Source organism: Trichoplax adhaerens, genomic scaffold (genome assembly GCF_000150275.1).
Source record: "Trichoplax adhaerens TRIADscaffold_24 genomic scaffold, whole genome shotgun sequence".
NCBI lineage: Eukaryota > Metazoa > Placozoa > Uniplacotomia > Trichoplacea > Trichoplacidae > Trichoplax > Trichoplax adhaerens.
In genome coordinates, this window is record NW_002060965.1 from 279,030 (window position 1) to 351,118 (window position 72,089).

The following is a 72,089-nucleotide window of genomic DNA, read 5'->3' on the forward strand; positions in this document are numbered from 1 at the left end:
CAATCTTACATTAGAGTTTTCCTAATGACTATAAATAGTTACAAACTGAAATTATACATTAGCGACTTGTAAACAATTTTCGTCCTGTTTTGCTAATCAAATCTTAAGAATCTATTCTAGAAGTGATTTGGCTGCATGTAGTCGCCTTCATTCATTCAAATGCTTGCTAGATTCATATAAGAATGAGCAATAGGTATATTATTTTCTGCAACGACACTTATTTTTACGTTCAGACTTTTCTCATATTTTTCCTAGGCGTCGCTATCTTTTCCTTGTAGCATCTAATATCTCCGATTGAATCATATAGCGACGCAATAGATTAATTTTGATCTCCTAATACTTTTAATCGCATATTTAGAGCAGTACGTAATTGTCACAAATTTGTCTTTGTGATCGACTGAACTAATTTACTAGCTACTTAACGAGTTCCTACTAACTGAGGAGGTAAAGCAATACTGCAAATTAGACTGACTACAGCCTCACAAGTACTATAAACAGCTAGAAGTTTGTGTAGCTTTTTAATAGTCATTATTCTAAGTGTATGCAAAAAGTATGAAACTTCGTGTACAACTAGGAGATAGTAACTGAGCAATTAAAACGTTACATTATCAGTAGTTTAATATGATAAGACTGACTATTAATAAGCTATTTTTTTTAATTAGTATTTTAATTAATAGTATAAGTGTTCGTTAGTAGCACGTAATATGTAGTGACTATTAGTAATTTAGTATGGTGCAATATTAACAAACATTTTTATATTTAACCAATAGTCTAAGTGTTCGTTACGAGCTTAAAATATTTAGTGTTATCAGTAATTTAATATGATGGAATCTTCATAAGGCATTCTATAGCTGTAGATTTACTTTATTCATTGCGACTGTAATCAAAGATGCATCTTTGCAAACTTCAAATTCAATATTTTTAATAAACAAGAATTTTCTAAGAACTTTTAAATACATCCGCAGTAACTTACTATTTAACTTGTTTTAATTATACCAAAAATCTGTGATTATTGAAGAAGCGATTCAAGATTAGCTGGTCTCGAAAGTGTTCTCACTGCACGTCTATGGTTTTCTTATAAGCCTTCATTATTGAAAAGAAAGCCCTTATGGATGTACTGTACTACTCTATTCCATATGCATAGACACAACAAAGTCACTAGATCATTAACAAAATCTCAACACCCTAAATTATCGATTGGTAACTTCAGTAAGGTGCAATGATAAACTAAAATTTGAAGATAAAATTTACCCTATAGTTAACTCTGTAATGATATCTTCTTTAAGTAGCGTAAAGTATTTTAAGGTAGACGATGATAGAAGGTATAAAGGATTTTATTGAGATACAAGTTACAGGCTAACAATGATATGGTTGTTATAGATAAGGTATTTGAGATAGCAGGAATGTAGGAACTGACTAACGAGTTAGCGTACAGGGGTATTTATAGGTTTTAGATGGGATTGAGATAAAGTCTTTATATGTATAGCATGTCGTCTATATGTAGTCATGATGTCGTACATTATGAATGTAATACAATACAGTACTTAAACGGTATATGATAAGTATTCGTATATTAGGATATTACTATACTAGGCATCTTCTATATAAGATCATAATGTTACAAACTCTATTGCACTTACTGTATTATGTGAAATACAATGATAGCATAAGAATCATAACAAACTCTCCTTTAAGGATTAGAATAAAATTTTGTAATGGTAATTATGATCTTTCTGTTATTCTTCAAAAGATATTCCACTTTTAGCTTCCAACAGTTTTAAAAAGCTCCGCACTTTATTAGCTTCTTCAACATTGTTCAATTCTAAGTGGCATTTTGCCATGGTCCTGTAGGTATTAATTACCTTCAGTGGATCATCATTTATATAACGCCAGTTTATTTTGAAGGCTAATTGCAGCTCGGATAGAGCATCGCTGTACCTATGCTGTTGATAGTATGCAGTTGCAAGATGATTGTAAATATCAGCAGCTTTTAGTGTATCAACGTTTTCATTAGAAATAAGAACATCTTTTGCTTTATTAAACGCTGTAATTGCAGCATCCCATTTCTCTAACGCGGCATAATTGCAGCCGATAGTATCGTAAAAAAGAAATAATTCTTCTCCACAGGGATCGCTTTCCAAAACATTCAACATAATGTCTAATCCTTTCACTAGCAGCTCTGTAGCCCTATCGTTATGATTTTTAGCTACAGCAACAAAGCCCATCCACAGATAGAGTTGAGCATAATCTACGTTTTCTTCTTCTGAATTTGCTTGACGAATATCTAACTCTTTTTGAAAGAATTTATCAGCCCTTTTTGTATCCTTTAATGCCAAATGAGCCATTCCGATTCCATGATAAACTTCTGCTAGTTGTAAATTATCGTCTCCCAATAACATGAGTCGAGTAGTTAGAGCACTTTCAAACGAAATCAAGGCTTCATTTTGCTTTTTTATTTCTAAATAAACCTTCCCCAATCGGTAATAGGTCTCTGCAACCTTTTCATGATCTTTTCCGAAATGCATTATTAAGATTTTAAGACACTTCTCATAATTAGAAATAGCTAATCCATTTTTATCCAAGCTTTCATAGCTAGCACCTATTTCAAAGTAAGTCTCACCCACACTCGGGCTATTTTCGCCATATAATTCAGCCCGAATTTCTAGAGCATTTCTATACATCTTTATAGCTTCTTCATAATCATCTAGTGAAAAATAATAATCGCCAATAGTATGATAGCAAACAGCTACATATGTATGTTTATCTCCTAAAACTTCTTTTCTGAGATTTATGGCTTTATATAATAGCTCTTTTGCAGTATCGACTCTATCCTGATCGATCAAATTCGTTCCCATATCTAGATATATATCAGCTAGATTCACACTCTTTTCTCCGGCAATATTTTTTCTAATTTCTAAGGCTTTCTTGTACAAAGTTTCTGCTTCATCAAAATCATCCTCATGACGACAAATTATTGCAAATTGAAAATATATATCCCCGACTTGTAAACTATTTTCGCCCCATTTAGCTAATCGAATCTTAAGAGCCTTTTCTAGAAGTGATTTTGCTTCATCATAGTTGCCTTCATTCACTCGAACGCAAGATAGACGCATATAAGAATCGGTAATATGTATATCATTATCTCCAACGATACTTATTCTCATGCTCAGACTTTTCTCATATATTTCCAAGGCCTCGCTGAATTTTCCTTGCTTACACTTAATGTCTCCAATTGAATCATATAGTGATGCAATAGATAAATCTTGATCTCCTAATATTTTTAACCGTATATTTAGAGCAGTATCTAGGTTTGATAAGGCTTCATCGATTCGTTGATATTCAGCATATAGTAAACCAATACGCGAATAAGAATCAGCAACTTGTATATGGTTCTCCCCTAATTCTGTTAACCTAATTTTTAGCGCTTTCTCGTTGTACTCTATAGACTCTTTAACGAAACTGTAGCAACTATACACATCACCAATGCCTTCATAAGTATCTGCAATTTCAGTTGTATTATCTCCAGTCGCTTGTAGTTTTAAATTAATTGCGGTTTTATAACTGTCTATAGCTTCTTGAAATTGATACTTCATGTTTTCCGTAAATCCTCGATTATCGAAACATTTAGCTATCCTTATGTCATCTTTTAAAGTCTTTGCAATTTCTTCTGCTCGATTACATAAATCAAAAGCTTGTTCGTAACGATATTGCCATGTATAGCAAACAGCAGAATCAAGAAGTAAATCGCAAAGGAGCTTATTTCGATCGTCTAACTGGTCAGTGATTGTTTGAAGTTTAGTTAATGCATCATGAAAACAAGCTAAAGCCTGATCATCCAGCTCTTTATATACTAGTAATAGTCCTTTTTGTCGTTGTCCTTGAATATCTTGAATTTTAGAGCTATCCATTGTTATTAATTCGACGAATGCTTTAATTAACAACTTTAGTCGCGTATAAACTTAGGAATAATAAATTATTAGTTCCTGTTTCCAAAATTGATGAGTAAAATATTATAATCCAGCAGGCTGTGACCTTAATCTGATAATTGTAGTCTATATCTAATTAAGGAATATCATTTTAACTTATGATATGTTTTGATAATTATGCACCAGTTACTCCTTGAATTTAATACTTATAATCATACAACTTGAGCTTGATTGATGTAACATCGTCATGAGCTATTAAATTCTAATCACAATACATAATTGGACCATGTGGTTGTTAAGATCGTATGATGTACCTTACCAACGAAGCCTTATTGCTTTATCATATGCCGCCATTTTTACAATTAACTCTCACCAGATATGACCTTGAGCATCAAACAGAAAAATATGTTACCGATCCCTATAAGTAAATTCATATTGCAGCACTCGGTCGTTAAATTTGATTACTGGTTCACGTGACACGGAAGATATACATGGTAACAATTCTTTGCATTCGAATTAACTAATTTGCTATACAGGCTATGATAATAAATCCATAAGTTAACTACGAGGCTTTCTTTATTAATGTATTCCGAAAAGTCAGCCTGAGTTTGACTATATATTTCCTGCGGCTATTGTAATTTTTTACGCCGCTATAGTGCTTGAATGCTTTGTGATATAAAATAATCTACCTAACCTTTGAACAACCCAATTTAATTAATTTATCTGAACAGAAAGCTGAAGTAAAATTTCTAGTTAAACTGCCGATCATAATGCTATCATAGTTACTTTCTATAACTAGCTGCTTTACAAGAACTGCTGTATAAATATTTGCGAACTTGGCATATCCTTCGGAACCCAGAAGCTTTTTGTTCTTTCATGGGACAGTGATCATGAGTTGACATATTAGTATACTTCTTCAATAGTAGTGAATGGTAGCGTTACTAGTCTATACGGATAGCCAACAATTTTATTACTAGCCTATAAACCGTTATTAGGCTATTTAAAAATATACATGCATATGTACTTATCACTAATAGCAGACTATTACCACGTTGTAAGCTGTCTAGTGTCACTATAGTACAAATTCATATTCTCAGAGCTCTCAAGCTAATTCTAAGAAACACCAGCTACTGCGTAGACTAGCTGGAAGAACTAATTAAGAATTATTATAGTGCAAAAAGTTTCTTAATATTCATTACGTATTTTAAGGCCTGGCATCAGCTTATCTTTATGTATAGGTTGCAACTTCAGTAACTAATATTGCACCTTCTAGCCATATATCGGTAACAAACATAAACCAAGGTAATAAACCGTAATTTGATTGTTTGAAAACATACATGCATATGTATATTACCATTAATGGCGCCATTGATATATTAGTGAGCAATCATCTAATATTAGCTTCACGATAATATCTATTCAAAGTAACCTAAGTAAATCAAATATAGCTATCCATATTATCAATAGATGCATCCCTACAATGATTCAACACGAAATTTGTAACGTTAAGAAGTAATCCATGATATTTACTAGTTCTGAAATCCGACCTAAAGTATAAACTTTTAAATAAATGCACGATACCATATAGAGTGAGCATTTGGCTACAATGAAATAAAATTTAGGCGCTTTTTTAATGCTCTAATGCTGTAAATTACGTTTTAGTTATGAATATAAGAGAAAATTACTGATTTGCCACTGTATTATTCCATATTTAAATATAGATACACGCAAATATATCTGACTGATAACTTCCAAAAACATTAGTATTTATTTTTGCTTCCTCATTCTATTGTACTTCTTCTTGGTCTTTCTCTTCCTCTTCTTCTTCCTCATCTTCTTCTTTTGCTTCTTCTTTTGCCAAAACTTCTAGATCAGATTCATTTATTTTCAACAGACTTATCATTTCAAGTGCTTCCTGATCTCTATCAAGTTTAGAATAGCATTCTCTCATACAATCGCAAACATATAAAATTTCTGGATGTCGTTTTCCATATTTCTCGAAGTAAATCTCTAAGCAGGGCTCATACATCAATAAAGCTTCTTCATACTGTTCCTGCTTGAAATAAACGTTGCCCAATCCTTCGTAAATGGGGCAAATCTCTAATGATTCTTCACCAAATTTGTTTACAATAAGATTCTTGGCTTCGTAATACATCGACATAGCATCATCATGTTTGTCTTGATTATAATAAACATAGGCGATAGTATTATATAATCTTATGAGATCATCGATCGCATCGTCTTCTCCTAAATACTGAAGCTTAATATTAAGATATTTTGAAAGCATATTAATGGCTTGATCATAATTACCGAGTTCATTATGAATTAAACCTAAAATATGATAATTATTACCAATGTCTAAATTTTGATCATTAGTTTCTTTTAAACGAAAGCTTAGGGCTTCTTGACACATAGATAATGCATCATTATAGCCCTCTTTCCTGTAATAAGCCATTCCAAGATTGAGATATAAATCGATTAAACTAAATGCATGTTTAGTATCAACTTCTTGCTGTATAACCAATGATTTTTTCAACATCGATATGGAATCATCTAGCTGATCCAGGTCAAGATAAATTTTTCCCAGAATGTGATATACCTTTGCTACTTGCAGATCTTCCCCTTTTAATTCAAGTTGTATACATAGATACCTCTCATACATTAATATTGCATCGATGAATCGGCTTTGCTTGCTATGAATATCTCCAATATCGCAATATATTTGAGCCGTAAGTAAATTGGTTGCTCCCAAAAATTTTAATCGTAAAGTCAGAACCATATTATACATTTCTAAAGCCTTATCAAACTTGCTGAGGCTAGTATATAACCTACCTAGAGCTTGATAAGATTCGGCCACATTTAAGCTTTCATGACCAAGCAATTCCAACTTTATTTCTATTGCTTTCGTAAGCATTGAATTAGCCTTCTCATATTCTTCTTCTGTGTAATAAATCGTGCCTAAGTTATGATAAACTTTAGCAATTTCTATACTATTACGCTCAAGCAAGTCTAGCCAAATATTTAAAGATTTCTCGTGCAAGAACTTGGCTTCCTCGAAATTATTTTGATATGTATAGACTTTGGCCAATTCATGAAATGCATCAGCTACGTATAAGTTATGGTTACCAAATAATTCTAGCCGTATATCGCGAGCTTTCTCAATAATATTCTGAGATTCACGATCTTTCCCTTGAGATAGGTAGATTCCTCCAATTCTTACGTAGGATTCCGTAACTTCAAACTGATGTTGACCGACAATTTCTAATTTTATATTTAAGGATTTTTCGAACAGCGACATAGCATCTTCAAGTTTATTTTGTTGCTGTTTTATATCTCCAATGGAATCGTAAACATTAGCTACTGCTAAACTCTTGCTGCCTTGCTGGCTCAATCTAATTTTTAGAGCTTTTTCGTACATTAATAAGGCATTATCGATTTTATCTTTAGTGATATACATATCGCCGATGCTGCAGTAGGAATCAGCGGTTTTTAAGTGACCATCTCCAAATTTATCTAATCGAATTTTAAGTGACTTTTCGTAATTTTCTTGAGCTTCATTATACTTATCTTGCCAATAATAAATATCCGCAAGGCCATGATAGGTATCAGCGATATAGATATTATTATCCCCTATAGCCAAAAGTTTCAACTTTATGGATTTCAAATAATCATCAGCAGCATCTTTAAACAATCCCTTCATACCTTTGACTTTTCCGCGACTATCAAGACAATTAGCTAGTCTTAAGTCATCTTTCAGCATTCTTGCTAACTCCTCTGATTGACTACAGTAATCTAAAGCTTCGCTATAGCAATGTTGTTGTCGATAAGTAGCAGAAATATCCAAACTCACGTCACATTGAAGTTCATCAAGAATTCTTGTATTCTTAATAGTACTATGAATTCGATCTAGTACTTGCTGATATTTCGATCGGGCTGTTTTAAAATAACCTTTTTTAAAGTCATCATGGCCCTTTTGGTACAGCTTTCGCAGTTCTTTAGGGATGACATCCATTATATCGACAATCTCAATAGTTTAACCATTCTATGATTTTACTGCTTTTTTAATCAATACAAACCTTTTCAAGGGTTATTTAAACCAGTGGCAAAGTTTCACTGAATATCTCACAAAATACATCAAGATGATCCTTGTTATTTGATGTAATTTAAAGTAATTAACGAATAGCCTTCTAGTAGTAAAGTTGAAATTATCCAGCAAAATATTGATTGAACGACCAGACGAAAAGAAATAATAGGAAATATCAAGTTTCCGGAGTAAGTTTTGATTAGTGGCGCCGTTTCTGGATAACGAACAATCGAACATTAGCCAATTGCTAATTTATGTCCAAATGTCACGTGCTAATCCACCAATATATAATTTTTAGCTAAGGGATGTATTTGTACTTTTTACACTACTATTATATTTCCATAACAAGCGCAAGTAAACGTTAATATGCTAAATATTAATTTATTATGCATACTTGATTCGATGTTACATGGTAGACTCGTGACGACATAAATGAAACTGGATTGACTTATAGTAGCTCATAGATATTTGTATATTCTAAATATTACTTAATAATGCGCACTTGATTTGATGCTACAATATGAACTAATGATGGTGCAGTGTTTACTTCTAAATGAAAATGGATTGACCTATACTAGTTTGTAAATACCTACTAAGTGACAAGTGATTGCATTTCATAGGATCTAAATTTTTGGTTCTATTAATAAGGGTTTTTCGTTGATCTAGACTACATTTGACACTAATCAGTTCCTGCAAATGCAATCTAATGACAGAATTAGCAATATTATTACATTGTTTTAGTGTATACCTTGAAAGTATTCTTAGTACTAAGTAAAGCAGTAGTGAGAAGCAATGCCGTAATAGGTGTGGTTAGCATTAGGCATTAATATAAATCTTAATAGTACTACATCATATTATAGTATATAATCTCAATTATGAGAGCAGAAAATGCTAATCTGCAGCGTTGGAATTGAACTTAGTGTTATTAAGCAGCGCCCTAAATCTTTTCAATGTAACCATGCAATCTATTCTGGAGCTCTTCTCACTATATCCAATATCCAAATAATCATTACCAGGTCAGAGATTCCAGAGATTCTTCATTGCCACTCGAAAGTAAATGAATAGGCATCGATCCATACTAAACGATAATATATTTTCTTAAAACTACTTTTACTCTATAACGAATATTTCTGTAGTGATTTCAGCCAATTGAAGTAGTGTCATATTGAACGGTAGCACTAAGGCGTTATACAACCTGTTGGCTACAGATCGATTTTCATTTATTGCTAAGATTTTCTAGTTAGTACAACTCTATGCAGCATGGCTTTATTACAGTATCATCTTATTAATTAGATACTACTTATATATATATATTATAGTAAATACTTAATTAGATATATTGTGACACAAAATCACATTGCTGCACGTAAAAGCCTTTAGGCTTAACGTCTCTAATCTAGATTCATTATGTGAATACATTTAAATTTCATCGAAGGTAAGATATTTACTATACTATAAGTAGTTAACCATTGATGAAATGATTTTAGTTACTATCTAAAACGTAATACCGTTATAAGGCTCATATTTCTTCGTGAAACTGCTATTCTTGACATATTATTATCATTCTACAATTCAATTTCAAAGTATCAGCATATAAATAGGTCAAGTAAAGCTGATTTCTGTTGAATTTCAATCTCTCTTTACGTATAACTGAATTTCGACTATACTATTGTAATACATTAAATTCAGATACCGGTTAGCCAACATTTAAGTACAAAAATAAAGTTGACAATACATCTGGCTTTACCGCTTAGATTACTTAGCAATTAAAAATCATATACAGTAAAAGAAACTATGATGTTATCCCACTTGATGTCAAGAATACGCCAAAATAATTAAAAAATACACTATTTCAAGTAGAGCTGAATAAGAGTGATATCTTAATTAAGATAATTAACCACACTGAAACTCAACTGAAGACCGAACTGGATGGTGTACAATTTATTCGCAGGGTGGCTACAGAGGAACCAACCTGTAATATTATTTTCTAGATTTGCCACCCTTTACCTATTTAACTACCTGTCATACTGGATCTATCTGACCTATCTTTAATATCTTTCAATATTTCTTTCATTTCTGCTACTTCTCTAAATGTACGTAATTTATGGCAGCAATCCTTCATACAAGAACAGATGTATTCCAACTCCGGATGTTTTTCACCATATTTGGTCGATAAATATTAGAGCAGAATATATATCCATATGCAAGACATTCTCATATTCTTTCAGATGGAAATAGTTATTGCCTAGACCTTCGTAGATAGGACACATTTGCAATGCATCATGCCTTAAATGCTTGCAACATAATCTTTAGTAAGATTATACATGGATATGGAATCATCATATTTAGCTTGATTAAAATAAATATCAGCTAAAGCTTTATAAGAATCTGCTATATCATCGCCTATAATGTCTCCACCTAAAGTTTTTAATTTAATATCAACATGTTTTAAGTGCATATTTAGCGATTCATCATATCCCCTTTGCACATCGGCATATATTGACCCTTAAGCAATATAACTTTCTGCAATCTCTAAATTTTCCAAGCCAGATTATCCGAATCGAATACTAAGGGCTGTCTGACACATGGGCAGAGCATGTTCGTGATTAGCTTGTTTATAATAGGCTATGACAAGCATATATTAGAACAGCACTAACAGGCTCATTTAGCGATAGATAAATATTCCCAATTTAGTAATTGGTTATATGGCTTTGCTACCTCTATACTATATCCTAAAAACTCTAAGCGAATATGAAGACTTTCTTACATACATCAACAGTACGTCTGCTTATTGATCTTACTTATTTTAAGCATCATTAATATCATGATAAGATTGAGAAATATGCAAATCGGAATCCTCTAGTAACTCTAATCAAATATCAAGTGCCTTCTTAAACACTGGAAAGGCATGATTGCAATGATCTCGACAATAAGATAAATCTCTAATGGCCTGATATAAATCTACAATTGCCAAGTCCTGAGCACCAAGTATTTTCAATTACATATTTAAAGCATGAAGAAACATCTATTCAGCATCATCTTAATCCTCTTTAAAGCAGTATATGTTTGATAGTAGCAATTAGCCACTGTTAAATTCCTTAAAGTCAAGATACCAAACCAAATGGATAAGGCTTTCTCGTATATTAGCAGAGCAAGATCCACATTTATTCTATAGCGTTAAATTTGGACTAACTGATAATTGAACTCAAATTTTCAATAAACAAAACGTATGGCCAATCTTTCATGAGACTGCTGAGAAAGAATGAAGAGAAGATAATATGTCTCTAGTAATATATTGTAAATTATACTTTAAGGCTTTGTAGTTAATCGTCCTAGCTAATATCCTAACATGCATCATTAGAATGATATTTCGCGACCATAAATCGAGAAGATCCTGTATGCCAAATACTATAATTTAATCTATACTGTAACAGCTGTAGTTGATTATTTCACTTATGACCTACCTTGTGTAAAAGTATGATTTGTTGCCAGTAGCGCAATGGAAAGGATGTTATATGCTCAGCACTCTGTTTTAATCCATACTTTAATAGCATGCAGCTGATGATTTAACTTGTGGTATTACATACGAATGCAACAGCATGATTTATAGCCAGCAATAAGGAACAAAAAAGTAGCTACAAGCTCAGTACTCTAGGCTAATCTATTCTTTAATTGTGCATAGTTGATCGTTTAACTCATGACTTTTCGTATACAGTAGTATGACTCAATAATAAGAAGTTGAAAGATGCTATATGCCCAGTACTATATTTTAATTTATACTATAATAGGAAGTATTTGATTATTTAACTTTTGACCTTCGTATGAAACAGTTTGATTTATTGGCAATAAGAAAAAGGAAAAGATGCATGCTATATTAAAACCGTATATTTGAAATAAATCTTAAAGGGCATATAATTCTTCCATTAAAATTAGATCACAACTGGTATTATAGTTCCATTTCCTATTACAGTAAATTTTAAAGGTTGGCACTGATCACTATTGTCAAGTACAGCAGCTACTTGTTACTAGAGTCTTGTAAGTTTACCAATCAATATGACAATCATTCTAATTTCTTTTCCTTTTTGATTACACGTTTTTACGAACACATCTACAGAGCTTTTTATTTGATGTGAAATTTTAAGCCAACAGAAACAAATTAACTTACGTTAAAGATTTTAGATATCGTAAAAAATATTTAATTAATTGCATATAAATACAGACATAGAACTTTTAAATTTTTAATAACATAAACGGCAAATGTTTAATTATATTAAATAGCTAGGCCATAAATTGCTATATACTGCATGACAAATCAGTAAAGGGGTTGCAACATGTTAAATTCGAATATTTTGCATCATTATAAAGATTCCACCTGGTAATGCAATTGTAGCATCATCTTGCTCTTTGCAGAGTCTAGTTTACTGTTAATATGCGGCATTTTGTATCTGAACTAGACCTTAAAAGTAGTTTCAATTTGAGCACATATCTATTACTCATATCAAGTTGCTATTGATCACAAACTTTATAACCTGATATCAAAGCAATTATTTCTTATCATTTATTTATTCAAGAATTCTTTAGCTTTCTAGCCGAGTCGAGTTGACGTACCAATTATATAATTTACTCCTTTATCAACTTCAACTTAAAAATAGTATAAAAGTGAATTTTTTTATTTATTCTTTTAAATTCCTCGAAATTTGCATTGAAATAATCAAAGGAAATATCCCAATGGTCGTGTGAACCGAATAAGCTATAAATAATTGATTAATTTTGCAGTTAATCATGAAATCAATATTAGATGTCGCAATGATTTTAAATCATATGAAAGTGCACAGATGATGCATGAAATGCATTGAAGGGATTTTCCAATTTATCAGCTAAATAAAAAGATTTTGCATTATATTAGCTAATACAAGAATTGAATTATCGGATAGAAATGATACTTATTTCGTTTAAAAAACTATTGTAAAGAGAGTATGATCGTAAACTTATTTAAAATGGCTTATAATTGCATTTGTTTGTTACACCGAAATATACGAGAGCTACTTGAGGCCCTAAAACAATAATCTACGACTACCGATTGTTCAAATATCTAATTTTAAGCTCAGCACAAAGATTTATGTTACCAAAATAACAATCGTTTGCGATATTTGTAGTTGTAATATGGTGATAATAGATTTAAGCCTTCCATTTTCTATAAAGACTTTTGAGAAAATGAGAGCATTATTCAATGTAGCAAGATCTATAATCCAAAACTTTCTTTACTATAAATTAATTAAGAAATAATGAATTACATGTTACTCAATGTATCTCGAATCTAATTAGGAAACGATAGCATATGAGATAATCATGATTGTATTATGATTTACTAAATAGCCTTGATAATTTAATCAAACGCAACATCGCGTAACAGTATCTACATTCATCTATCCAGCATACAAATGGGAATCGATAATGGCTCTTTAAAGCTAGAGCAAAGAAAGTATTGAACAATGATCACCGTTTCAAAATAAAGTAAATTAAAAAATTATACAGCCACTGATACAAGACGCAATGAAAAGTTAAAGGTGGGGTGCTTTACTTGGCTATTGTTATAGTCTAACCAATCGTCGGCATCATGGATATACACATTTTAGCACGCCACCTTCCAACTCTGTAGTAGCCTAAAGCTTTGAATGGTTATTTAATTGTATGCTAGTCTATTGCCACCGCCTTAACAGCAATCTATTTAAATTTAACATAAAAAATTAAATAGTCACAGTCGATATCGTCTGGTTTGTTTAATTAGTCCTTTGTTCGCATTAACTGAATTATTCTATGGACTATTCATCAATTTTGTCACTATATTGCTAGGCATATTGAGCTATTGAGGTCAGTTGGATCATTAATTTATTTTTAAACAATAATATAACTTGAATTTCAATATTATTTAGCTCTGTAATTATTCAACTTTGTTTTGAATCCCCCCCGTAGTTTGACATTAAGACAAGTCGCATATACTGTGACAGTTTTTTGTATTCATTACTTCTTTTTAGTAATCAATCGACTAAAACCACATTGACTACTCTTCTATCGCTATCTAGTCTATCATCATCGTCATTATTATCGTCATCATCCGTTCAACATCAAAACAACGACAAGCATAACATTTATAATTTATTGCTGTTAAGACATTGCTACAATTAGAAATAAAAATTGATGCTATACGCCAATTAATTGAAAGGAAACTGAAGGTTTTCATGTTGGCCAACAATTTGATTTTAACGTCAAGGTAAAACACATTTTTCTTACACAAATTCCAATTTGTGATCATATAGAATCATTGCAGTAGAATTTAAAATGGTAGAAAAAAACAATACTATATTGCTCATGATAGGATAAAAATATTTAATTAACAAACTATTTTAACCTTGTTCGTGTAAATTTCTAATTATAGTTCAATTCCAATTGAAAAGCTGCAGCGAAAAATATGATTGAATAAGCTTAAAAAGTTAAACTCGCCTACGTACTAAACTATTCGAAGCAATTACTTCATTTACAAACCGTCATTTAATAAGTCTCTAATTAATCATCGTGATATTCTTACGTAATCATTCTTTAACTTAGATTGATAGCATTCCACATAAAGCCGTTGTATACCAACCTTCAGTAGTATCTATTTAATTGAGATATATTGCTAATGAATCATTGTTCTTCAACTAAATTTTACCATTAAAGCTGATTTAGACAGAATTGAACAAAAAAATTGGACTAGTTCTTTTTCTCTCCTTATCACAGCAATTGGATAATTTTAAGACTATTTCTTCTCAATTTTTAATCGAGAAAAGAAACAGCATTGGAAATATTTCCCACGATGAATAATTCCGGTGATTCAAATGTAACCGCTCAATTAAATGGTAAGACTTTTTAAATTTTTACCCAAGAATAGAACAGCACTGTTCTACAGTAAATCAGTTTCCTTTATTTGAACTTAGTCTCGCTTTTTTTTTTATGATAGTCAAGAAGTAAGATTACTAAGTATCAAAATCAATCAATATTCTATGAAACCACTCTTTTTCTACAAATATAAAACATAAAATGAAATCTATCAGCAAAATTAAATTATAAATTTGTACTGAAATCGATAAAAAACAGGACCATTAATGCCATTTTTCTTAATTTGTAATCCTCACTATAGAAGACATAATCTTCCGTTAATTTTATTTTCATGCAGTATAAACTAAAAAGGCTTAAATTGATATCCTGCTTCGCTAATGTAATTTTTTATACCAATGTCACTGTGAGATTGGTAGATCAAGAATCTTCAAGACTTAAGAAAATTAAGATTTATAGAACAAAACCTCGTTTACAAAGATGCAACTTAATCGATCAGTTGATTATTTCTAACGAGAAAGAACTATTTTACTGTACTAAACTACTCGCTTATATACTTTTTCGCGTTAATAATCTTAGCACCTTACTTACTACAAACTTCAGTATCTCAAATGCAGGATAATTTACACCTATCACGTGAAGCTATAGTGTGAGCCGTGTAACGTTCCTCTTCAAAAGGGTACATTTGCTAAGCTAGCTATAATTAATACTTAAGCCTGTAATGGAATATCTATCACACGTTGAACACGATAACTACGTTAGACATTACTAAATATATCATCAATTTAGAATACAATATTACACTGTCTTACAGTCACATATAGGCAGAAATATTTTACTTGTATTTATTGTCAAACTTTAATCACATGATAGCAGTTCTAGTCATTGCAACAAATATTGACTAAACTGTCTTCTGTTAAATCAATCGGGCAACTGAATCATTAAGTGCTTTACTTTGCTGTTTTATTCAACAAATCTATCTCCCTGCAATATACTCTCCTGGAAAATTTTCACTATTTCCTATGACGATTGAATTATATTACATGCTTTAGTAATTAAATCGAAATATTAATTACAATTTTATTTTATAAATTCTTTTACTAGCTAATGTTAGTGCTACAATGTTAATGCAACCATTCTTATACCAGTGTTACACATGGACCGAAATGTGTTGGTTGTATTTAAATTCGAAATTTTAATTGGAAGATAGGAGTTCTGGTCATTGCAATTAATATTGATTAAACCGTTTCCTACTAAATCGATTGGACATCTACATTATCAAATACTTTACTTTGCTGCTGTGTTGAACAAATTTATTTTCTATGAACATTCTGCACTCCGCCGGAAAATTTTCGGTATTTCCCACGCCGAACAAATTCTACTGCGATACTTTAGTAATTAAATCGAAACATAAATTGTATTTTTTCATTACAAACATTTCACTTACGAACTGAATTAGTTGAAATAGCTGCAGTCTTATCCATAGCTTAAAGCTAGCAATATTGCTGCTTTGGAAACAAATAGAATGCTAATTATAATAATAACTAAATAAAAACGACATTGATGGCCGAAATAATCATTCAAAAGGATTCCAATGGAAATAGATATTAGAATTGATTGACAGGATCACCGAAATATACGGGCAACATTTAATCTTTAGTGCGGTCAGAACAAATAGTATAGTTTATCTTATAGATAACTAATTTTAAAATAGACCCGATAGCTGAAATAATTATTTTAGCAATGTTGCAAGGTAACCTATATTCAAACATTCAATAGTAAAAACAAGCCGAGTGGACTCGTAGATGAATCTGTTACGGTAAATTTTGTCATAGAGGAAAAAATCTTTGTAAGGTTGATGTTATCTTAATCTTTATTTTAAAGAGAAATTATAGTCCTGTAATATAACAATTATCCTTAAAATAGTCCATTTTTAAAACAGTACTAAACTTACTAACGAGTTTGATATTGTTTTTTGAACTATCCCACTTCTATCGTTAAGGAAGTAATAATCAAATAATTACGAACAATCAAGGCATACGATACCGTGGTACTTTTAGCAGATGCAGACAGAATCAGTCTGACTCCAGTATTAATTAAATCAATAATTAATGTCAATCTCTCTGAGGCTGCCCTAGATTTGGCCAAGATTCCAAGGGCTTCAATAATAACCCTCAATACTAACATAACTAATTAAACTTTTTTGTGGCCTGTTGTGATATACACCGATCACGAGATTCCAAATTTTAGAAAAATAAGGGCTTTATTGAATCTTATACAAAGATTAACTACACACAGCTCTACTTTAGCCGAATACTACTCTAAAGACTTCTAGAACGAACTAACAGAATAATCTAAAGTTGCATGCTTTTATGCTTTTCGTAGCATTCGCAGCTACAATCCGCATGGCAACCTTTTACCTTATTTTATGCCTAGTTAAATTATTCTTAGAGACACTATTCTACTGCGGACCATCATTAATCCGATATGGATACGACTACAGTATTTACGTAGACATTATTCATACCAGCCAAAGTACAGTACAATGAGTTAACCATATCCTAATATATGATTTACATTTGTATTTTTACCTATAACCTTATTAGTAACTCAACACCTTAATGTATATAGTTATCTGTACTCTAGCATAGAGTCTATACCACTACAGTCTAAAGTTACGGCTACCAAATATCTCTTAGGATAAATATAGAAGTTACGCTACCGTACATCATACTAAACATGGCTAACAGTCTACAATCACAATACAAAGTTACATTACACATGTCTACTACATTTATAAACGCTACGTATAACAAAAGTCATTTTGATGGCATGGATACAACGATTTCCGCTAAATCTATGTCTCACTGCTGATATATATTATGTTAGTGCTACAGCATTAAATCAATTAATCGAATGATGCTTCTTTTAGCTTTAAAATAGAGGATAGCCTTTATAACCTCATAAATTTTTATGAGGCCGGTGATATAAGGCTGATTATAATATAGAGAAGCTGTCTTACGACTTTTTATCGTTACGCTAATTATTTCTCTTATATGAATATAAAAATATCAAATATACTCTATTGGATTTCTATAATATTACACCTTTTAAACATTATTCTGCCTTTCTTTCCGTTATTTACATAAGATCTGGCATAAATATAAAAATAACAAAACTACTGTTATACTAGTTGAAAGAGCAATAGCAGATAGAAATAAACTGTTACCAATGACCATTGACGATAATTATATACTATTTAATTTGGTAATCATCACTAATTTGATTCCAACTTTATTCTCAATCCTCTACTATCAAACAAATTTCTAATTAGTTTTACTGCAGTCATAATTAAAATAATACAGCATACTAGAACAATTATATCTCAGGTAGACAAATAATCAATATTTAAGACTTCCATTAGTCCGATATTAGTCGTCTTGCAAAGACATAGAAGTTTGTACTTTTCGATATAACCATTTTAAATCTCAAAACACAGAATAGGAAAGAATATTAGCACGCATAGCGGTACGGACATACTGTCTTGAAAGACTTTAAATTTCCCAAAAATAGTTAGTTCTTCCATTTTAGATAATCATAAAGTAAAAAATGAACGCATATTTCTAATCTGCTATGCTATAGGAAAGAAATCATTAGCACTTGATTGAATGCCTTAATACTTAAATTCATTTTTAATCCATATTGTCACGTTCTGAACTTTAATTAATCCAATTATTCCATGGAATATTTTACAATTTTCATCGGATATATTCAATTTACCAAAACACTTCTTCATGAAATGCTAAAAAATTATTTAAGCTTATCTATGGTTTGAATTAAGAATACTTCACGATGGTAGCAATACCGTACTAATTATCATTATTGGTCGCAATAATACCACGTCGATGAAGAATCTATTCATTTCCAATGCAATATTTTACTTCTTGTACTTTACTTAATCTAATTATTTCATGAAGTGTTTAGAACAATCATCGGATATATTCAATTTACCAAAGCGCTATTATTTTGGAATATTGAAAAATTATTTAAGTTAACCCATAGCTTAGATTAAAAGCAATTTAAAATGCTAGAAAGAAATAGCCATAAAAATCTCATCCTTGATCGCGAAAATACTACAATGAAGAAGAAACTATTTATTTCTAATCTATATTTTTAAGTCCTGAACTTCAGTAAATCCAATTATTTCAAAAACCATTTTTACAATTTTCTTTGGATATATTCAATTTACTAAAGCGATATGGTTTTATGATACTAAAATTATTGAAGGTAACCCCTAAGCATAGATTAAGGATAATTTAAAATGACAGTAAGAAATTGCTGTATAAATCTCATTCTTGATTGCAGTAATACTACCTTGATCAAGAATCAGTTCATTTCTAATCTATATTTTGGCGCCCTAAATTTAGTATATCCAATTATTTCATGAATAATTTTACAGTTTCCATCAGATATATTCAATTTACCAAAGCACTACTCTTTCATGATGTAAAAAAATTATTAAAAGTAAACCCATAGCTCACATTAAGGATAACTTAAGATGATAGCGAGAAATTTTTTTACTCAATCTCATTATTTATCGCAATAATGCCACCTTGATAAAGAAATGACCTTGCATAATTTTAAAGCAAAAAAGACAATTAAATCAATCGTATATCATCGGTAAATAAACATAAACTGAAAATTATAATAACATTTTCCTATTATGATTATTCTGAATTACGCTACTATGAATATCAATATAAGCGTAGCGCTATCGTTAGGTTCTGATTAATAGGAACAAAAGAATGCTAACTTCAATTATCCCTCTTTTACTCTCACAAGACATTATTCATAATGAAAATCATTAGAGTAAACCTCAACTCTAGATGTTGCACTACTTACTCTTTGTTACAATTTTACTAAGCACCTTTCAATTAGTACAAGACACAAATAGATATTATAATAGTATAAACGTTATTAAAATTTTCATGAAATCGCAGCTATTTAAATCGAGCCTCTCGTTTTTTAATTCATCCTGACTAGTTATTCTTATAATAATTCTCGCCTATTCAGTTGGTATTATAATAAATCTTGTTTAAGCTGGAATTAGAAAACTATATCAAAAATATCGTAATAATTCTATCGAGATATAGTTGTACCTGTATCCTCTTATTACTTGCAGCATGCAATATGATTTGTAAAACCTTCAATCAAAGCACCATCTTGACTTTTAAATCTGCTACGATACCGAAGCTAGCCTATAGAATCATCGATTGCCACAAAAAGGAAATTTTTTGTCCGTAAAAGTTATTTTGCACAATTAGCATCTTAACGTTTCCAAATATCATTACTGAGCAAGATAAACTAGAGCATTTTTATGATCCTTAAAATGTAAGTATTTCTTACAATAGGCCTAAATTTTATCATTATATTAAGCACTTTATCCATTAAATTATTGTAAATACAAAATATCAAAAATTGCTGATCCTCCAAAGTAAAAATTTATGTCTTAAGCTCGATTACGTAATAATCACAAAACTGACTTCATAGATAAAATTTCTATTTACAATTTCTCAGCAACATTGAAAATTCTACTTGGCATCAATCTTTACTAAAAAAAATTCATTTCTACTATAATTTAGCAATATTTAAGTTGTAGTCAGTAAAACTCATTCAAGTACAACCCTAACAGTTGCTAGCCGCTATTGCTGGCCATTGCAGAAGAATTCAATTATCATTACATTATAATGAAAAGTTAAATTTGTATAGACTGTCATTTCTGAAGTTTTAATTGACGTAGCAGTATCCTCCAATGCATCATTCAAAACGAATTGGGTACGACATTTTACCATATTGACATCAAAAGCGCACGACTTATGATGCGTAAATGGCATAGGAAACATGATAATTATCGCATGTCTATAATAACGAACGAGACCATCAGCTAACCATTTGATAAATCCAATCAAGAAATATGTTTACAAGCATTCTTACTGAAAACAAATAAGCCTATCAAATAAATACATACAAATGACAAATTAACCATCAGTTATACAATATAGCATGTATACTATAGACGAAAAAAGGCATACAGTAAAGCCTCATTAAATCAAATATGGGATGATAATGTTTCTTAATGAAGAGGTTATGAATAACTTTCTCTTGCCTTTTAAAATGTATAGCTAGATCAGAGCAGTAAAACTAGAAATTGATCCTAGGGAATCTTTCACTTTTACATTCTTTCGGGTATAATATCTTTTTCATTCACTCTTGATGAATGTTGGATTTGTGTATTGCCTTAAAATGTAACGATCATTAAAATAGATTTAGATGTAATAGCTACACTTCATTTTATGAAATAAAATTAATCTAGCTGAAAATGACTAAAGTAAACTCAAGAAATACCTAACTGTTTTCGTATTTCCTAAAACCTTTGAAACCTTTCTAAAATATACTCTTATCATATCTTCAAATCTCTAACAGATCAATACAAATTTCAAAATAGATTTTCATAATTATGCTTCTATACTATCACCAAATCGTTGATCTAGAGAAACGAATGCAATTCTAAAAATAAATCATTCTTGCGGGCTAGTTATAAGATTATGTGAAAGTCTATTCACGAAAATCATGCTGCAGCATCAAAATATGCATGGTTACTAATAATACTCGATAATGAAATCGTTAACTTTCTAACGTAATTTTCATTTTAAGTAATATAAAAATTATATTTTGCCAGGATATGATAAGATATCGAAGTATTCACATAATGTCTTGCCGACTCAAAAATCAACTTTGAAAACATTTCTTTTATTGAACTTCTACTAACACGTGAATTGCTTCTCTTTCTTCCTTATAAAATAATAGTATCTATCGCTCCAGAATACATGGTTAGTGGCATTTTTACAATTTTATCCAATGCAACATTATTAGCACTTATTCTATCAAGCAGAAGATTGAGGACTATACGCCATGTAATTATTATGAGCACATTAGTTGCTGGAATTTTATTTGCTGCATCATACATAATCCCGCGATTTGCAATCCTGCTAACCAATGGAACCCTAAGCTTTCCTCGCGATTTTCGTTGCGGTATCCTGTCACGTATTGGACAATCATTATTTTTATGCTTAAATCTCCACCTATTAATCCACGTATTAGAAGTTTATATTCTAGTCGTTTATCCATTTCGCACTCAACAATGGTTGAGAAAGAAAATGATCACGATCATTTTAGTCGTTATTTGGTCTATTACTATTTTAATTCCGACGGTATTTCAGCTGTATTTCGAGCTGAAAGCAATTGCGGATACGCGTTTTAATGAATTAGCATGTGCACAAGTTTCTACAACCTTATTAACTGTTATTAGCTTATGTTTAGCTTTACTTTCATTTTCAATCTTAGTTGTATCATCAGTAGCTTATGCTCATGTCTTACATATCACTAATCGCGCTATTACAGAAACATATAAAGTATTAAATCGTCTTTCCATCAATTTTGATGAAGGTAATACTAAAGTTTCACGTCAGAAGAAAAAAATTTCTAACTTAAAATTAAGAATTAAAAGTGTATTTCAAGCCCTAGTATTTTATCTATTTTATCTATTATCCTTAACGCCATTTTTAATTCTGATTATTTATACTCAGTTTGCATATACCATCTATCTACTCCCATGGCCGTCGCAGCTTCGTGTAGTATTTCGTTATATACAATATATTGCTTTTTTCTTTCCAGCAATACAGCCAATTTTATTCCTTCTGTTTACTGCTGAATTTCGCAAAGAAATGAAATTATACGGAAAAAGAGTACCAGTAAGCACCTCTTTATCTAAAAGAGGGCTTTCAACGATGGGTGCATTTTCTACTTAATAATTAAATTATATAATTATTTCAAAGGATTCGTTAGTAGTAGCATTTAATGTTGATACGTTTACAATTTCCATAAATTAATCTAGAAGAATTGCTAATTTAGTTATTATGAAATGTTTCAAATGTTACATAGCTGATCATATTACAAGTGCTATAATTAATCATTAAAGGGATTGTTAATGTATTGAAATAAACGGAAATTTTATGATTATTATTGAATTGTTATCTAATTTATTCAAATGGACTGCTAGATATTTATAAAATACTTAAAAATATATTAATTATCTCGCATATTATAGTTCATTTTTTTCTGACCATTCAGCTATTTCTCTTGTAATTTCTTCCATTTTATTTTTAATGGATCAATTTACTAATACAGACTTGACTTAATATAAATTTATCAGCATTAAATTATGAAACTTTCATAAAAACTCTTCTCCAACAATTTCATTTGTGAAGTTCTTATTGAAAATCTTTTAAAAGTAAGTTTAGAAAAATATTTGAATATTATTTAAGTTTAGCAATTCTAGCTATGAAATCAGCGTCGAAATCATTACTGCACTGTAGCTGATTCGATATAATGAGAGTATTAGCATAATATAATAAAGAATTATAACATCTATTTTTATCATAAAATCTAGCTGTTAGAGTATTTCCATTGTTTATAATAGATTTATTTTTAAATGAAGCCCTTCTTCTGTTACGAGCTAGGAATAGCCCTAACTTGCTGCAAGGACTGAGAGAGTGACTTCTACCCTTTATTACTGTTATTCAGAATACCAAACAATTGATATTCCAAAACAGACATGGTTTAACATAAGGAAACCTTCAAGACTTACTAAAAAATAATAATCTAATTTATTGTCAGCGAACTCGCCGTTTATATAGGTTTCGGACCTAAAACCGGTTTAGCTCCGTAAGCTACTTAACTCATCTATAATAAATTAACCAAATTACTACCCTAAAGAGATTCTATCTGTACAGATTAAATACAGCCTAATCCTATTAAGTTTACTGTAACAGTATTAAAATAATCAATGCTTATTAATTGTCTGACCGATACATATAAAGCTTTCCTTTTAAGACATTTCCTCTAAACTTAGGAATTGTACTTTGAACCTTAACAACTTCGGAGGTGATAGATATAATCCACTTTAGCTGATTGGTAATTACTTTTTTAGTCTATGTAATCTTACATTGTGACATCTTCATTCCTAAGTTATAATTGAAATAGATATGTTTTGTACTAGCTTATCGGTAAAGTCATGCCATTTGAATACCCTTAAATAATCATTGTTTCAATATTCAAAATAAAAATCGTTCATAGCTTACGATAGATGATCGCAATCATATCTTGCTAACTTATTGTCGCGGTGTGAACTATCATGAAGAGTTGAATAACTGAATTCAGTTAATTAACATTTATATATGGATATAACTATTGATGGCTTACAGTAAGCATCACGGTAGTTATTTTATTATAGTACATTATGCTGTACTGTAGTAAGAGTTATTATATAGTTACTGATATTAAATTGATTATAGTACGTACTACGTCTTATTACGCTTGTGATTAATATCCTGCAGATCTTCACTTACAGATGATACCATAAATAACGCTAAAAATGGACATACAGTAGTCTAATTATCTAAAATCATTCGGTACATATCCACGATTATGAATGTCCCTCTGTAATGTAACTTAGTATCATGATTGTAGACTGTTAGCCATGTTTAGTATAATGTACGGTAGATATTTGGTAGCCATAAATATAGACTGTAGTGGTATAGACTCTATGCTAGAGTAAAGATGACCATATACAGTAAGATAATGAGCTACTAATAAGGTTAGAGGTAGAAATTGAATTGTAAATAATATATCAGAATATGCTTAGTTCATTATACTTTTGAGTGGTAGGAATAATGTCTATGAAAATACTGTAATCATTTCCAAATTGGATTAATAATAGTTCGCTGTTGAATATTGTAACTAATAGTAAGCTGAATAAGTGTAGAATACGGTAGAATGCTGCTGATTGTAACTGCGAAGGCTACCGAGAGTGTAAAAGCAGGTGACATTAGATTATCTGCTTTTGCTTTCTAGAAGTCTTTGAGTAGTTGTATTTGGCTAGAGTAGAGCTGTTAGTAGCTAGTCTTCGTATAATATTAATATCTGTAACTTTGAAATTTTCGTGATCGGACTTTATCACAAGAATCCACTTTTCTTCCCTCATAGCAACAGTCGAAAATGACTAAGATAAACCGGATAATCGACTTCGCCTCCATGTTAACAATTCCTTATTATCTAACAGTTATATTATGGTATATTACACAAAAACACCGCCTTATATGCCGACTACTGCGGCTTTATACATACATAGTACGAATAGTATAAGCATAACGTTTCATCATCAGCAATCTTGAAACTATTTTGTACTATAGTACTGTTCTTCTTAATGCTACGGTACATCAGTTACTACAGTAATTAGCTGAAACTGCTACACTCCTATAAATACTTTTTTGCATCATTTCTATAAATCCATTAATTTACGCTTATCTTTCATGTTCTTACTTGAAAAATTATTCTACTGTACATACTGACTGACATTATTTATGAATGCAAATTATGGAAATCCTTATAAACCGGGGTATTTGGTAAATCTAGAAGTTACAACAATCTCTTCAGATATTTATTTGCATAAGTAATATTTTACCTATATCATGAGTTCTGGCTAGCAAAAAAATATGCTAGGATATTGTAATGAGCTGAATACCATGAACATTTTCAAATATAGCGTACATTGAAGATATTAGGTTAATCTTTTTTTATTTGTAAATGATTTTCAATCCGCAGTTTTCGAAATTTCTTAGCACCCTATATTACACATCTACTCGTAGCCGATAATTTAGACATTGTTAGCATTAGTAACTACGAATCACGATATTCCAAATCCTCTGTAACTGCATATAATTCTACATCCGCAATCTGTAATTTCTCGATTAATATTGAAAATTTTAAATAATAATTAAAATAGAAGTAAAGCACAGAGAATTTGAAAAGAATTCTCTTTCAGCAACATCTTATGTCATACGCAACAGGTAAATTCTAATACTTTACAGCAAATTTCTGGTGTCTAAAGTATTTTATGAAGCTCAAATGACTTGATCATTATAAAATTTTTTCTCGAAATTTACAATTCCTAAGCTTCTGATCCATTAGTACTACGCCTAAACTCTTAACATTAGTCCATCATGTCGATACTTTGCCAGCACGTTTAATGATTCGTTCGCTATAATCCACATAAAATAGATAACTTATGGATTAGTATACAACATTAAATCACTTCAATGAAGCATGCAGTTAGTATGCGTAAAATAGATCGAAAACTATAGAATTATTTCCAAATCTGATTAATGATGGGCTTAATAATCGGTAATTTAAAGTAATAATTTATTGCTTTTCATATCAATATAGATTAAGGAAGATCATATGTCCTACGACATTTATCCTAACTCACTTCTTTTCGGCAATAATTTGATTTAGCGCAAAACGCTTTGAGTTTGCATCACCTTTGCGCTTGGATGTTTGACCTCGTGTCTTATCAAGAATACTCAAGTCTCTCAATTTCTCCAAGTGTTCCAAACGTCTTGCATCGAGTATTCTCTAAATGTAACAAGGATATGCTTAGAACGTAGTCACAGTAGGTGCAGACATTTAAATTGAGCTTACCTTCTCTTCAAACAGCTCCTGTCCTCGGCGAGTTTTGGCATTAACTAATGTTATATCAGGATCGGCTACTCTTTGGGTAGCACGTAATCGTTCTAAACATCGATTAAAGTAGCCAGTGAATCAATAAGTTAATGAATAAATCAGTAGATTTTTGAAAACGAAACATCATTATGGAACAAAGATTGACTATCTTGGATATTTACCGGATTTCTTATCCATCAATTTCTGTTTTAATTCATTAACTTGCTTATCATTAATTTCTTGACGTATGGTCAAGTTCTTTGTTCGTTCTAATCTGTTTTATGATTGGAGGTTATATTTTGGATTACTCAAATATCCAAGGTAAAATCAGTACTTAATCTTTAATTAATCAGATAAAATCATGTCCTTTATATGTTCATTATCTATACATATGAGTATATCATTTATTAGTAGAGAATGGACGTCCGTAAATTTTGATGTAATATTCAATAGTACATAGCTAATCATTGTCTTAATAAGCAATAAATCGAATGCTTACTTCAATGCTGCTTGGCGCGTTTGCTCCATACGATGTTTTGAAATAGTTTCTAATTTTTCAATCAACATCTGATCTTTTTGCTAATGATTACAAAATAATTCATCAGTTGGTGAAGTAAACAAGTCTTTGCAATTAAATATACAAAAAGTAAATAGAATATTATTTTGTCTAATTCAGTAATCATAAATATTATTGAAATTACCCTTTTCGACTCTAAGATCTCGTCTCTCTTCTTTTCTTCATCTTCTTGTTTTGCGATTTTCATTAATGTTAACCGTTCGCGTAACTGCAATTCAAAAGCCATTAGTTAATGCGCATTTTTCTCATTCATACGGTAATATTTCAATAGATTTACACTGTAGCTCTTACCTCAGCAATGGACATATCGTTCAAGAAACCAGGACTATTTGTTTCAGTAATATCGAAAAACTAAAATTGAAGGAAAGAAAACTTTTGCATTAGATCATGAGCAGGGCAAAGAGAGACGAGTTTAAATTAATCTTAAGTAATTACAGCAAAATAAAAATTTTTGAGATCTACAATCAGGCCATTGATGGTTATAGCTAATGATTTAAGTCTGTATGAAAAATAAATGTTAAAATGATTCCCCATAAAAGGTAAAGTAGCTTGAACTATCATGCAGTTTATACAGCTTGCTGTAACCTTTATTTACAGCTATTAAATAGAAAATAAGAAACAAACAGATTCTTTCCGTAGGTAATACTCTAGAAATCTGCCTAGGATAGATTATTAAGTCCATATTATTATTTGCAAGAAATTTTTTAGAAACTCTGACCAACTAAAGTAGTACTATTTCAATTTGATATTGCGGTTGAGAATTAATATAAACACCTAACGAAATAATGCATTATAGTGTTACCTTAGTCCTAATAATCGGAACGCTTTCCATGGCCTTAATCTGTTGTATTAATTCTATTTTTCTCTTCATTTCTTGTTCAGCCTGCAGCATGAATAAGATATTTAAAGTCAACATTGAATTTATCAACATTTAAAGCTAAACATTAGCAGAAGCGATCAATAACGACCATTAATTAATTCTTTATAAAGATTTTAGCTTACCTCTTCTAAAGCTTTTCTCATCAGCTCCTGGCTCTCTTTATTAACTTCTCGTACTAAAGGCGAAAGATAAGTAAATTCAATATCTTAGACATGCTATGCAAAGATACTCATCTGAATAACCGGATAGACCTGTTAGAATAAACTGCAGTAAAACGCAAGGTCGATTACCTAGACTTTGTTTATATTCCTGTAGCTTGATTTTGGCCTCTTTGACGTTCTTTTTATCCATAATTGTATTTTCAACTAAAGTTCTAATTGTGCATAAAAGAAATAAAACCATCTTAACGCCAAATAAAGTAAACCATTATTAGAAATCTTTTTAATGCTATTATATTTTCCGCTTTCTTATCAGCTTATATTAATCGCAAACTAGAAAGCTAGTCTGAATATCAAACCTCATTTCCGCCTCCTCTTTCAGTCTCTGCTGTAAGTATTGCTGCATCATTTCTTCAGTCTATTATAATTGTCAATAAATCCAGAAGAGAAGCACTAAACTTCGTGCTTTCCGATATAAATTTTGAAATTGATTTTGCTAATACCTCCACTTTTAATGCTTGAACAGTCTCTCGGTTTTCTTTAATTTTATTTTGCCTAGCTAAAATGGCCTCTTCATGGCTTATCCTTCCTTCCTGCGTTAAAGATAATAGATATTTCGAATATTAAAAAGTTTCAAGCGTTATAGAAACTTTACATATACTTACCAAACGCTTTCTCTCGATTTCAGCAAGCTTTTCCTGAAAATCTCGCTAATTATAATAAAAATGACTAAAATCAAATTCCATGATGTAAGAATACTATACGGGTTCTGTTATCATGTACATGCATTATATACAAACTAGCTCTTAGCAGAGCTTATGAGTTCATAAATAAAGACTAACTACCTCAACAAAATAAATTAGGACCTAATTTCATTTCATTCTAGGTCGAAAATGTTCAAATGTACAGGACTGAATTTTTAAATTTCATTCTATTACCTCTCTCATGGAAGCCTGCCACTCTAAAAATTCTGATTCATCCTTTTGACCAGCTTCTAATTCCGCAAGCCTATGGGATAAGTACCAATATTCTAAGCTCAGTTTGTAGACTAAACACCCGTCTTATATTTGAAAAATTGTTCTAAAAAATTTGAATTGATTGTCTTTGCTTATATACGTGCATACTTCTTAATTTCTTCTTCTTCTTTTTTGCCTATCAGCGCTCCTTCTCGTAAGATAGTAGCGGCGTTTAGTTTTACAGGAATCGCATTCTCCTAATTTTAACGTAATATAAACCCGCGTATAAACGATTCCTTACGGATTAACAATATTATTTGTCTGAAATTAACTTAGAACGAATAAGAGCCCGTACTCCACTCAGATATACTAACCGTAATTTCGGCAGTTCGCCTATTATATTTCCTGTTGAAATTCAACCTACAAGAATTTGAATTTTTATCAAAAATTAAGAGCTATGGATCCTTTATGTTATAGCAACGGCGAAAAGTTATTTAATAGATGGTATCACATGGAAAATATGTTATTTCTAGACATACACTCGTACATCCTAGCTATAAAGCTATATAAAAAACTAGTACTAACATCAAAAATAGCTTACTGTGATTCTTCCTGCAGTTGCAATTCTTGCATTTTTTTCTGTAAATATAAGAAACAATAGTAAGAGTTAAGTTACAATTATTGTATATCATAACCAAGTAGTAAAGAAGCAAAATTAGAAATTTATACACAGTATTACCTTGAATTTAGTTGATTTAGTTGTATCACTACACTTTGGCTTTGTCTTATTAATTTTCTTAAGACTTTCCTAATTCAGAAGATATTTGTGAATTAAAATTTATCGAACTGTAAATTAGATCGATAAGAAAAGCGTTAAATTGCTAACTTTAAATCGATCATTACCTCTGATTTCTTCTTATTTTCAGTTTTAATCTGACTCAGTTGGTTCTGGACCGAAGGCGGTTTATATGTACTGGCAGGCACTGATTTATGCTTCGGCATAACTGGAATCTGAAAGTAAGAATTCAACTATAATGAGCGCATATTTTATCAAACGTAAATAAGAAAAAGTAGTCCCATATTTTTCTTTGTTATCATAGCATTAATATAGGGTGTAAATGTAAATAAGGCAGATAAATTACCTTCTCAGGAGACATTATCACTTTTGGCCTTGGTTTGGTAATCTGAAATGGCTTTGATTCTGTAATTTAAAGTTTTATCAGATAACGCTATCTACCACATTTTAGTAGTATAAAAGCGTTCATAACCAAACCTGTAGGAGGCTTCTTAGCTTGCTTAGGGATTTCCACCTTTTCAATTCTACTTTTCAACTTCTTTATAATTTCTCGAACTTTTGGAAGGCGCCTAATGAAATAACAGTTGAGATCAATTTAGTTTTTATCCATTGTAGATGAATTTAAATTTCATGCATTAGAAATCGTAAGCAAATTCATACAATTAATTTATATCCCAAGTCTTACTTTAGCATTGGAGCAACCAGTTCTTCCTGAACATAGTCTGGATCGTAAGTTTTACTCCACTATAGGAAAAATACATTCATTCAATTTTAGCTAGCTGATATAGCACTACAGGTTATCAGCGGCATTAGAGGAAGAATACAAGTAATCGTCCGACTACTATTTAGGCTAGATTACTATTTAAAATTTTGGCTAGCATAATATTTGCTTATAGTGGTAGTTATTTAGAAATTGAACTCATACGGAATAAATACCTCATCACATAGCCAAGTATTGATATAAGTTTCGTTGAATAAATAAGTTAGAAACTGAAGCAAATAAAAAGAAATCAAGATTAGCCTGTTTAACGAAGAGTGTTGAAAGGAAAATCATTAAATGGAATTACTTTCATCATCTTGTATGGATCTTGTGACATGACCAACTTTGAATAAGTGCTTATACCGATTTCATTCATTCTGAAGCACGCAATATAACATAACGCTAGATAGCAATTATTAGAAAATGATACGAAAAGTTTAGTAGAGTCTAATCTCATAAAGAATAGTATAAAATGAAACACATGATTGCACGTTCTGCTACTACCTTTGAACAAGTTTTGATAAGCTCTTAGACATGTTTTGCCCTCTTTTAAGTAAAAGCGATCAATCGTTACCTATACAAAACATAAATGATATTTAATCGGCATTACTTGGTCCTATGATAAGCTTTAAACTTATTCATAGCAGAATGATCAAGTGAAATTGGAGTTTTCGATACTTAAATCTCTCAATTTTAATGATTAAACCTACATCTAATATTCTTCTATGCCTGACACAACCAGAAAATACTTCTATAACGAAAATCTTGTCCACTTCGGCTAGTTCCTGTAGCAAATTGATAGAGTCAGAGCAGAAATAACACTTTATAGATGTATTGTATCATATTCTTGATGAAAGTCCGACATCAAACTATTTAACACCAAGGAGACAGATCGCCATTATCCCCATTTAACGAATTTTTACTATCATCAGCAACTTACCGTATGTTCATCAAAATAATTAGTAGCATGCTCATCAACTCCTTCCAATCCAGGATTAAATGTGTCCAAAATATCGACTGTGTATTCCAAAAGAATCTTATGATTCATAATTACTTGAAATCAAAGTATACCGGTTGGTTTTCAATGTCGTTGGTAAATTCTTTTAGAGGAATGAACGCTTATTTTATGAATGCTTTAAATCATAAGAATAAATAAAATCAGCAATAAATTCTACTATGATTTTCAAAGCCGATTTTATTCAAAAAGGTAGAAAATATGTTGATGCGTAAATCAAGTTATGGATGGCAGACTTTCAAACAAGCTAACAGCTACTATATTTGTTTGAGGCAGTTATATAATTTGTTTAGGCGCTTTAACACCAGCCAATCGGTTGTAGCATCAATTAAATGTATAGTAAACTCTTATAATATACGAAAGTATGTTTTGAAGGCAGGCTATTCACTTTTATATTCATTGGTCTACATATCACGTCACAATCATTCGGCTAAGACTTGAGTAATGGTCTAATGACGAAACGTTATTACCATAGCAACCATAATAACAAAATTGGCTATCAATTCTTCATCTATATTTTGTATGGCTTCTACTAAAAATAATAACCTAATTTACATAGCAGGCTGTAGCCTTCATAGCCAACTAGACTTGCACTCAATTTACTAAAACATCATACGAAATAGTCTATGAATCAAATTTATAGCTGGCTGATTATGGAAGCCCCACGAGCAAAGCGAGGCAGCAAACGTGAAACTAATATGCTATTAATTCCTCGCTTTATTTATTATGAACTGTCACAACCCTCACTTGTGGCAAAGGAAAGTAAAGAACTCTAGTGTAGTTACTTAAAACTTGGGCTATTTCTCCCAGTACTTTCAGTTTCAATGAGAGAAGTATTTGAGAACTCGATTTCTCGGCTGATCTCCACAGACAACTGACTAATTATTACACTATTCTTCACGATATGAGTCTTGCCGTTTCTTGAGCAATTACTTTCTTTATTCTACAAACACACGCGCTTAAATAGGTTTCTACAGTGAATTCCAATATTAACGAGTGAGAATTCATGCTTTACAAGTTACATTAATTAGTATAATACCATTACTAAATATACATGTCGATATTCTCAGACTTAGATAGCTACAAGCTATCAGGTGTTAAGACGCTTAACCTTCGTCCATATACAGCTCAATTTTTAGAGATTAACACACCTTATAAACCTACAGTAAATTAACTGCTAACAACTTCTATTTTTCTCTCATTTCTACCATCCTATTATCAGCTACAAGCGCATTAAAACATAGCACATAACCTTATCTTATCTATTCATAAGCATTCATTAATTTACAGTTACTTAATTAGTAACGGCGTACCGTGACATGAACATGTCACACACCACTAGTGACAAAGTAGTCTACACACGCCAATCCTTGCGGAGAACGCCACTTACTAACTTAAAGAGGCGAGATTAGCTATATCACCAAATAATTCAGTTCCAACGACCGAATACTATGGTATAATTATAGCGTCACAGATGATGTAGACGAGATAGTCAGAGATTTACTATCATTTATTACTGAAGGAATCTTGGCACCCAAGATTATAGTCTTTACAATTAAATATCAATTGAAAACTAGTTGACTATCCAACCGACTAACTAACTAAAAAGGAATCTTCAGGCACCAGCCTTTTATAGTCTCGTCAGAAACTCCTGGTTAACAGAACAGAATAATTTAAGCTCCGCTAGGCAGTGAAACTATCCAGTATCTTCCAATAGCAATAGGCTGGAGCAATAAATATGGAAAATACTCAGGAAATTTTATTCTATCCTAATTAATCTTCCACAGACAAGCATTATTTTGCAAGTCTGAGCGTATTTTTAGTATCCATGTACGCTTGCTATTGAGTAGTTTGAGTACGAACAGGTTATTTGGTGTTATGCGATTACCGATTATTGATCAAAAGTTAAAGTCTGAAAGTAAAATCGCGTTGTGTTAAACTAATCTTGCGCAAATAAGCATCATTTCGCTAGCTTAATTACCGGTATATTTTTAGTATCCATGAATGCTCATCATTTAAATAGTTTGGGTAAGAATAGCTAATTACCTCAGTTCTATCAACACCAATTATGGTAAATTCGGTATGAAACCTTTAATATATGTAAGCGTTAGACTCAACTGCTGTATAGTAGTATTATATCAATATCGATCTAGCTCTAAATCAGCATAGAATATAGTCAGCTTTTGTACTTCTACGACTGTTTATTAAGCAAGCTTTTCAAAACATTCTATCAAATCGGATAACACGTAATTTTAATTTCAAGGCCAAAGTACAAAGAGCTCATGAATATTAAACTTATATTCGGTCATACTTATCCAGTGAAAAATGCCAATCAAGTCACTAGATTCTACTACAATTACTGCCATTAAGAATAATATTCCTTTTTTTTTACCTAGTATAGTCTAATGAAACCATCATTACTATTTATTTATTTAAATCATGCTCATCATCCGATCGCCTGAGCTTCGTCCATCAGCATGACGTCGAACATCATGTCGAATAATATTGGAGAAAAGACTTAGTCCATACGGTATGAAGTGATTATGTGAATGATACGAACTTTTAGCTAGTCTATTAAGTTACAGCAGCATACGAGTACAAATTTATTCCATAAATTTTCGTACTGTATCTCGTAAATTATATCATAATCAATATGACAGAACGAATGATGCCAAGAAATGGCTATCCGGTAAAATTTAGAGCTAATAATTATCATCTAATATAAATGGCGATTTCAAAGCCTTTTACGGATGAAGTGACATATTGGTACTGTGAAATCAATTTAATTCAAAGTATGCACTAATTTCAAGTATACGCTTTATATCATGAAATAGTCCAGTCATACTGTCCTAAGGGGCATTCCATTAATTCTGATACGTATCAGAAACAGTAACATAAAAAATAATTTTCTTTTCTAATCATTGTAAAGGTACACATTTACTTTACTATGTAAGTAAGGGTACAGCTTTAATCTTAAATTTCACTGCTAGTATAGTTATCAATCTAACGAGCATAATATCTTAAATAAAGTTAGATAATTTCACACTGATTCTTTATGCGATATTGAACAGCATCAAGGCAAGATTGATGCCATGAGTAAAATAACAGGAATACAAATAGATGCCAAAACTGATGGCTGGAAGCTACATAATCGAATTTACCTGGAAATAAACGCTCAGGAAATTTAGTGACAAGAAATAAACAGCCCATTAAGCCATAAAATAGCATATAGCTTGCACCAATTGTAAATTGACGAACAAATGTGGATGATATGCCGTCATGCAAGTAGATAAAATGAAATATTGGAACTAATGAAAATGCGACAATAATAACAAAAACGACGGTCCTATTCATACGAAAATTTAAGTTTGAGATTTGAAACTGAATCCCTTTAGCATCTGAGCAAGCTAAATTATAAACAGAAGTCGATATTAGTAGTGTTGATACGATGACGTATATTAGTAACCAGTAGCGATGGCAATAGTAAGCAACATATAGCCCCGATACAAATCCACCGATAATTCCAATACCTATGCCCCCAATATCCATCTTTAGCCACAATTGATTCATTCTCTCGGAGTGGCAATGAAATAGATGATATAAGGTACTTAGCAGCAATGTGGACATATAAAAAAGGCATGCAGAAGATATTACAATACGATCTGGCATACTTTGCAATGTCCATGGCACTACGTAGACATTATCGAAAACAAGTAAGTACACGAAAATGAAAAAGCCAAGAAAATGACTCCAAATATTGATTGATTCATTCGAAAGTACGAATAAACTTTTGAGACAAGACTGATAAGATAAATTCACTCTATAGCCGCTGTATATATGAGGATTGAATTTTAGGAATGGCGGAACCTGAGAAATATTATACAGCTGAATTGATCCATGACATTCCTTCTTTTGATCACCAGAAATAGATCGAAATCGAGAGCGGATTCGTGATCGACGAAATACAAAGGTTGTCATTGACCGAGAAAATGTCATCTTCTCTAAATTTCCTTTATACTTTTGAGCTCATCGTAGTTTCAAATGCTTAAGATATAGAGAGATGAATGTTTATCACTATTTAAAACCTGGAATCCGGTTCCAGTATCGCATACTGACTTACCCAGCCAGTAGCGAGTTTGTTTATGCATACTATAGACGCCACACCTCTCAAAATACTGTCGACTATATATAAATAATTTAAAACTAGCCGAAACAGAAGCATTAGTTTTCCATATTAAATTAATATTTATATCTTTTGTATATCTCCCTATACTTAAATGAATTATTTACTTATACAAAGGGCAGCCGTTATTTCTGGATTTACTGTGTATCCTAATTTAATTATAGCATACTTGATAATATTGTATATGGTATTTGATGTATTTCTGTTTTGATAAAATTTCTATAATATTAAAAGTTTAGGCTTCAATATTGAAATAAATTCACACACCTCTTGGACAGTCTAGCACCTATAAGTGTAATATTCATATTATCAACTTTCATATAACCTACCAAATATAGTTTCGCAAGTTTAATTGGTTACGCAGTAATATGTACCAGAATAAACGATACCTGTTGGTACCTTATGTCAGTAGATCTTATGCAAATAAAATTAAAAGCAAATTCAAAGATGAATCTAACAAACGCAGGAGAGTAGAATATAGCAGCAAATTCAGCATATAAAATCGATTGTATCTCAAAGAGATCTAGGTCGCTAACATGCATTTGAAAAAATAAATCGAGTTTATCCAACATTGTTATTGCATGGTGTTCTGTAACCCAAACAGAAGTCCATTAGTAGATCAGACGCGATAATATACACTATGGTGGCAAACAGATGGTACTCTGAAATTAATACGAAAATGTATTTTTTGCAGACTGCTTTATGAAATTTTATTAAAAATCTAATCAACAAATACAATCCGGTATTAAATTGGAATTTCAAATACACATTGGACTAGTTTTACAATCTAACTTAGAAATGGTCTTTTAGCTGCTTCCATTTTTTATACCTAAACAGTGCCGCATAGAGGTTTTATTAATATGCTGAGGGAGACTTCTAAACTAGCCTTATTGATAGATCTCACCAATCGAAGCTATCAAATGGCATTACTGCGATATTAATGCCCTTACATTGAGACTTAGAGTCAAAGAAATATTAATTTAAATCAGGAATAATACAGATTTACTGTAGGCAAAATTTTCTATAATACTACTAAAGATTTCAGCCTTTATTCCCACTCTATATTGCAAATTTTTCTTCCAATCTATACAATTTAAAAGACAGCATCTACAGTGTTTTAAAAGTCTTTTCCTGATGATTGGATAATATATTTTGTCACTCTAAGACGTAAGTCATTTCCTTACATTTTATTTGAGGCGAAACCGTAAAAGATTCTTTTTGCAGATGGCCGTCGGGCAGCTTTAGATCAATCCTAATGACTCTTCATCTGTGATAAAAACTCTTTGAGTATCTTGTTCCGTTACTTAGAGCTATTTCGTAATCTTAGGCAGATCTCCACCTACGTATAATCTTTAAGTAATCATGCTAATCATCCTGGGATAAATTTTTAGTATCTTAAGGGCTATACTGATTCTCAAGAACACTAATTAGTAATCTTAGCCAGTCGATATTCAGAATTAATATCACATGTCTATCTTTTTATTTCACTATGTAAATAGCAGCGATCAGATGAGGACAGCTTCAATTAAGAATTTGACCGTGACCTAGACAGCTACCACAATTTAACAATTCACTAACACCATTTGCTACAGAAAAAATGTACAAAACTCAAAAAGCTCCACAACTATGTCAGCACATAATGTAAACTATAATCTTGTTAAATAGCAGTAGATAATACTAATAAATAAGCCCTAAAAACTAAAAAAATACAAGAAATACATTCAAGATAGAGCAGATTTTTACCACGAGAGTATACAATTCTCGTTTGAATGATCGAAATTTAGAAATTTTAAAACTCTAAACTCGCGATTTAAAGAGTGTTGACTAAGGAAATTAAGGAAAATAGAAGCCTGTATAGCGTACAATATGTAACATTAGGAACCATCGAACAAAAATTACTAGATTTCCTGGCAGAATGATCAGAGTTAAAGCATCGTTACTAGTTAGCAATCCTAAACAAATCAAGAAATTCTGTGTAATATTTCCCCCTTAGCATTAACTAAACTGAATTGTTGGAGAATGGTTCTTCAAATTTTCAGTAATAATTGTACAACATTCCGTAGTTGTAAAAATGCTATTACAGCACTACCAGCAGTTATTTTAATAAATTCAGCTATTAAGCATATACGCGAATAAAACGGTCATTAAACCATTCAATATAGCCTTTAAGTGCGAGCAATTTATCAGGATCAGCTGAAACAATCACTAATATAGCTATTAACCGTATGAAAAATTCCTTAAAACTATTTCATAGTAAGCAACAACATTTCTAAAAGGAATTATAAAATTGAATCTAAAATGCTATCCAGCAGCAAAATGATCTTCAATCTAAAGGAACTGATTTACATAATGAAATCATCAATGGATTGGGTACAAATAATTGGACAATCCTCACTTGAATAGTTACAAAATTCGGAAAGCTAATTTTCAAGCTATTAAGTACTGCACTGGTTCAGTATTCGAAAATGAACTGCGTCAATGCAAGAATGATGCCATGAATAAAAAAGAAAGAATACACATACATGCCAAAATTGATGACTGGAAGCTATATAATCGAATTTCCCAGGGAATAGACATTCTGGAAATTTAAAAATTAGAAAGAGACAGCCAAGTAAACCCCAACCAAGCATTATACCAGCACCGAATGCAAATCTACGAACAAAAGCTACGGCAAATCCACCATTTATGTATATGAAATGACCAATAGGAATAAAAGCAAAGGCCACGACTAACATATAAGTGTAGATTCGATGAACAGTGAGTTTCATTTTACCAACTCTTACATTGATTACTTCATCCTTTGCTCGGGATAATACAAATGCTGATGTAGCAATAATTCCTACCGAAGCAATGCTATAGGTTAGCAATAATGCTTGATGACAATAGTAGGCTCCGTAAATGCCAGACAAAAATCCACCAATAATTCCTATCCCGATGCCGCGAACATCAATTTTTAACCATTTGCAATAGCTTTCTTCAGAATGACAATGAAAGAGATGGAATAATGTACTCAACAATAAAGTGGACATGTAAAATAGAGAGGTTGAAGAAACCACAATTCTATCCATAAGATGCTGGAAAGTCCATGGAACAATATACATGTTGTCATAAACTAGCAAGTAGGCAAAAATAATAAAACCTAGTAAGTGGGTCCAAATATTGATCGTTTCATTGGATAAAACGAATAAGCTTTTGAGACAGGATTGATAGGATAGATGAACACGATAACCATCGATAATATAAGGATTGATTTGGAGAAATTCAGGCACTTGAGAAAAAGGATGTAGTGCTATAGCATCGTCTTTCCTCATGACGGTTTTACAAATAGTAGCAGTTTCAGTGATTGGGCTTGCTTTATCATGATGACTGACTAATTGAGTTTCTCCCTTACTTCGACGCTTCGTCATGATTAATAGTAATATTGATCCAAAACTAATTTCAACTTTGTTGACTACTACGCTCTAAGATGAAGCTTAACACTTGCATATGAAAAACAAAATAGTATTTAAAATGATTTAATCGAATCTCGATCCAACAGAGATACAGTTACCAGTCTCGTGACTGAGATATCTAGCACCTTGTTAATTAATAATACTGCTAAAGATAATGCAATATACAAATTGCTATGGGTAAAGATGCTTTAATCTAGAATGATGTCAGTAAAGATGCAGAACTGAATAATTTATTATAAATAACGTGATTGGGCCAGTTATAACTTTTAACCAATCAAGTATTAGGATAAATCAGCCCATTTTAGATTATCTTTTCTCTGATATAAATCGACTATTCTGTACAAGGAGTCTGAATGGTCACCATCATGTGACGTCACAAAGAACAACGTACTGTATTGAATAGAATACGATAAGCTAATGCTTCTTTTGTTCTTGATGGCGTTGAGGCTTTAATCATTTTAGATTAAACTAGTACAAACTCACGTCGCTTTGCTGAAGGTTTACGATAATGTACCCATTTGTTAATAATTAACTGATAGTGTTACCATTCGACATTATATATATATATCCCGGTAATAGCTAGGCACTACTAAATTCTCAGCTATGCTAGTAGAATACTACTTTTTAATCATGTATTGACGGATGAAATGCTATATTAAGATTAGGGTTAGGTTAATGGTCCTTACACGTCGCTTTGCTAACGGTTTACGATAATGTACCCATTTGTTAATAATTAACAGATAGTGTTACCATTCGACATTATATATCTATCCCGGTAATAGCCAGGCACTACTAAATTCACAGCTATGCTTGTAGAATACTACTTTTTAATAATGCATTGACGGATGAAATGCTATATTAAGATTACAGATTAGGGTTAGGTCAATGGTCCAAAGCACACGATGATAACTAATGTACGGTGATGGACATACAGTACAGTACCGTACCAAGTTAAGATTAGCATGTACAGTACTGTAAGATATCTACAGTGCAGTACAATGTCCTAAGTACTGTGGTCAATTCTATACCAATCATTACAATGTGTCTAAGGATCGCTTACGTGAGCAGGTAAAGCTTGCTCTGTCGATAGCAACCGTTATAAGAAAATGTAACAATCAAAATGGCTATGTAGAAAACTCTATAAAGATTCTATGTTGATTCAATTTTCATCCCATTATTATATCAAATCAAAATTGAAAGGCCCAGTAGCCACCCTCAGCAATATAGCAAATACTATTTTAAAAATCAGTACTCTGCAGAAATGGCTATCTTAGAGCTATTCGTTTTACATGAAGAAATCTTGATGTAAAAAGTACTGTAAGAATCTTATACTGACCTATTGAAATGAACCCATAATCACAGTCATCCAACTGTTAGTATAAATATCCCCGCGCTGCTCATTGAAATAAAGTGGGTGGGTGGGATTGCAATACATTGCATTATATTATTGGTATAGTAGATTGGACGGGATATGGATTGCACCCGGGTACTCGAGTAATTTAAATGCTTGAGACATGTAAACGAAGTCTTATTTATATGTACTGTAGTTAAGCCTCTCTAGCATGGCTAATCATCGAAAGAAAAGAGAATGGCCAGAAGATTTCCAGGATAGTCAAATCAGGATTGAAGGAAAAATTAAAAAGTTTATAACCACTTTTATTCAAGAGTTTAACAACAACTTGAATGATTTATCTCAAGTACTGGATAGAGAAACTAAGTACAAGCCAGAAATAATTAGAAACAACGCTGCACAAATTTTCATTGACTTCCTAACCTTTATACGTTCGTTGCCTATTAAAACTCCGCTGGTTGATTTAGGAAAACTAACTTCAAATATAGAAAATTTGATTTTAATAATAAAGAAAAGGTATGATCGCAAGACAATTAAGAAAATTATTAATGGTATATCTCCCAACAATGACCGCTCCGCATTAGGCATATCTATGATAGCTTGCGATCTCGTCAGGATCTACGAGCAACAACTATCCTTTATTTCTAACTCAAGCGATTTTTACTACATTAAGAAATTTGCTAAGGATATGATCGCTGCTATCATCGTGTATATTTTGGATCAACCAGATAATCTACCGCAAGAAGCAGACAAAATGGCAAAATTTATTAGCCCATGCATTATGAATCCAAAAATTGTCAAGAAAAATTGGTTAGTTCAGATCGACTTTAAGATTTTCTTTACAAATCTCATGTTTCTATATTATAATCGCTATCGTAGATAATCAGGCAAGTTACTCTTTACAATATTCTGCTAGTGTTTCAATAGTGTCAGGTCTTATATCGGAATCCAGCTTTTAACTTAATGAACATATCTGACGATAGCAGACTCGAAACTAGAAAAGGCTATGTAAAGAAACGTAAATCTACTCAACTAGACCAATCAAATCGTAATCTCGTAATGAGCTACATGGCCTATTGATATTTTATTTAGTAGAACTTTATCTTTCTAGGTTAAATGGATCAAGTTACAACTTCTTAACAGCTGCTATCCTTCGTTATATTGATAAGACAACTGTAATCTATTCCCTAAATTCTTTTACAGCAAGCTCCCTTTAGCCAACTTACTTACATAGCTACAATATTTATTGCTGCGTCGTAAATATTTATCCTGATGCGGCAGGTACAGTATCTTAATTCCAAAGTAAATACAAATTTATAGGAGCCTCTTGTTAATCACCCCCAGACATTAACATTCTCGCACAACATGTCACTCTCTAAATTCTACCATTATCAATTACCACAATCAGCTACTTCCCTAATAAACGACGATTGCAACAGTTAAAAACAATAATTGGAAGAATAGCTCTACTTATTATCAAATTGCACGATAGTAGACTCAAAGCATAAAGACTAGTTAATGAATTAAGTCATACAAGTATGAACTGAGCTAAAATAATTAGGTAGATTATACAAGTTGAACAAAAAGTTGTCTGTTGGATAAAAGGTAGAGTGAGATCAGTTACATCACTACAGAAACAGCCGTTAGAAAGGCAGTTCTACCTATTACTAAGTTGAGGGGCAGCATTACTGGATCAACAAGGGTAACGAATACCTAATTTATATTATCTTCTCATACCACAACCTTGGCGGTAATTCAATATCTTGTAGCTCAAGCATTAAACCACTAAACTATGAGATAGATAATTGCCCTTAACTTGATCTCAAAGAAATTTTTTAACTAAAATTATAAATGATTAATTACAAGTTTAATCTACTTAGATCCAATGTCTTGAATGATAGCTTTATAAATAAGATTACTTACAGAAGAGCGCAATTTCTATAAGCGCTGATTGATATTAGGAATCCAAGATTAGCATTAAATAGAATTTGTTCACCAATTATATGATATACGTCTATATTGAAGAATGCGTACCGGAAGACATGAATTATGAACTAACTTTATCCTACAATAACTAATTTTCAGTTTGTGTAATAAATTCTTTCACTCTCGTTGAAATGTACCAATTTGTGAACGTTACGCTAACTAGTCTTTCAAATTATAATCCTATTTGCAGCTATAGTATAAAAAAAGGAAGTCAATTAAAAATTGACTGGCAAGGAAACGAAAACCTTGAAAAGTTTATTCATTCGACTTAGTCGAAAGTTCTGGAATTACAATAGAAGAGGATAATTCGTACAAGTATTACGACTTACCTCGTCAAGGGAAAAATGCTCAGTATGGCTTCCGACAATTATCCATCTTCAGACAGCAAGATATCGAAAAACAAGATGCTATTCGGTGCCTCAACGATATTACAAAGCAAATAAAGAGCAGTTCTCAACCACTGTACCAGTATCAAAGCAAATTAAGCAGGAATCTAGACATGCAATTCTTTATCCAATATGCTGAACAAGTTTTAGATGTAGTCAAACAGGATGAATATAAAATCTCTGTTACGATCGATGACGATCAAATTAATGCAATCACAGCATTGATAACAGAGAATGTTTTCAATTTGATCAGTGATCTACTGAATAAGTTGAAGATTTCTTTGAAAGAAGTGTTTACGAACGAGATGGTAGAGAAAATTACCAAATGTCTAGATCTGATTACTAATGAAGAATTCGTGTTAACTTACTCAAACAAGCAGATTTTAGAGCATATGAATCAAAATCAAGAAACAATAATAAAAATGCTAAATGAAATTTTTGAAAATCAAAATAGAATGCAACAAGAGCTAGATAATTTAAATCAAAAGCGAGGAAATGGCATAGCTACACTTATACCTAGTCAACCCAAGGAGAATATATCACAAGATGGCGACTGTCTGGATGGCGTAGTCATGGACAGAACTCTTGAAGAAGGTGAAGGTGGGCAATCTTTACTTTTATGTATTATTCACTAAATAATCTCGATTGAGAATTAGTCCAGCACTTTATACAATATTCAGCTGAGGAGAATTACAGTCCAAAGTTTGTTGCACAACAGCAGCAATGATTATAATACATCTTAGATCGTTTTAGTGAGTCAGCAAATTAAAGGAATTTAAATGACAGCGATAGCATATTTGCATATACGATGGCTACTCTGCAACAGAACTAGAACGCATACCTTCATTCTACGTGAAAATAGTTTACCCTAATATTAAGAATTAAATTAAAAAACGAAATATTAATGTGCGAAGGTTTACATTAAAACGAAGTAATTTAGTAGACCGTAACTGATGATGTAACCAAGTAGAAGTGGGTATTACATGATGATAACGAACAATTCTATTCGAGAATTCATTAAAATAGTTTTCTCCTATCAGAAGAGTTATTACAATAATTTTAGAACTATACAGTATGCCTACTTGCTCGTTTGCATTAATACATCGCATTATAGTACATCGACAATTTATAAAAATTTTCATTTATCATCGCGAAGTGTACAACTTTTAAATGTCTTGACAAGCAGCTTTCATTCTAATACTTATGTTACAGGTGTTTCAAATCTTCATTAACCCGCACTTTTAGGCAAAAGATTACATCTTTTATAAGCGGCTTACAGAATTATACCTTTAAATAAGACGAATGTCGAAATACTTAGTGGCTCAATTGTTAATTTAAAATAAAATCATTGCAGCAGTTGCATCTCACCTTCATATATGTTTCTCATACGTAATTTTTTACGATAGAATAGCTATATTTTCATCTCGCTACCAATGTTATAAGTTTCGTAGCAATGACATATTACAAACAGTAAGCAGATGTCTTCTATTCATGGATCTCCAAGTTAAAAATCATATCTCCTTATCTGTCATTGTAATGAGGCAGACTTTATCTTATTCTATATGAATTTATTAAATTACAATAAAGTTAGACCTGCAAAAACTTAAGATAAAAATCTACTTTTAGTACAATATTTAAAATGTTCATGCAAGCTAGCCTATAATAGCAGAACAGTAAAACAAGCGATACTACCTCTAAATTTCTACGATTTCTATCGCTAAATCAAATCAACGAACAAACAGTTTACTGACCAAGCTGTCTATAAATCATAGTAGTTATGAATCTCTTCTACTTTTCTGGACTTAGATTACTCTCTAGCTGTCTCTTCTACCAAGAGACGTTAAGTTGGTTGATTGCAAGTTTACGTTAACCTTGTAAAATAATACTAGGCAATAGTTAGTCCGGTTCTTTATGAAATCTAACGGTTTAAATCACTTTTTGAACGTAGTAACTTTCAGTCGTTTCTTTTCTACTTTATTAAAAAATTTACTTTATTTCTATCTTTACACAATATAAAGGATGGCTATTACTGAAATTCGAACGTTATTTGATTTATTCCTCTTGTAACCGATTGTCTTTCTTTTTTTGTCTAAGGTGCCCAACGAATCTTAGATTTAATTTCCAAAACTCAAATCTTGAATGACATCAAAGCTGTCAATTTAAAAGTGTTTTACGAATGTCTCGGCCTAAAGCATTTTAAAGTCAAAACAATCTTGAGCAGTAATCTAACAATAGGAGATAGACTAAAAAATATAATTAAAATTTGGTGCAACGAAAAACAAACCGAAGCAACAAAAAGAGTTCTCGTTGAAGCTTTGTCTAAAGTTGGATTAGATAAAGCAGCTGAATTGGTATCCAAGTCTCAGAAGTAAATATCAATGCAGCATATGCCTGCAGCTACAGCAAATCTGAATACCATTTGAATATTATCTCGCCTGAAAGCATAGACGTAGATCTTGATGGAATATCTATAATAAATGGTTGAAACAGTACTGCATACTAATTGCCAGAGCATATTAAATTCCTAGCGTGATAACGGCCTCAGGACGTCTTAATGAGCGATTCTATCTTCATGTCAACGGCATATAATACACAGTTTATAGGAATATTCATATGCATAATGTATGATGTAAGCTCATATTTAGAAATTGAAACAGTATTTGTCGTACCATTTTATGGAAGAATATTTTGCAATCACTGATTATGCAAGTCGACAGAGTTTAAAGTTAGTCAGCTACGATACTTGTACTCGTATTAGTCAGTATTCCATTTGAATATCCAACAAGACCAAGTATACAGTATTATGATCTGCGCGATTTTATGTAACTAATTACATAATTGTTCTACTATTTACCTTCTATTGATCTGCAATGCTGCGATTATCTTACTCATTACTTTAAATATCATAGTAGCAATCAACCATGTAATTTAGTCGATCTTATAATAGTGGTCTTACGTAGACAGACTACGACAGGGGCTATTCAATATAATTATAAAAATAGCTATCTTTGGCAATTCCCGAAATTTAGTCCAATACTATGCTAGCCACGTTATATTCGGTGTAGTTCATATAACAACCAAGCTATCAATTATTTCACAGCTTACAGCACAGTAAGGAAAAGAAAAATGCAATAAATTCCTTACCAATCAACCTGTCTTATAGTATAGGATAACGATGTCATTAACATTAAATAAATTCATTTTATTTTTTATTATTCAACGATTTCATTCTTAGAAATACTTTTCGACTATTCCAATAGCAGGCATTACTTAAAATAGTACAGATAGATAAAAGAATAGATAAATCTTCACTTTTAAGTATCACACATAAAAAAATTCTATTCAAGTACATAATAGAATAACTTTACTTAAAAGTTTGTCCTACATTTTATAGAGATTCAATAAATAAGCTAATATTAATGAAATCGATTTAGAAAATAGAATATATCAATTTCAGGATCTAAAAGAATTGAGCAAAGTCTTACGCCAAGCGTCATATGCCTAAAATTTGACAAATTTGTGCATATCTAGAATAAAATCTTAGTATTTAGCTCTAGGGAATTTAGATGAAGACATGAAATTTAAGCAAAGTGATGAAATACTTTCACTAGCAGAGAATTAAATTCGATTAGCAAGTTATTGTAACTGGAAAATTTCAAAGGAAATAAAAATTATATGGCAAGACTTGCTGTTATAGACTAGAAATAGTGAGAACCGAAAGAGTATAAGATTTACGAATCTGTCGCATCTGCACTTACTTCAAGTTGATTTAAATAGATTGAATCTTAAAGGAATCGTTTTTAAAGTAAAGCATTGTGCAGTTTGTAGCAAATAAGAATATTACTTGCCTGAATAAAGGAATTGAATGGTTTCTCTCCAATATTTAAGCACTAAATTAATTTCTTTATCCAACAGTAAGTAAGGTTATTAATAATCTATCTCAATATAAAAATCATTTAAATTAGTATCGTAATTTACTATTATTTACAGCATGTGCTATATCCTCTAACTTAGTATTATTATGAATACGCACGAATATCATCCTCCGGTACAACATAAGATAGCATAACTGTATTGGTGATTGTTATCATACGAGAACTATATCTAGTTAGGTGATCTGACAAATCTGTAACTAATCAGTATCCGAAAGACTACATACTTATAATATTGCACATCGTGCAATCAGTCATGCAAGAATTGAGTGATTGAGAGGTTTTATTCATTCTAGTTTCTAGAGATACTCTTAAAGTTCTGAATAGTAAAGTTCTTGAGATATCTGTAGTGGAGTACATTAGTGATATATAACTTCTTAAATTGCTGAGAGTAATTCTAAATCTATTTCAATAGAAATTATTAAACGTAACTTATAAAGATTCCACAAGTATTGCTTCATCCCCGAGTCTTACAAGAGTACCTTCGTCAGGTTATATATATATATATATATATATATATATACCTACATGTATTCATTGAGGGCTGCAAATACAAAAACTAACTAAAGCTAAAGTTTCATAGTATTTCTTTAAAAATTTATTTACTTGTTCACGAAAAAATTATTGCACTGATTTGATTTTGAATAAATATAGTTACATTATTACAATAACAAACAAAAGTAGCAGTTTATTTAGTCTTTTAATTCAATTAACCAATCAGTATCAATTTGGGGCAAGTCAATGATTTCTGAAATGAACTCCTGAGGGTTAAGTAAACTTATAGAAATTTTTGTTTCTTCACGTACGATATCAGTAATAGGATTATCTAGTAGTTAGCAATCACTGAATTAAACTGTGGAAAGCTATTCCAGCATTCAAAATATCACTATATCTTTTCACATTAATAACTTCTTTATGGGCCTTGATGTCATCCAATACCGCATGATATCTGATCCTTGAAGGAGAACACATTAAATTTCAAATATAGAAATGGAACCAGAAAAACAAATCAAGCCTACAAATTAAGTACCATTCATAACATATCTGTAGATCACAATTTTATAAGCTAACCTATTGCCTTCAATAAAGACTAATAAACATCAATACTCTAGATTAACACCTAGCATAATGTATCATATAATATTATAAATCATAATCATAAACTCTAATCTAACTTTGATAAACCTTTAAAAATGGGGTGATATTTAATTTCCATAGGCATAGATTACATTTTTAGCATTTTTTGAATGGGTAATGTACTATTTTTTATTTGTATCAGCTTGCCAAATAATTTAGATTATCAATTTAATGAGGGGATTTCTTTCGAAACTGTAAACAAGAATTTAAATAAAGATATACAATGGTTACAATTCTAACTGATTAGCTCTTGTAAATAGTTTATCCGTTCCAACATTACTTTTTTACAATAGTTTTTTTCATCATTGTATACCACTAGCTACATTAAAAATTTGTACTACGTACCAGATTTCTCGTCCTCTATTTCCATTCTTTTAAAGAACTAGTACTTGTTCAAAAGCTTTATTTTACAAAGAATCTAAAATCTCTTCCTTCCTTACTCGAAGAAAACTGATTTCACTTAAAAACAGTGAGAAATACTTCTTAGCCCTTTCTACTATCAAACTTCTAGTCAGCGTAACTGGTCAAAAAAATACTGCCCTTTGTAAATAACTCAATATAACGATTTCTTTGTGATCTACCTTAACATAATATGAAATTGACCACAATATCAGGTTGGGTATTTAGATCGCTCCGTAGCTTCTTAATGTATTCTTAAATATAGGCATTTTTTTATTGGCTTAGTATAGAAATCTGTACTGAGTCTGTTTCAACTATACTCAAACACTGTTATTCTCAGTTATTTATAGTACACACAATTTTCGCAATTTCCAATCTATTGCAATTACATAATCTATCATGGAATATGTGGTATCTAATACTACAATCCTGTTCTCCGCATGCGTTGCATATCAAAAGTTATAAATACTGATGATTTTTGTCTCCAATTTGTTAGTTTTACCTGTCCATGTTAGTATCAACGCGCGCTGTAATTCGGTAGCTTACATGCTGATCTAGCAACTAACGCACTACATTTTACACAGTTACTATCTACAATAAAGTATCCATCTTTTCAATAAATCCCTAATATAATTCTGTGAATGGCTACTAAGTCCACATTTGCAGACTATTCGAACCCTACATTACACAAAGTAACAAACAGAATACTGTAATTGTTAGCGATGCAAACTTAAAAAGCAAACAAGAAGCCGTCACAAGTCATCCGGAACCGTTCCCAGTAAAAACGACCTTGCAATTTAAAATTTATCTAAATTTTTCATTCAATTATAAGAATTTTAAGCCTTTCCTATATTACCATGGCAAATCAACAAGAGGCTGGCAAATGGCCAGAAGATTTTGATGACAGTCAATTCAAGAATGGATCAAAGATTAAACAATTTTTAATCACCTTCATTAAAAATTTTATCTCAGTGTTGCAAGAGATGTCTAATATGCTTGAACTTCAAATTGAATTAAAGTCAGGGATAATTGCAGATTCTACATCACAATTTCTGGATGGTATTAAATCCTTTCTATTAGCAGTCTCGCATGATGGACTGTATAATATAGCAAAGGGAAACGAAATAATACAAAGACTAATCGACGAAATTACCGAAAGGCGCGATCGTAAATTCATCAAAAAAATTATTGACCGTCTAACTCCCAACAAAGATAGCATTAAATTAGCTATATCCATAATGGCTTGCGATCTTGTCAGAATCTATGAGCAGCAAATATCTATTATTTCTGGTTATAGCGATAATTACTACGTTAAAAAATTTGCAAATGATATGGTCAAGGTGATCATCAGGTACATTTTAAATGAGGAAGATCGCCCACCGGAAAAGCCGACTGATATTGCGAAATTTGTTATCCCATGTCTTTTTAATCCTAATTTTGCCAAAAAAAAGTGGTTAGTTGAGATTTTATAGAATAATTTTATTTGTAAATCTCATATTGTTCTATAGCAACTTTAATTGATAAGTAGAGAAGATGGTTTTTAGTTGCCCATAGTGATTTCAGCTAATAATAAAAGTAATGCGTAGTAAAATTTCTACATAAATTTAAAGTCAGCACTCTGTAAGCTAGATTAGACATATCTATTTAATACAGTAATTGTAGATGATGGCTAGTATGATGAGACGGTGTGTACTAGTACTAATAGTACTATGTTATCTACAGAATTGACTGTATATTAATAACTCAAAACTGAGTTGATGGATTGTGAACCAAAGGGTTATAAAATTTGTTCATTAAAATAAAGATACCTTTTTTAGCGAAATCACTGTTTAAACCCAATAGTAAAATAGTTCAATACTTTATCATTATTCTACTAGTATGAGCCAGCTCATCGCATTCCATTTTATCTTAATGTTTTTTACCAAAATTATAAGCAATTATAACTTACACCTACTTGGATTAAATTTTTAGAATAATAACTAATATGAGATGCAGATAAAGGCAATATAAATGGATTGATGATGATATTTTATAACTTCACTATCATTCCACTAACTGATGAGCTAGCTAACTGTACTTCACTTAGCCTAGAGACTTTTTCAACTAAAATCATGCGTAATCTTAACTCTAATTTTACTTAGATCCTATGCATATAATGAGTTCCTTAATTAATAAAATTCACAATTTACATAGGTTAATGATAGACATTAGTTATGTAAAACTACTTTCGAAAGGAATTTCTTACGTATTTCTTAGTGTATACCTACGCGCCGTAAATGGATTCTAAAAGCTCTTTGGTTGACAAATACTCGTTTAAATTGCAGTTATTAAAATTAGCAATTGTCTAAAGTGAAGAAATTAGGTCACCACTTGTTCAACCCGAAAAGTATGATTTAATTATAGCACGCCTGATGAAGAAAATTCCATTTTCTTACCATTAAGATAATAATTAAATGTGGCTAAGTAAGATCAGTCGGGTGAATTAATAAGTCTAGCTTCTACGATAGCTATTCCATGTGATTCCAAAATCACATGAGTAAATTATACAGTAGTATAAATCTATATAACTGTCAGCTACATCTTTAAATGCATATGATACGAAGAAAGCAAGTACACCATTTATCGTATCAGCCATCATACTATTACTTATTAAACATAGCAGACTATTCTGCTTGCTAGTACTACTGTACTCATGCTGTAGCTGCCAATTATTGAATGACTAATATTTATACTGCAGGAAATATGCTAAGTGTCCACTACGATAATTAATTAACACATTGATGCTATTCATTCTTTTAGCCATGTTTCATGGCAAAATCGTTTTAAAATGCTACAGCAAGTACTTTCATACCATAATCCTATTTTTAGGTTCAAAATAAAGAAGGGAAGTGAATTAGAAATAGTCTTACAAGAAAATGGAAAGCTGAAAAAAATCAATTCACCAGATTTAATTATCAATACTGGAATTAGAGTAAAGGTGAATAATTCTTTTAAGTGCTATGATCTAAGCCACGGTGGAAAAATTGCTCTATATGGCTTCCGACAGTTGTCCTTTTTCAGCATTGGCAACCATAAAGACATAGTGAACGGCATCAACGATATTACGCATCAAATTAATATCAATGATCAATCATTATATCAGTATAAAAGCAAATTAAGCGGAAATCTAGATATGGAATCCTTTATTCATTATGCTGAACAGGTTCTAAATGTCGCCACACAGAAAGATCGATTTGAAATCACTGCTACGGTCAATGATGATCAAATCAATATAATTACCACATTATTAACAGAGGATATTTCAAATTTAATCAATGATAAAATGGATACGTTCAAAATCTACCTGAAAGAAGCGTTTGGGAAAGAAATGAAAGAGATGAAAGAGATACTAGAGAAGATTGCAAAGTATCAGGATTTGATTACAAATGAAAAATTCATTTTAACTAACTCAATTGAAGAGATTTCAAAGGCTTTTAACATTCATACTAAAAAGATGATAGAAAATCTAGAAAAAGCAGGAACTGAACGAAAGCAAATTTTAGCGCTTAATCTTAGAATAGAGCAAAAGTTAGATGGTTTAGTAAATCAAATACAGAGCAATCCCACAGATGCATCAGGTCTTAATCAACCCAACCGGAATATATCACAAGAGAGCGACAGTAAGGATACCACAGTCATTAGCAAACCTCTTTTAAAAGGTGATAAATATCTTCACTTTTATATAACAGCAATAATTGAAATAGATCATAGATCACACCAGTAAGTCAGCAAAATTAAATGAATTTAGCTGATAATCATATCATATTTACGATGGTCACATTGCAACAGAACTGTAACACACGTCTTTATTCATGGGATAACAAATTACTCTAATTAGGATCTAAATTATCGAAAAATATATGATATGGAATACTTTTTGCGATATACAGCATGAAGCACAGCCCACACATTTTCAATAATATCTAAGCTGTAGCAACCATAATTACAACAGGATTCATTAAAATAGTACTCGCATGTCACAAAAGAGAGTTACCAGCAAATTAAAACAATACGGTTTACCTATTTACTCGGTTGCATCACGTATTGTAGTACGTCGACAATTTATAAAAATTTCAATTATCTTCATCAATAAAATCCAGATAAATCCATTAGCCGGATATCAAAACTTACTATATAGAGATACCTTCAAAGTATTACTCATTAAATCGTACTTAAAACCTTAATCATGACCTACTTTTAACTTTAGATTTGCTAAAGAATTTTCCGATCGTACCGGACAGTCACTATATTCGTCGAGAAAAATGGATAACTAAAATTTGTGATCAATTAAAGGAAATTGGCACGAATGGCGGTCAAGTTTTAATCTATGGTTCCCCAGGAATTGGTAAAACTGTAGCAGTTGCTCAAGCAGTAGAGCGAAGTGTAATTGAGCTAGGCCACTTTCAATCCTATAAAGCATATTGGCTAGATATAGGTACTGTTAGCCATTTTAAAAATAAGACTTTTCTAAATTTATAGATAGTATTCTATAAAGTTTACAATGTATTATACAACATAATATTTAATGTATGAAATAAGACATAAATGTTGCATGCAATTTCCTTCAACTAGAACTTAAGCGCTCTGATAGGATACTTCGTTTTATTTGCTCCGAAAATAGAGACATAAATAACATTTTTAATATCTAGCTAACTAGAAACACAAGTTTAAAGCTGCAGGTCCGGAAATATACCGTACTATCTAAAATTATAACGTATTATGCTATAGCTGCTGACAGTCACAGCTGCTTGCTATCACTGTATTTCCTAAATCAAATTACAACAAGCTTTTACGTAATATACCATAAGTATAAAGACGCTAATAAGGAAAACATATATCTAAAGTGTTACAGTCGATATTAAGCCATTGGGTGAAAGCATAAAGAAACTTAAAACAAAGATTTTCTAGTTTTAGAACAAAGTACTGGCTCATAAATTCGTAAAGTGAATACGTTTTTGCTCGAGCAGGATTGGATTATTTCTGCGTAAGATCAGAAGTACCATTAATAGCATTCGTTCTAATAAACATATACCTCATTTAACATTTATTGGAGAAATTTGCTTATAGGATTAACGATAAATCCCTTCTTATCAGTTCTCTCATTATTAGAAAAAAATCTAAATTGACAACAAGATTATATTAGAAACTTGAAAGCATTGGTTAACAAATTTTTGCCACTATTAGCTGTAATGATTGAAGTTCATTACAGTATTTATGTATTAAATTAGCATATAGAACTTTGCCTATGCAAAGGCACAAATATATATGTACTATCTCTGAGTTAGATCTGATCTGTTTAATAATAAATGTACGAGTATATAATTATAATAATTTTAATATTTAGGTAAAATAAATGAAGATCAGCTAGCAGAAAAGTTAAAAAGCTTGTATCAAATTCTTAGTGGTTCAAAAGTCTTTTCCAATGAATTGCCCAGCATTCTGGATAATATTAATAGACTCTTTGAAGGTAACAAACGAATTTCAGCTTAATACCAATTCTTAAATTTGACAAACAGCTATTGTAGCATTAATTTTCCCTTAAAAATATCAGAGAATAGAATAAAGTCATTACATAATCAATTATGTGGTAATTTAATCGTATTCTTATCGAATTATTCTAGAGGATAAGAAAGTAGGAAATAATCTATTTGTTTTTGATGATATTTGGCATCCTTCATATTATAATTATTTTAAATTTGCTAAAAAATCAATCGCTACATCAAGAGAAATTAATCCGAATAATAAATTGCAGCCCTCAATCGAAATATCGGTAAGCACATTTAAATATTACTTAATATTGTAGTTTAAATATTTTTTTATTCGTATTTCATTTTAAAGCAATAATTAATTTCATAATTAGAATTAAAATTGAAAATATACGTATCAGAAATTTTACCCATCTCTCAATTAGCTAAGCTATATAGCACATTGAACGTGAATTTAGAATAAGGTATATTAACTATATTTATAGGAAGGTTTTACCGATATTGAAGTTCGTGAGGTTTTTAAGAAATATGAAAAAATAGAGAATGCCGAAATTTGCAAAGAGGACCCGTGGATTGATGATATAATTATAGCTTCCGGAGGCTTACCTTTAGCTATTGGCTTAATTGGCGGCCTTGGTTTAAGAACCAATGAGCAGTGGAAAAATGCTCTTAATTCCATCAGAGATGCGAAATGCCCCATAAAAATTCCAAATTATGAAAATAATCTATGGGGAACAGTGGAGTTAAGCATAAAAAATTTAGGTGAACATGAGCAAAAATTTCGGCAACTTGGTGCCTTTAAATACCCAAAAGTATCCATTGATTCTATTACATCATTATGGCAGTGTGAAAAAGAAGTAGGACAAAGTATTTTGAGGAAATTTCATAGTAAATCATTGCTAAAATCTTTAGATTACGAAAGGTAAGAGCTATACATTGCATGCCAACGTTCATAATTTAATTCCTAGAACGCTTCCATTTCCTGAATGTAATATTCTGCCAGTTCTTGATAGTAGCATAGTTGTGCCTATGACAGCAATACTGATTAGGAGGCATTAAAATCGCCTTCTATCACTTCATTTTAATCATTTGTAGTAGTAGCTCTGACAATGAAGTTGAAAGAGCTTTTATTGATCCTATATTAGTCTTTAATGTAATAAAGAATTGACCAAAAGAGTAGTTTGGCGTAGTACAAGACAGGCTCCATAATAAATTATTTACATCCCTTCTACAGGCACGTAGTTACTAATTCTTTCCTTAAAACAAAAAATCGTTGGTCTGTTCCTAGCCTTAGATAAGGCCTTAACATCAAGGATTAAAGTAGTTTTCTTAGACATAAATTAATGCATATTACAATCTAGAGTAGAGCAGATCAATTTTTATATGTAGCTTTAGCGCGGTTACCTGCTAAATAGACTTGGCATTTGACAGGTAGTGTAGGTTTAAAATTCAAGAACTAATGTAGATCATTTTACACATTTTCGATGGATGATGTCTACGCAATAATATCTGCTTTATTACCTAATTATAATCTAGACGTAAAAAGGCGTAGTAAGCTTGTAATTCATCTTTTCGAATTCTAAGCATTAATAGTCTCAAACGAATCATTTTTTATTAATCTTCTCAATATTTTATACCATTTATAATCCATTTAATTAATAATTTATCATTTTTAAATCCAGTATGGTGAAATTTAGCAATCGATAACAGATAAAATTACTTGATTATAAGTCATCCAATTAAGTATCGTAGCCATCAATAAGAACCAACTATATATTCATAGTATATTTCTATAAATCGTGAAATATTCCAAAATCGATCTTTAAATATATATCTAAAAGTAACAAATATTAATGTCCAATGTATCTTCTTTTCTAATATATATTATCTCTTGGAATGGGGCTATGATTGGCATAAAGTGATAACTGCGATTTGCATAACATGATGCTAAGCCATCTTCAAGTGCTTAATAGCGAAGAACAAACTCAAGAAGCGTATGAACAATCTTTAAATAAAAAGTTATTCGAAGGCTATTTGTGGCGATGCAATGGAAAGTGGAGTCAGTATCCTGAAACCGATGTATATTTTTACCATAATATTATCGATCATGCTATAAAGGCAAATAATCATGAACTTTTAAAAAGTTTAATGAGCGATTTCTACTGGATGTCAGTCAAATTGAAAGTATTCCAGACAATTTATAAACTATGCATTGATATCGAGAAATATATCAAGTACTTAGCTTCCAGAAAAGAGGTAAATTCAACTAAACTATAATCATTTCTTCCAAAAAGCGCTAAGAAAAGTGAGATAGTTTTAAACTAGAAACTAATAAAATAGCTTTCATTTCTAGCTGCTGACACAAGCTAAAAATCATGTATGAATTATAAAACTGAGTTCTACACAAACCCTAACGTAAATGTATCACATTCTCTAATTACAGCACGGTAACATAAAATATAATATATAGATTTGAAGATATCAGATAACATATTTACCGAAAGAACGTGCTAAGCTATAATTCAACATAACAAAATATTACTTTAAATAGGCATCAATTAATTTTCCTTGTCCATGAGTTACATATATGAAAGTATATTTAGGCGAATATAAAATGCGCTCATCGGTGTAATAACAAGTGTGAAAGCTATATGAATAAATTAAATGCTCATGATAGTACATAAATGTTTAATTTACTATCATACGTTTAACTTCCTTGGCTGCTTCAGGATAGAATTGGATAGTTTAATACTAGAAAGTATTGCAAAAGTATACAATTCTAACTACTAACCCAAAATTGCAATGGAATTTTTAGGACAACGAAAATTACAAAATCTTACTTTCATTACTCCGTCAACATGAATACTATTTAGATTTAGAATCCAAGGACTTGGTTCAGTTTTTACTCATAATCGCATTTAACAACGACAGTACGTGGATTACTAACATGGCAACTACTCTAGCCAGTCAATGTTCTGAAAGCGGCAAATATTGGATGATAGCAGGGTAAGCAAAAGCTAATAATGGCTGATTTAAATAGCATCGTAATCATCAATAATATGATAGATGATTGAAATACTAGCTAAAATTAGCCATGATCAGATTGATACACTGTATAGAAAAGCTTTGTGGAGGCAACTTAAAGGAAATTAGCCCCTGTTCTGGCAGTTTACTAACTCAAATTCTTCGTCATACCAGCCACAATCCGGTATTAGTTCATTAGATAAATCGATTGCTCCTCATCACACAGGTCTTTCTAGAAGGACTTTGTAGAATAGTCCATACTTACAAAGCGCATGACGACTTCACTTAATTAAAATCACTATAAATGCATAACATATAGACTACATTAATTCGTACAAGCGAAGCACCAACTGTGAAAACCAATATAGCATGTTATGTATTCAGAGAATTGAAGCAATTACGTCAAGCAAAACTAAGCAATTAATTATTTCAGTACGTAGCACTACCAAAAGACAACAGACAGAAATCATGATAAATCAATGCAGCGTAAATATTTTATCTACCACACAAAACAAAATACAACGTTGTCATATAATTAGGATGTTAAATAATTAGATTACAATCACAAATCATAGTAATGCCAAAATAAGCAGACAAAGAATAGAATCAAAAGCTTCATACTTTAACATTATACGCGCAATGGATTATATTACCAATATAGCAAAATCGTAATTCAGCAAGTGCTAATGCAGTAATATTCTATAATTCTACAGTATACCATAGTTGCAGTATACAAAATCCTAGCATTATAGCGACATTTGTGCATCAAAATAGCACGTTATCCACTACAGTAGGCTACATAGCATATACCATCTCAGCCTAGGATAGTAATAAATGATTATAAATAACGACATGAGGATAGAAAGTCCTACTAAAACTGAACTTAATAGCGTACGTTTCTATATTAAAGCAGAAGACTATAGAAAGTGTCTGTTTTTGACAAATACAAGAAAAACTATCACTGATACAATATCACTATATTGCATATCAGTCGTTACTGTTGTGTTACTGTAAAAGAAATCGAATAAAAATTTAAAAATGAGATCATCATGACCTACAGTAATAGAGTAACTATAGTACTGTAGATAGTATATGCAAAAGAATAGATCAAAATATGAAAATTTTACCATAGTATGTAACAAACAGAACTAATTAGAGAGGTTATTATGGAATTGCTTTCATACAGCATAAAAGTATAGCAAGAATGAGCTAGCTATAAGCAAGAAAAAGTAATCAAAATACTTTCACTTCCATGTTGAATATTTCAAATTAAACAAATCAGAATATCAATGTGGTACTGTTGATTCCTGAATTGTAATTAATAATGATACGGTAATAACCAAAACTTGCATTTATAATGTCGATAGAGTGCACGCTAGTTTTTTCTCTTTTAATACTCGCAGCACTATTTACAAGTTGTGTTGGAGGCGATCATATCTACTACCTCTTTAATAGACAATACCATGCTTAAGCAGGAAATGATAGCATAACTCTATATCCTTGTAATGTCTAGTACAATTAGCTATGATTATTACAATTCTAGATATAATCAAAGCAGAAAATTTTTAACAGAGCTATAAATCATAACGTCTTGTAGTAACCTGTTGTCACAAATTCAGCTTTATGATCGTCTAAACTTCGCTACCAGCCACTTCAGGACTCCTACTAACTAAGAAGAGATACCGTGAGTTTGACTAACTACAGACTCACAAGTACTATGAGTGGCTGGAAGGTTGTTTAGCTTTATGAGTTTTATTCCAAAAGTACCTGAAAAGTATAGACCTTATTGTACAACAAAGAAATAGCAACTACGCGACGTAGTATCTGCTCGGCCTTATATACGATCCCCACACGTAGGTGGTCCAAAATAGAGAAACAAGTTTTATATCATTTACTTGCATTGATATGAGAAATAAGACATAAATCATAATATGATTCAGTATATAGTCCAGTTATAAACAACATTAATTATTCGTAACATCTCAAGCTGGAGTAAATAAACAATACTAGTACAAACTCACGTCGCTTTGCTGACGGTTTACCGTAATGTATCCATTTGTTAATAATTAACAGATAGTATTACCATTCGACATTATATATATCCCGGTAATAGCCAGGCACTACTATATTCACAGCTATGCTTGTAGAATACTACTTTTCAATTATGCATTGACGGATGAAATGCTATATTAAGATTAGTTAATGGTCCAAAGCACATGATAACTAATGTACGGTGATGGCCATACCAAGTTAAGATTAGCAGGTACTGTAAGATATCTACAGTGTGGTACAATGTCCTTAGCACTGTGGTCAATTCTATACCAATCATTATAATGTGTTTAAAGAACGCTTGGGTATGCAAGAAAAGCTTGCTCTGTCGATAAGTGCTGTTATAAGAAAATGCAACAATCAAAACGGCAGTGTAGGAAACTCTATAAAGATTCTATGTTTATTCAATTTTCATTAGAGTATTACTTCAAATCAAAATTGAAAGGCCCAGTGGCCACCCTTAGCGATATAAGGAATACCATTTTTAAAAATCAGTACTCTGCAGAAATTACTACCTTAGAGCTATTCGTTTTACATGAAGAAATCTGGAGCTAAAAGGTCCTGTAAGAATCTTATACTGATCTATTGAAATGAACCCATAATCAGAGTCATCTAACAGTAGTATAAATACCCCCGCGCTGCTCGTTTCAAGGGAGGGTGGGATTGGTGCTAAGTTAAAACTAGCAGTGAACATCATCATCGTAAACGCAATTAATTCAGATTTCCATTAACATCTAATGTAATAAACAATTTTAGGAGGATGGAAAACTAATCCACAAAAATATAAACAGTTTTGGGAGAACAACAAACTAATCTACAAAAGTAAGATGACAGCATCGCAACACCTGTTTATCTAACAAAAATTCTTGACATTAACTTCATTACTAAACCTTGATGCCTCGATTACTGAGTTACTAATAACGAGTTATTTGTGAAAATGTCCACGTAAGAAATTAAGCTTAACAGTAGTAAGAGTGAAGATGGTGGTACGAAACCTGAGGGGATTAGTGGTGTCAAAGATTTTACTTATTGGCGTTGGATAGGCAAATGCTATTAGTCGGTAATTTAGAGACGATAAATGAAACCCAAAGTGGGAATATAAGAAAAATTAAGTAATGAACGATTTAATGCGCCGCAATAGTGAGACGATTTACTAAGTAACTACCTCAGTATAGGGATAAAAATAGTACTTATAACGATTCTGGATGAAACTAAAGGCAAATGTGTTAACATCAACTAGACATACAAGGGAAGAAACAGTTACGTCTAACTGGATGGAATCCAAGACAATAGGCACGAGTCAATCCGATACTATACCTCGCTATTGCGTCAGAGAAGATGGCTTGAGTATTATTAATGCACGAAAGATTACAGATGCAAAATTTGCCATCAAGGTAAGTCTTTTAAGCTCTTAAGAGGTAATAATTCATAAATATTCCTTACGTTATTTTCATAGGTATAATATTTCCAGCTATAGGTGTTGAATAATCTTCTTTCTATAAAATATCATCAATCATTCAGATACAAGACTATGATACTGGAGAAATTAAATTTGACCTGCCAGTCTCCAAAAGAAATATTAAAGAAGTTAAAATTTCAGCAGATGGAAATTGGCTTGCTTTCTTAATGCACATATCTCAGGTAATAAATGAGATGCAATTGAATAACTAGAACAACAGCAATTATACTGCAAATTAAATTCAGGACATTTTATGTTTTTGGTGTTATGGCACTCCAACTTGAATCTGAACATATAAGCAAATCGCCAAAATAAGCTATATAAGAATTACGGAGACTATTAAAGCCACTAGTTTTCAATATACGACAATGTCAGAGCAATAAAGCACTCATATGCTGCAGTTAGCGCTATCTTGTGGCAAAGAACTCCAGCGTAGATACAATAACCGAAACTACTTTCCAGTATTTTTCAGTCTCTGTGCTAGTGACATATGAGAACTCGATTTCTCAGCTGTACTCTGTAGACAACTGATTAATTGCTATGTATTTTCTTCTCGTTACAACCCCTGAACGCTTCTTAAGCAATTAATACTTTTATTTTATGACCACACTGGCTTAAATAGACTTCTACAGTGAATTCTAATGTCAATTAGCGTGAATACTTATTTTGCAATATTTTTCAAGTTATGCTGATAGATATCTAAAATTACTAAATAGATAGGTCGATATTTAGGAACTTAGGGTGTCGAAACGCTTGTCCTCCGTCCATATACGGTTCGATTATATTACTATAGACTAGTATACCCTTCAATCTACAGTACTGTACAGTGAATTAACTCGTAACAGTTTGTATTTTATATCATAATTCTACTAATAAAGCAGTAACTACACGCCTAGCTAAATTAAGTATGGCATATAACCTTGCTTAGACTGCTCTAAGGTATTCATTATTCATCAATTAATGATTACTTAACTAGTAACGTACTACTTTAATAGCAACATAAAATTATTTGCGTGATATACATGAAATGATATTAGCCATCAATAGTTTGTAAGAATTTATCTGCTTTATTCATATAATGCATTAACAGAAGGTAAAATGACTGTCTTTTAGTTGATTTATCACATAACTGATCTCAGAAATTTGAAACTTGCATTATGGCATGTGCATTTATATTGTGACTGTTTGAGATTTTAGAATGGCATGACTGGCAGAAAAAACTCTGAATTAATTCAATAACCAATAAATTAGAGATATAAATACCATGATTTCATAATTTTATAACATCAATTTATTACGATTATACAATTATGCTCGCCATCAAAATCGTCAATTTTAATTACTATATAATTATGAAGACTGTTATCGGTCTAAATTTGAAAAATTAAAAACCTTATCTTACTAGCCACTTTCAGATCTTTCCTTCTCGACGTAGCCCTACTGACTACAACTCAAAGTGCCGACGATTTGAGATTGTCAATATGTCAAAGTAATTACACGTCTACAGTCACCCACACGAGTAATACCATTGACTACTCTCTTTTAATGTGAGTGATTAACTAACTTACTAGCTACTTAGTCACCAACTAACTATGGAGAGATACTGTAAGCAAGACTAACAACTGCCTCACAAGTATAATAAGCGGCTGGTTCTAAGATTAGTTTATGAGCTTTTACTTCTGGTCATGCCACGAGAGTAGAGTACCTTGTCGTACACTAGAGAAGTATCAACTGAGCGATATATTTTCTGCTCGGGCTTATATACAGTCGCCACATGTAGGTGGTGCAAAGTAAAGAAACACATATAATACAATTTACTCACTCATTATGAGAAACAGGATTACAATTATTATATGACTCAGTACGACTCGAGTCAAGGTGTAAACAACATCAATCAATTATCACCATTATTAGCTAATTAACAACTAGAGGCTCAGCACCACTATATTAATTAACAACATTAATTAATAGCAACTCTTACTGGTGCTAATGATTAATCTAGATTTTTCAATTAATACTTCAAGTAATAAATAATTTTATGGAGACTAACAAACTTATTTACAAGATACGACGACTAGTATCGTAACATCTACTCACAAAATTGAAGAGTGAAGTCAAATCTTAGTCATAAAATAACTAATATATATCGTAGATGATCCATTTAGCGAATTCAAATTTTGAGAATAAAAACAGCAATTATACTCGCATTTGATACATTTGGCATAAATGTAAACGGACAAGTTTAGACACGATTTATTTGAGATCTTGTGATTATGTTAGAAATATGGACATTAAAATCTATTAATTATAAATGGATGCAATCTATTGTGTTCGAATAAATACTAGGAATATTGAGATAAATATCGTAGCTATATAAAAAAGGCTGAAGAGATATTAAGAACAAACAGAAAGGTAGACGTAATAATGGTAAAAGTATTCACTTTGCAAAGAGCAAACAATCACTTCCAAAATTTTATATAAACTAGAGAAAAATATTGCTTTATTTTGACTTAAACAAATTAGAAATTCATGTAATGATTTTCGCTTAATTGCAGTTGTAAGTAATAGGATACTACTACGCAGTCATTGTAATTCACTTAAAGGAATTACGATACAGGCAGAATTACTGCTTCAACCAACGAAACTACCGAAAAGTTACTCACAGAACTTTGAGTTTTTTAGTATTTGCTAGCTGGAACTAAACTTGAACTACTTTCTACTGAACTGAAGCACCTTTATACGCTATACAAAGTAGTTGGTGGTATCAGACTATCAAATTACTATTCTACTCGTAAAGTATTCTAAATGAAACTATCAATTAAACACATATGATCAGATAAATTATACTTCAGATTTCCGAATATTACTAAATTAATAACAACCATAATTGTTACTACCATTTAAATTTTTCGACGGTATATAATATATAACTATATAAAAATACCAAAACAGATCAAAAGTTACAAATTAGAAGCTAGATCAAAATATTTGAGTTTATAAGTTATACTCGATAGCTAAGTAATATTATTTCTACTTTGTTTCACGATCAAAATAAGCTATATGCTTTATCATAGTTATAGCATAAGTTATATGCGACTAAACGTATCACATAAGTTACGATCTAACATTGTATAATTTTTAACACATTTATGCTACAGAATATTCCTAAGTTTTAACCCGAATTAAGAAGTCAGATTTAATATACTACGACACTAAGAAAAACCAACTGTAGTTAAACCATTTAAGTCTATTTTTTAAGGCTACAATACTTATTATAATACAAAACTTGATGAAGGATTTTAAAAATTAATCTTCATTACAAAAAGGTGATAAAAATTAGCCACTTATCTATACAATTCTATACTCTGATTAATCTATGCAGATACTTAAACTATTATTACGTTCGAAAAGGTACATACATGGGAGGTCTATGACAAAAATGGCATGAAGCGTCTGCAATTTAAAAAAGATGAAAATGTGACCCCAGACTGGAAATCCAATATATTAGAATTTCTCCCTTTAGAATTTATTCCTTTAAAAAATCAGCCCATAGTAGCGCAATTAATTACTGTGGATGGCAGAAAAGAACCTCTAGTAAGAAATACAATTTTCTGGTGTTTATTTTAATCAATCAGCGATAAGTTTAGATTACTTAATATCCGTAGCATTGACTTACATGCTTGAGAAGAATTGCAAATTATTTTTAATTAACAATATTTTTATGGATATGTGGAGGTCTGTTAATCGAAGAAATCCTTTATTAATTAAATAGCTTTGGAAAATTCATGACTCGCAAATAGAATTCCGGCAGGAACTCAAGTTGCGTTCAATGTGGATAGAACGTATTAAATTTGTATCCAACCTCAAAAGGAATGCCTATCGACCCTTACTTTGGGGCGAAGATATCATTGAAAATTTCCAGACTGATGACCAAAACAAGAAACACAACCATGAGTGCATTCCAAAATGCCGGATCATATTAGGAAATATATCAAAGAATCGCTCAACAAACGAGGCAGATCTACAGTCAAATTTAGCAAATTCCACAAGATTAATATTGCCATTGCACTTCCCTCGTAAAGGTAGTAAAAACACGACAGCATTCATAACCCTGTTACAGTTATAAATCATGTAGAGTCTCGGACCGAGATTGCAAACTATTGAATATACATCTCAGTACTTTTATTAGCTAGATCTTGAATCATATAACAATATTTCCATACTAATATAATCTATTATCAAAATCACAGCAGGACTTGACACAAATACTGAAGCAGGCGAGCGATTACGAAGTATCGACTATGTTTATAAGAAGAAACTGATTATCGTAAGATATAAGAAAGCGCTAGGATATCTACCAATTCAGCACCAACCTGGCGAACCAATGGACTTGACGGAAAAATATACAGACCAATTTAAATTAGTCTTCTTTAGTGAAGATAACATTGCAAGCATTGCTATCTCAGCAGATCAACAATTTATAGCAGTATTAATGTACTGGAAGATTGTTGTAAGTTTTATCAGCGATTTCGATAGATTACATTATATGTATGCCTATCTACTCACCTTAGGTTCTTAATACTTGAACTTGTTCAAGCTATACAGCTCATGTTTGGACAACTTCTTTGCTTCGAATAGATAATTAAGCTCCAAAATGATAGCATTTGCTACTATGAAACCATCTATTGCGTAGAAAAAATTCACGATATCACATTCGTACCTGGCATGAGCGGCCTATTTGCTTATGACAAAGTTTCTAAGCAACGTCTATATCGATTTACTATAAATGGTAATGATGTATATTGATCGCAATCTTTCATCAATAAACAAACTAATCCATTTCATATTGTAATCTATAACTAGACAATGATGCTCAAATGCAAGAAGCCAAACTACCTCTCTTTGATCTGGAATCGGAAAAATTCATCAGAACTGATCACATCATCATCGATACCAGCCATGTGTTTAGTGACAATGTCCCAGTGGCACTGCAATTAATTAAATATCAAAAGGAAAAATGTTGCTATTTAAAGGTTGTTTACTAAATAATTTGAAAATAATAGACAAATATCATTGTCATATCAAATATTTAAATGAATATAAATTCTTAAACATAAACTATGCAGATAATCTTATTGCTTCGCTTTAAATAATAAATTAGTCCATTTATTTTTGACTCAAGTTATTCGAAGGAGAAAATTTAGAGCAAACGCTAATGGGCAAACTTCAGCAGAATTATAATCGCTGTTTTTTACACGAAAATTATAAGTCAATTATCTTATTTCGAAATGATCTGTGCAAATCAGCCGACTGTTTAAATGAATTTAGACTCGAATCAGGATTAGGAACAGAACACTGGCATATTACCTTAGCTAAAATTTCAAATGTAAGTGAAGAATAGAGTACAGCAGTCATAAATGGAAACTAGCTGTCCAAAGCTATTTTACTTCAGCCTGGCAAAGCGAGGTTTCATATTTTCAGATTATGCACTAAATAAGAAAATTACTAAGGTACACGAAAAGGCAACTTTGCTTAATTTTTGAATTGAATATCCATCTTGTTCGATATGATTCCATGTAGTACCGCTACCTTAACAAAATCTCCAACAATCAAGCAGACGAAAGGTTTATCAATTACTCTATGGCTTATGGCATAAACCCTAGCGATTATAATATACCTACACCTTATCAAATAGAAGATACTGAATTCAATGTACTGGCATCTAGATACAGAGAAAGCGATGATATAATCATTTTCATAATAGAAATTAAGGTATTATTAATATTGATATTTCTCATCTTAACAGTTCTGTAGATATTTAATATTTCCCCATTCCTTCCATACGATAATCGTTGTATACTAACCTCATTTTTTATTATTTTATTTCTCCTGTATTTAGTATATACAAAGGAATCATAGACTGATCATATTTACAGCTAATTGCCAAGACGAAACTAGTTCCATCTATTCTGATACCAAAGAAGCAAAGTACGAAAATATCCAGATCGTTTATTTCGATGACAATTGCTTAATTACTCATCAGCATATCCAAGATAGTCAAAATACTTCGCAAAGCACCATTGATGTAAGTATTATTTTAATAAACTAAAATCTGCAATATGTCATACATCCTATTGATAAAAATTTAGATACTGCAAACATCAATTCTACGTGTATACCCCCAATATTGAAATGCCATTTATCTTTACTTTTGATTATTCAAGATATACAAGCTAAATCAAACAAATGACAATGAGAAACTATATAAATCTCACAAATATCAACGAGAAGATATAGGCGTCATCAGCAAACTAGTTATACATGGAAATGAACTGTCCGATGAAATTGATGTCGATTTTTCGCCTTTTAAGGACGATCATGATATTTTAACAATAGATTTTGACCTTGAAGGCAACATCGATGATATTGTAAGTCCATTAATGTGTACGGAGCTTTAAAACTTTTTTAAATATATCTAAGAAATTACCGCAATCTAGCTTTTAAATGGATGTGTTAAACCATTTTTTCAATTAGCTTCAACAGCAATTTGAAAAGGAATATTCTCTTACTCACTGCACAGAATATTTCATCATCCAAAAAGAAAACGATATTCTGGTAAGGAATCATGTTCTTATAGCTATTCTTGTCTCAGATTTGGATCAATCGCTCATCAGACGTATTACCGGTGTTAACTTTTCCAGGTTTTAGCTGTAGCCAACAACATGACTAAAATTTTAACATACTGCTGTAGCAATGGGAAACACTATAATTTCGAATTTGTTCTGGATCTTAAAAAGATTAGCAACTTATGGTCTAGTCAGCGTTTAGCATTTATCAAAGATAAGAGTCAAATTCATATTTACGATAAATGCAAAATACAGTTATTGCAAGTTATACAATCACCTATTAATGATGAATATAGCGAAATATTAGGCAACGAGAATCAATCATCGTTCATTTGTCGAACTAATGATCGTGAATACATTGTTTATAAAGCAATAGAGACGGTAAATCAAAGCTGATGAAATTTCCTGTCCATAATAATGTTAGAATACAAAATACGCTGACTTTTTTAGTATTTTATCTAGGCAGTTTTATATCTCGCAGCTATACATTGCATTATTTTTTTTAATCACTCAGCAAGAAATTGCTGATATTAAATTTCAGTTATTTTATAACGGCATATTTTCGGAGATAATGTGATACCTTAACAATATTTCGCTGGCCTTATTGATTTATTTTATGTAGCTGAACTTACAGCAAAAGAATTTGCACTTTGTGATATTTTATAGATTGATAGTTTATTCTAGAAAAATGGGTATGCTAACAATAGCGTAATAACAAATGCGCTGCCAGCCAGATTTATTGCGGCAGGTAAATTTGTTTTTCATAATATTCATCAATTGATATTTTTATGTAAGGAAAAGCGTGTACTATCGATAGCCTAATGACAAATGCGCTTCCAACCAGATTTGTAACTACCTCACCCAAATTTTACTCGTAAGAGCAGAAATTAGTAAGTAATTATCATTTTTATCCAATTATATTATATTTCTTGTAGCTATACCGAGTAAATACATACGCAACTTTAAATAGGAGCCACAATGACGATATCATTAGATAGGCTTACATTAAATTCGCTATCCATTCTTTATCTATCTTACTCTACCTATTGGTATAGATAACTGCATATTTTGATAATGTTATCTAATTATTTTGATTTATTTTTACGTAAACGCTTATAAATTAGCTGATTTTCTAATAAAATTACGATTTTTTATGCTTTAGTCTGACAAGAGAACTGTGTTACATTTATTACGAATTTCTAATAACAGGTAAATATTAGTGCTTAAAATCCTATCATAGGCTAATTGTGAGGTGGATAGGCCTGAATGTGGGTTCATGAAAGTTAAATGATCGTTTTAAATTCAGTTTGTAATAAGAAAGAACAAAATTAATTGCCGTAAAACCTCTGAACATAAGAGTAACAATTATTTCTATCTATAACAGTGATTATAAATAAAATCACTTGTTTGAAACAACCCTGGTATTTGGCTATCAATTTAGTAAAGGCAATAGACAAAAGAAACAAAATCATTCACTTTGAATCCCATTCATTTAATGATTTTTTCCCTTCGCTAATCTTATGATCACTCCTTTGATGAGAGACTACCCTTGTTCCTCCGCTTTCAACAAAGCATCTAGTCATAAAAATTAAATTTTAATACTAAGATATCCAAGGAAGCAGCATACAATTTATTATATGGCAATCTTTTAAACATTGAACTCTAAAATGTCAATTACTGGAAATTTCAATTAAATGACGTAACTTTAAATTAAAGAGTAGTCAGATAGATGTCAGCAAATATTATAACAATAAAAGCTAGTCAATTTTAGCTATTACTTGAAAACTTGCGTTACATTCTTATTAACCGCTCTTCAATTTAATAACACTACTGATAGGTAGAAGAATAGATTAATTTACTTATTACAACGCATTAATGAATTCTATCTAATCATATAACACAATTAATTAACTCAAAATGATGTTCTAAATTTTTGTAACATGGCAACATATATGAGTATACTAAAATTTATAGCACTAATACGGAGGATAGAATATACCAATCTCAGAACCTAAGAAATTAAAATGGATTTACAAGCTAAAGGTTGTATTCCTTAGCATAGAATAAGTATGCCTTTAATAATTAGTAAATTTTACTTTTATATAGAATAAGATCATACCATTCAGCTGCAGGGACTTCAAATGAGGATATAAATTTAAGGAATGTCATAGAATGCTTTCACTATCAGAGAATTCATTGAACTAACAAGATACAGTAATTGAAGAAATTTGAAGCGAATATAGATAATATAGCTAGATATACTAATAGCATACCAGGAACAATGAGACCCGAAAGAGCATGGAATTGCGTATTTACTCTAAGTGCATTTGCTTTATGTTAATTTACATGGATGAAATGTTAAAGCAAACATTTCTAAAGAGAAACAGTGAACAGTTTGTGGTTTACATGAATAGTATCTACCTGGAAACAGGGATTATAAAGCTTCTCTACAATACTTACGCATTAATTTAATAGAGCTATGCAACAGTAAGTAAGGCTATTAATAATTACTAGGATTAAGTCTAACAGGTAAAAACTACAGTTAAACATAAGGATGAAGAAATCATTCAATCTTCTCAACCGAATTAGCCGTGCCAAAAATTATTACTGCATAATCTGTTTTATTATCAGATGTCACATTTATTTTATGGTCAAATCGACTTTTCCATTTACTTTCTATTGTTAAATTCCACTTGCGGTTAAAGACTACTACTCGTACTTTGATGTTACTCAACGAAGTTTCTTTTTTATTCCAAAACGCCAAAGGTATCATTTCTACCATCAGTAGAGTGCTACTGACTAGTATGGAAAGAAATTGAAGTCATCCAAAGCCTCTAAGGCTTCATTGATATCTACCTTGTCTTCTACAATTAGTTTTTTCTTCGTTTGGAAACATGATGATCCTTTTTTAATCTAGTGGAAGAAATTGACACTTGGATCTTAGAAGTTCTACAGCTAGTAGCAAATGTTTGATATTATTCATGAATTTCTACTTGTATACTTGCATCAGTTCACCTACTTGTTTATCCAGGATGCAATAAAATAGAAGTACAAGAAAATTCAGCAAGCAGTTTAAAGCAACAAAGACAAAACCACTAACAGTGTGATTGTACGAAATGAAGTTGCAGAAAAATAACCATGTTAACAGAATAATAATCATCATGGTTGCAATCTCGTACTCTTGGACCCTCAATCTAATTCGTGAATATAATGTAAGAGCTTAGTAATAATCAATTTAGTAATCAAAATGTTCTTACCAATATCGATAAATATATAATTGCTATATCATAATTTACATACTTTCGAGCTCTATGCTCTTCAGCATTGAACGCGTGAAATTCTTTGCTATCTTCCCCGTCTTTACAACACCAATCTTTAATTTTTAATTCCTTCAATTCATCCTGAGTACTGTACATCAAGAATGGAAGAGAAATCTAGGTAATGTCAAGTTAATAATAGGTGATTAATTGTGTTAGCATTTCTGGTTAGTTTCTCAAAAGCAAAATAATACTTACTACCACTATAGCTGGCAATGGAATCACAAAATAAAAGTTATTGATGCCATGCAGCCAACACCTGTTATAAATAAATAACAATGTTGCAGTTCTACTTCGTATCATTACGAATTTTTATACAGTCATAATATTTTAGACATAATAGAAATGAAACAATTACAACAACTAGATAATTTAACTGACATATTTTGACCAAAAACTTTTAAAGTTGGGTGATATATCCATGGATCCACCAGCGAGGCAACAGTAATCGGTACGGTAGGAAGCACTGATATTAAGAAGAGGGAAATGATTAACGTCGTAAAAACGGCATACAATGTACTAATATTCGGGATTCCATTCCATCTAATGTCAGAAATTGATACATCAGCTCGATAGTATTAGTTATTGTCACTTATAAATTTAAATCTTGTTGAATCGTGATCTTACTCTATCCAAGGTCTAAACTAAATTAAGTCATAAATGACATGCGAGTATAATCATTTCTTTCTACGAGCAATTACATTGAAATTCTTGCCAATACGAATGGATGAATCTTACAAATACTGAATCACATTAAAGTTTAAATTAATTAAGAATCATATCTAGATAACATACTCCATCCAATAAGGAAGTAGGTAAAGATCCACATTCTGCTATCATTTGCATTCTTGTTCTTTCGGTGACGATATTGGTGAAGGCATTGAACAAACATGCACGTAAAACAAGCCAGAATCATATAATGTAGAACTATGCCTTTAGCAATGCACAGTGGCTAATATCGATAGATAAAAAATTAACAAAAACATTAGTTCGACTTCTATAATAACAGGAATTAAAATAACATTTAAGAGACCATTCTAACTTGAGGATAACGCAGGGAAATACGAAGATATTCAAATTACTTCCGAATACAGGCAAAAATTAAAACTAATAAAACTATTTTTATTGCCAGTAAAGACTAAACTTCAACTTAAATTATAGTTCATTATGCGATATCTTACTTACAGATTTTTCTTTAGCTGGTAGAAATGGAATAACCACAGCAATCATCACATCGGTGAGAATGACTGCTATAGCTATATTACATCGAACTTTCCATTTCATTGTAAGCGAGACGCTAAGCATAAAATGTTGTCGTAAAAAAAATTGGTCATTTGGAAGAAATTATGCAGTTGCAAGCAAGCAATACATTCCTAACATGATTTGTATTCATTATTACGATTACTTGCAATCGTTAATTATAGCCGATTTCAAAAAATTAAATCGTAAACACACAGTAATAATAGTATTGATTAATTGTTTATGCACGTCAAGGTATGGAAGATCACAATTGAACTGGTCACTAAGGTAAATGACGTTTAAAATACCCTGATCGTGATGGAGAGATTTGTAAGCATACTTTCATTCTTACAAGAATTTACAACATTATGTATGATATC

The 72,089-nt window shown here is 31.3% G+C and overlaps 9 protein-coding genes across 9 annotated transcripts in view; 4 read left to right on the forward strand and 5 right to left on the reverse strand.

The window, feature by feature from the left end:
- Window positions 1-1,416: 1,416 nt before the first annotated feature.
- TRIADDRAFT_61443 (uncharacterized protein) lies at window positions 1,417-3,908 on the reverse strand (the record flags this gene model as incomplete). Its single annotated transcript, XM_002117424.1, has 2 exons — window positions 1,417-1,494; window positions 1,863-3,908. 2 exons carry the CDS (start codon window positions 3,906-3,908, stop codon window positions 1,417-1,419), a joined length of 2,124 nt encoding a protein of 707 aa, XP_002117460.1.
- A 1,804-nt stretch (window positions 3,909-5,712) lies between these two features.
- On the reverse strand, window positions 5,713-7,938 carry TRIADDRAFT_61444 (uncharacterized protein; the record flags this gene model as incomplete). Its single annotated transcript, XM_002117425.1, has 1 exon — window positions 5,713-7,938. One exon carries the CDS (start codon window positions 7,936-7,938, stop codon window positions 5,713-5,715), a length of 2,226 nt encoding a protein of 741 aa, XP_002117461.1.
- Window positions 7,939-34,674: 26,736 nt separating this feature from the next.
- TRIADDRAFT_32617 (uncharacterized protein) lies at window positions 34,675-35,622 on the reverse strand (the record flags this gene model as incomplete). Its single annotated transcript, XM_002117426.1, has 1 exon — window positions 34,675-35,622. The coding sequence occupies one exon, from the start codon at window positions 35,620-35,622 to the stop codon at window positions 34,675-34,677; it is 948 nt and encodes a 315-aa protein (XP_002117462.1).
- Window positions 35,623-37,504: 1,882 nt separating this feature from the next.
- TRIADDRAFT_61447 (uncharacterized protein) lies at window positions 37,505-39,234 on the reverse strand (the record flags this gene model as incomplete). Its single annotated transcript, XM_002117427.1, has 2 exons — window positions 37,505-37,525; window positions 38,350-39,234. 2 exons carry the CDS (start codon window positions 39,232-39,234, stop codon window positions 37,505-37,507), a joined length of 906 nt encoding a protein of 301 aa, XP_002117463.1.
- Window positions 39,235-40,841: 1,607 nt separating this feature from the next.
- Window positions 40,842-45,374, forward strand: TRIADDRAFT_61448 (uncharacterized protein; the record flags this gene model as incomplete). Its single annotated transcript, XM_002117372.1, has 4 exons — window positions 40,842-41,440; window positions 41,865-41,911; window positions 42,889-43,602; window positions 45,097-45,374. 4 exons carry the CDS (start codon window positions 40,842-40,844, stop codon window positions 45,372-45,374), a joined length of 1,638 nt encoding a protein of 545 aa, XP_002117408.1.
- A 3,953-nt stretch (window positions 45,375-49,327) lies between these two features.
- On the forward strand, window positions 49,328-55,163 carry TRIADDRAFT_61449 (uncharacterized protein; the record flags this gene model as incomplete). Its single annotated transcript, XM_002117373.1, has 7 exons — window positions 49,328-49,923; window positions 51,339-52,129; window positions 52,717-52,944; window positions 53,854-53,976; window positions 54,131-54,279; window positions 54,481-54,917; window positions 55,091-55,163. The coding sequence occupies 7 exons, from the start codon at window positions 49,328-49,330 to the stop codon at window positions 55,161-55,163; spliced, it is 2,397 nt and encodes a 798-aa protein (XP_002117409.1).
- A 4,082-nt stretch (window positions 55,164-59,245) lies between these two features.
- On the forward strand, window positions 59,246-60,811 carry TRIADDRAFT_61450 (uncharacterized protein; the record flags this gene model as incomplete). The annotated part of the gene is made up of 5 exons (XM_002117374.1): window positions 59,246-59,282; window positions 59,825-59,890; window positions 60,362-60,462; window positions 60,590-60,709; window positions 60,773-60,811. The coding sequence occupies 5 exons, from the start codon at window positions 59,246-59,248 to the stop codon at window positions 60,809-60,811; spliced, it is 363 nt and encodes a 120-aa protein (XP_002117410.1).
- A 4,100-nt stretch (window positions 60,812-64,911) lies between these two features.
- TRIADDRAFT_61451 (uncharacterized protein) lies at window positions 64,912-68,444 on the forward strand (the record flags this gene model as incomplete). The annotated part of the gene is made up of 10 exons (XM_002117375.1): window positions 64,912-65,037; window positions 65,166-65,316; window positions 65,391-65,560; window positions 65,710-65,913; window positions 66,108-66,299; window positions 66,427-66,612; window positions 66,752-66,955; window positions 67,062-67,142; window positions 67,229-67,534; window positions 68,394-68,444. 10 exons carry the CDS (start codon window positions 64,912-64,914, stop codon window positions 68,442-68,444), a joined length of 1,671 nt encoding a protein of 556 aa, XP_002117411.1.
- Window positions 68,445-69,952: 1,508 nt separating this feature from the next.
- The window catches only part of TRIADDRAFT_61452 (uncharacterized protein), a gene marked incomplete at both ends in the record, with an annotated part of 6,273 nt that continues 4,136 nt past the window's right edge, over window positions 69,953-72,089 (reverse strand). Inside the window, 6 exons of the mRNA XM_002117428.1 lie at window positions 69,953-70,066; window positions 70,411-70,587; window positions 70,669-70,729; window positions 70,852-70,936; window positions 71,266-71,422; window positions 71,656-71,767. Coding sequence (XP_002117464.1) covers window positions 69,953-70,066; window positions 70,411-70,587; window positions 70,669-70,729; window positions 70,852-70,936; window positions 71,266-71,422; window positions 71,656-71,767 — 706 coding nt within the window. The remainder of the gene's footprint in view (window positions 70,067-70,410; window positions 70,588-70,668; window positions 70,730-70,851; window positions 70,937-71,265; window positions 71,423-71,655; window positions 71,768-72,089) is intronic.